At 53.4% G+C, this 69,408-nt stretch overlaps 7 protein-coding genes across 7 annotated transcripts; 2 read left to right on the forward strand and 5 right to left on the reverse strand.

Annotated features, from left to right (window-relative positions):
* Window positions 1–6,435: 6,435 nt before the first annotated feature.
* LOC123721073 lies at window positions 6,436–8,745 on the reverse strand. Its single transcript, XM_045678372.1, has one exon. It carries the CDS (start codon window positions 8,743–8,745, stop codon window positions 6,436–6,438), a length of 2,310 nt encoding a protein of 769 aa, XP_045534328.1.
* A 5,484-nt stretch (window positions 8,746–14,229) lies between these two features.
* On the reverse strand, window positions 14,230–16,362 carry LOC123721074 (spermatogenesis-associated protein 21-like). Its single transcript, XM_045678373.1, has one exon. The coding sequence runs from the start codon at window positions 16,360–16,362 to the stop codon at window positions 14,230–14,232; it is 2,133 nt and encodes a 710-aa protein (XP_045534329.1).
* A 4,231-nt stretch (window positions 16,363–20,593) lies between these two features.
* LOC123721075 lies at window positions 20,594–22,795 on the reverse strand. The gene has a single exon (XM_045678374.1). It carries the CDS (start codon window positions 22,793–22,795, stop codon window positions 20,594–20,596), a length of 2,202 nt encoding a protein of 733 aa, XP_045534330.1.
* A 15,333-nt stretch (window positions 22,796–38,128) lies between these two features.
* LOC123721076 lies at window positions 38,129–41,219 on the forward strand. Its single transcript, XM_045678375.1, has 3 exons — window positions 38,129–38,753; window positions 39,280–39,522; window positions 40,582–41,219. Exons 1-3 carry the CDS (start codon window positions 38,129–38,131, stop codon window positions 41,217–41,219), a joined length of 1,506 nt encoding a protein of 501 aa, XP_045534331.1.
* An 11,815-nt stretch (window positions 41,220–53,034) lies between these two features.
* On the reverse strand, window positions 53,035–55,029 carry LOC123721077 (palmitoyltransferase ZDHHC18-B). Its single transcript, XM_045678376.1, has 5 exons — window positions 54,263–55,029; window positions 53,939–54,060; window positions 53,737–53,867; window positions 53,593–53,661; window positions 53,035–53,375 (listed from the first exon to the last, which is right to left on the reverse strand). Exons 1-5 carry the CDS (start codon window positions 54,998–55,000, stop codon window positions 53,035–53,037), a joined length of 1,401 nt encoding a protein of 466 aa, XP_045534332.1. The 5' UTR covers window positions 55,001–55,029.
* A 2,089-nt stretch (window positions 55,030–57,118) lies between these two features.
* On the forward strand, window positions 57,119–60,783 carry LOC106712004 (solute carrier family 35 member E1 homolog). Its single transcript, XM_014504440.2, has 4 exons — window positions 57,119–57,826; window positions 58,759–59,009; window positions 59,337–59,497; window positions 60,567–60,783. The coding sequence occupies exons 1-4, from the start codon at window positions 57,502–57,504 to the stop codon at window positions 60,781–60,783; spliced, it is 954 nt and encodes a 317-aa protein (XP_014359926.2). The 5' UTR covers window positions 57,119–57,501.
* A 1,354-nt stretch (window positions 60,784–62,137) lies between these two features.
* Window positions 62,138–69,305, reverse strand: LOC106712003 (endoplasmin). Its single transcript, XM_045678462.1, has 11 exons — window positions 69,096–69,305; window positions 68,741–68,830; window positions 66,330–66,490; window positions 65,984–66,238; window positions 65,113–65,309; window positions 64,823–65,003; window positions 64,447–64,625; window positions 63,901–64,084; window positions 63,340–63,832; window positions 62,791–62,993; window positions 62,138–62,631 (listed from the first exon to the last, which is right to left on the reverse strand). The coding sequence occupies exons 1-11, from the start codon at window positions 69,136–69,138 to the stop codon at window positions 62,290–62,292; spliced, it is 2,328 nt and encodes a 775-aa protein (XP_045534418.1). The 5' UTR covers window positions 69,139–69,305; the 3' UTR covers window positions 62,138–62,289.
* Between the last annotated feature and the right edge of the window lie 103 nt (window positions 69,306–69,408).

Raw genomic sequence — 69,408 nt, forward strand, 5'->3', positions numbered from 1 at the left:
ACTAACCTAACCTAACCTAACCTAACCTAACCTAACCTAACCTAACCTAACCTAACCTAACCTAACCTAACCTAACTAACCTAACCTAACCTAACCTAACCTAACCTAACCTAACCTAACCTAACCTAACCTAACCTAACCTAACCTAACCTAACCTAACCTAACCTAACCTAACCTAACCTAACCTAACCTAACCTAACCTAACCTAACCTAACCTAACCTAACCTAACCTAACCTAACCTAACCTAACCTAACCTAACCTAACCTAACCTAACCTAACCTAACCTAACCTAACCTAACCTAACCTAACCTAACCTAACCTAACCTAACCTAACCTAACCTAACCTAACCTAACCTAACCTAACCTAACCTAACCTAACCTAACCTAACCTAACCTAACCTAACCTAACCTAACCTAACCTAACCTAACCTAACCTAACCTAACCTAACCTAACCTTTTTTTTTTTTTTTTTTTTTTTTTTTTTTTTTATACAAGGAGGAATGCTTAATGCATACTCCGTGCCTCGGGGAAGACACGCGAGTTATGTGAGATTCTCTCCCCGAATGGGAGCATACCCACTAAACCTCCTTGTTCCCTCATGGCCATACTGTGGGGCGCCACGGGATCGCGTGAGCTTGCCACCGCGACGCCCCACTGACCGCCCCCGGGTGGGCCCTCTCTGCGCCCCCAAAGGGGCGCTGCGCCCTTAGGCGCTCCTCAAGACGACACCGTGCAATGCAGGTTCGGAATCCCCGCCTCCCCCGCTGGTGCCGCCAGGGTTTATAGAGACCCACCTCTTGGCCCCCGTCTTGATCAAGACAGGGGCCCGCGGTCCCGGTGATGGCCACCGGGATTACGCGATGGGACGCAGGATCACACGCCATCGCATAACAGCTCTGCAAGCAGAGTGCTACCGAGGTCGTGCTCCCACGTCCCGACCGACGGCCGCGACCCTAGTGGGCCGCGCCACCCACCACACTCAAGGCTCACCCTCACCTTTCGCTGCCCTGAAAAGGGCAGTTACTCAGCTCGGGTTCGCCGCCCTCTCATGTACGGACCCACAAGTGGGCCCGCACCCTAACCTACCTTAACTAACTTAACCTAGCCTACTCTAAACTAACCCTAAAAGGCGCTCGCCTTGCGGCGAGACGCCGCCCTCTCTTGTACGGACCCACAAGTGGGCCCGCACCCTAACCTAACTTACATAACTAATTAATCTAATAGACGCTCGCCTTACGGCGAGCGCCGCCCTCTTTTCTGCGGGCTCACAAGGGGCCCGCAGCCTAACCTAATGTGCGGGCTCGCATGGGGCCCGCCTAACCTAACTTAACCTAATAGACGCTCGCCTTGTGGCGAGCGCCGCCCTCTTTTCTGCGGGCCCACAAGGGACCCGCAGCCTAACCTACTTAACCTACTTAACCTAGCTTACCCTAGCTAACCTACCAGTGTTTGGTTCGCGGGGCCGAAGCCCTACCCCGGCAGAAGGCCGGGGCGTTCCCCTATCCACCACCCGGGGACGCGCCACGTCGGAGTTCACCTCTCCGCCCACTCGGACAACCGAGCAGGTCCGTGGAACCTAACCTAACCTAACCTAACCTAACCTAACCTAACCTAACCTAACCTAACCTAACCTAACCTAACCTAACCTAACCTAACCTAACCTAACCTAACCTAACCTAACCTAACCTAACCTAACCTAACCTAACCTAACCTAACCTAACCTAACCTAACCTAACCTAACCTAACCTAACCTAACCTAACCTAACCTAACCTAACCTAACCTAACCTAACCTAACCTAACCTAACCTAACCTAACCTAACCTAACCTAACCTAACCTAACCTAACCTAACCTAACCTAACCTAACCTAACCTAACCTAACCTAACCTAACCTAACCTAACCTAACCTAACCTAACCTAACCTAACCTAACCTAACCTAACCTAACCTAACCTAACCTAACCTAACCTAACCTAACCTAACCTAACCTAACCTAACCTAACCTAACCTAACCTAACCTAACCTAACCTAACCTAACCTAACCTAACCTAACCTAACCTAACCTAACCTAACCTAACCTAACCTAACCTAACCTAACCTAACCTAACCTAACCTAACCTAACCTAACCTAACCTAACCTAACCTAACCTAACCTAACCTAACCTAACCTAACCTAACCTAACCTAACCTAACCTAACCTAACCTAACCTAACCTAACCTAACCTAACCTAACCTAACCTAACCTAACCTAACCTAACCTAACCTAACCTAACCTAACCTAACCTAACCTAACCTAACCTAACCTAACCTAACCTAACCTAACCTAACCTAACCTAACCTAACCTAACCTAACCTAACCTAACCTAACCTAACCTAACCTAACCTAACCTAACCTAACCTAACCTAACCTAACCTAACCTAACCTAACCTAACCTAACCTAACCTAACCTAACCTAACCTAACCTAACCTAACCTAACCTAACCTAACCTAACCTAACCTAACCTAACCTAACCTAACCTAACCTAACCTAACCTAACCTAACCTAACCTAACCTAACCTAACCTAACCTAACCTAACCTAACCTAACCTAACCTAACCTAACCTAACCTAACCTAACCTAACCTAACCTAACCTAACCTAACCTAACCTAACCTAACCTAACCTAACCTAACCTAACCTAACCTAACCTAACCTAACCTAACCTAACCTAACCTAACCTAACCTAACCTAACCTAACCTAACCTAACCTAACCTAACCTAACCTAACCTAACCTAACCTAACCTAACCTAACCTAACCTAACCTAACCTAACCTAACCTAACCTAACCTAACCTAACCTAACCTAACCTAACCTAACCTAACCTAACCTAACCTAACCTAACCTAACCTAACCTAACCTAACCTAACCTAACCTAACCTAACCTTTTTTTTTTTTTTTTTTTTTGTACGAGGGGAAATGCAGTTACGCACCCCTGCGCCGGGCCTGTATGTGCAGTGGCGCAGGGAGTGTGGGACTCGCCTAAAGTCGTTCGGCCATACCCACTAAAACCCCTCGGGCCCTCCATTCCGCCTTGTGGCTGGGTCACGGGAACACTTACGCAATCTTCCGCGACCCAGCCGGCGTTGTCCACTCGGACTCTCCTCTTGTGGGGACAAAGATGTAAGGAGTCCCCACAACACACGTCTTAAAGGCGCACCCAATGCTAGGGAGCGCCTTACACCCGAAAGTTTGGCGGGCGATAGGGCAATAGGCCGTCCATCGCCCGGAGCTCTTCTGTTACGGAGGCAGACGGCGGGTGTGCGCCTGCCGCCTGCGCCCGTCGCGACGACGACGAAGAGGGTCCGCGGCTGCGTCCTCCTCCCGCCGACGTTCCGCCGCCTCCTTCAGCGCCATCACCTCTTCGCAGAAGGAGGCGACAGCGTTCCAGGAGCTCTCGCTACCCACCATCGCGTTGACGACAGCAGGCAGCGAGAGGTCCGTCCCGATTACTGCCACGAGTGCTGCGCGCTGGGCCGACCAGTGCACACACGACTCCAGGGTGTGCTGGGCCGAGTCCTCAGCGTGGCCGCACTCATGGCACCTCGCACTGGGCTCTCGCCGCGCAATCCGGCACAGATACGCCCCGAAACAACCATGTCCCGAGAGTACCTGCACCAGACGGAACGAGAGAGCCCCGTGCTTCCGACCCGTCCAGAGCTCGAGGACGGGCCGGATCGCCTCAATGGTGCGTTGGCCGGCGGACGCCGTAAGCAGTCGCTCCCGCCATTCGGTGACGAGCTGCGCCTCCGCCGCCCGCCGCCACGCACTCTCCTGATCCGGGGGAGGGATCTCCCCCCGGGATCGGGCATCCACTCTCCGCCAGTAGGCGCCGGAGAGCACCTCCGCGTCTAAGTCCCATGGCGGCGTCCCCGCCAGCACACAGGCCGCGTCGCACGACACGGTGCGATAGCCACGACTTACTCTGACCGCCATGACCCTCTGCGGCTTTCGCAGCAGGGCTCGAGTCCGGGCGGTCAGAGTATCCGCCCAGATAGGTGCGCCGTAAAGCGCCATCGACCGCACCACGCCTGTGTACAGGCGGCGACACCGCGAGCCCGGGCCGCCCAAGTTTGGCAGGAGCCGGCTAAGGGCCCCAGCCGCCCCCATGAGCTTCGGGACGAGACGCCGGAAGTGCTCTTCGAATTTCCATCGGCTATCGAGGACGAGTCCGAGGTATTTCATAGTGCCCCCGACGCCGATGGAAATTCCGCCCACCATGACCGCGGACTGGGTCGGAGGTGCTCGTCGAGGCCCGTGAAAATACATGGCCTCCGACTTGTGCAATGCAACCTCCAAACCCAGGCGACGGATCCTGGCCACCGTTATAGCCAAGCCAGCAGTGGCCCTACATCGGGCCTCCCTGTGGGTGCTGCCCCGCGCCGTCACCAAGGTGTCGTCGGCATAGCAAACGACTTCGACACCGCTTGGGAGGGGCAGGCGCAGCACCCAGTCGTACCCGATGTTCCACAGGAGCGGCCCGAGAACCGACCCCTGCGGAACACCGCACGACGTAGCCTTCTGAGACCAGCCGACGCTGGTTGGGTACGCGACCGATCGCTCGGAGAGGTAGGCCGCGACGATCCTCCTGAGGTACGGCGGGAAGCCGTGGTATCCCAGCGCCTCCCTGATGGTTTCCCAGGGCAGGGTGTTGAAGGCGTTGGAAATGTCTAAAGACACCGCCAACAACACCTCACCCCGGGACTCGGCATCCTCCGCAAGGGTCCTCACCCGCGCAACGGCGTCAAGGGTGGACCTGCCAGTGCGGAAGCCGAATTGGTTGGCGCTGAGATTCGGCCCCACCCTCTCCAGATGCTGGACGAGACGAGCGGCAACGACACGCTCAAAGAGCTTGCTGATCTCGTCCAGCAGAACGATCGGTCGGTACGCCGACGGCTCGTGTGCCGGGCGTCCGTCCTTTTTGAGCAGGACCAGTTTCCCCTTCTTCCACTCACTCGGGAACTGGCCCCGCTCCAAGCAGGCCTGGAAGAGTGCCCGAATCCACGGTTCGAGCGGCTCCAGCGCTAGAACCCAGGCGCAACCGGGCACACCGTCGGGGCCGGGGGCAGTGTTTTTAGCGCGCATGCGCAACACCGCCGCCCTCAGCTCTTCCTCCGTTACCGGCGGTGCACCTGAATCCGCTCCTCCCTCTACAGTGGGGTCAGCCATTTCCGGCGCCACGAAACCGGCAGCTGCCGGCGGGAACAGGCCAGCGACCACCGTGTTGACTTCATGAGGCTGAAGGCTCTGGGTGATGGGGGGACCCCTAGACCGGAGCTTTCGCCGCACGGCCTTGTAGGGCCTCCCGAATGGATCGATATCCAGAGTCTTCAGCATCTCGTCATTCGCCTTGTCCTTTGCAGCGCCGATCGCCACCCGCAGGGCTTGGATCTCACTTCTGTAGAGGGAGTAGAGCCGCTCTTCTTCCGTCGGGTCCCGACGCCTCCGCCGACGGTAGCGGGTGTACCGGCGTCTCGCCGCTACGCAAGAACCGCGCAGCAGCGTGAGCTCGGCGGTCCACCAGTACACCGGCTTCTTGGAGGGGACGGAACGGACCCTAGGCATGGCCCCGTCGCAGATACGCGACATGGCCGCACCCAACCGCGCCGCCTCCTGACCGACCTCGACCACAGACTCTCGGGGCGCAGAGAACCACGCCTCCACGAGAGCGACCTCGACCAGGAAATCCCGGTCCATCTGCGACAGCGACCAGCGTGGGCCCTCCCCGCTCGGGGGCCGGCCTGGGACTGGGCTCGGGTTGGACGGGGACGCGGAGATGTCGAACCTCACGTACCGGTGGTCCGATAGCGTCTCCACGTCCTCGGCCACCCGCCAGCCACGAACACGGCGTGCCAGGACGGCATCGGCGAAGGTGACGTCAACAATGGAGCCGCCCTGACGCCGCACGCACGTGTTGACCGACCCCTGGTTAAGGACCACGAGTCCGGTCTCCACCGCCCAATCTTCTAACTCCCGGCCTCGCGGATCTGTCGCCGGGCACCCCCAAGCCGAGGATTTGGCGTTGAGGTCCCCCGCGACGAGCACCCGGGCGGAGCGACTTCCGCCTACCAGGACGCCGACCTCAGAAAGAAAAGACTCGAAGTCGGCGAGACTCCGATTCGGCGAGAAGTACACTCCGACCACCATGATGTCGCCGACGAGGGCCGAAACGTATCCCCGGCCTCGGACCACGTCCGCGAAGGCCGGAGAGCCTGCGATGGACCGGGATGTTATGGCCACCAGCCCGTCTGCGTCTCCCACCCAGTCGTCCCCAGCCGGGACCCGATATGGCTCGGCCACCACCGCCACGTGGATGTTCCACTCCGCCATGCTCTGGAATAGAAGGTCCTGAGCTCTGGCGGAGTGATTGATGTTGGCTTGGAGGAGGTTGAGGGCCATTATTCCACGACCATAGCAACCTCCTCGGCCTGCGGCGGCGCCGCCTGTAGGGGTGAGGCAGTGGGCTGTCCGACCGTCGGGTTCTGACCGTCCCCACCTCCCTTCTTACTTCTCTTCCCCTTGGGTGGGGAGACGCAGGCTTTGTTGCCGACTCGGTGCTCCGCCGGCATGCCGGCCGCAGCGCAGACCACGCAGTGAGGCGCAGCGGTGCATCCGCGGGCCTTGTGCCCTGGTTGACCGCACCGGAAACAGAGTCCGGAGCGGTCCACCCCCTGGCACTGGCCGGATAGGTGCCCGGGAGCCAGGCACCTGAAACATCTCACTGGCCGGGCATCCAGCACCCTAGCCTGGGCGGACACCCAGCCCACCAGCAGACGACCAGCGGTCGCGATCTTTTTCGCAGCCGCGACGGGACACTGGACAACCACTGATCCCAGTCCGTCGCGGCCGGTGGACATCACGCCGGCCCGCAGCTGCTCAGCGGGGCACCCTCCCGCTGCAGCGATCGCGGCGACCACCTCGGCATCGGTGGTAGAATCGTCTAGGCCTGACACCCGTAGGGCCACCGACTTAGTAGGCCGGGAGACGCGGACGACTTCACCATCTAGGACCTCCCGCAGCCTTTGGGCCAGGGAGTCCGCCTTCTCGCCACTGGAGGCGCCTGGGAACTCAAAAATACGACCCCCGTTGGCAGCCTTCCGAAGGCGAACGCCCTGGGCTCCAAACTCGGCCGGGTTAATCCTCTCCTTTGCCGAGGCGAGGACGCTTGCATAAGTGGCACCTCTCTCTGATGCACCCGGCTGCAGCGTAATGACCACCGCAGACGACCGGGGCGCGTGGAGTTTGGCGGCACCAGCCTTCTCCTTTTGTCGCCTTTTGGGCCCCACCTTTATCCACTCACCAACCACGGGCTGCGACTGCTGCTGCCCGGGTGGTGAGTTCTTTTTCTTATTCTTTCTCCTCTTTCTCCTTCTCTTACTCTTCCCCTTTTCCGCAGTAGCGGGTGAGGGGGCGCTCGTGCCCTGTGTCTCGGGCCGGCTCTGGGCGGGGCCCGGCGGGCGCTGCGATGGCGCAGCGGGAGCCTTTCGTTGGGTGCCGCTGGTGCCTGGCTGGGCTGGCACTTTCTGCGCCGCCTGCCTGGCCGCTCCCTGGTCTCTTCCTTTGGCGGGCACCGTCGGCTGCCCCGCAAGCTTGGCAGCGTACGTGCTCCCGTCTCTCTTCTTATCGGCCGCGAGAGGCGGCCGCAGGTTCCTCTCCGGGAGGAGTCTGTCCTCAAGCGAGGCCAGGCGGGCGTTCATCATGCCTCCGACCTGGACCATTACTGCGCGACAGATCTCCTCCACGGAGGACGTCTCGTTCGGTGTTTGTGGGGACCGTGATGCGGGGACGGCCTTCACTGTCGCATCCGGGTGGGAGGAGACTGCGGAACCCCGTTTCCGCAGATCCTCCTTTATAGCTGCTAACTCCTTATGGAGTGCATCCATCTCGGCCCGCAGGCGGGCGTTGTCCGCCTGGAGCTGGCACGTCTCCTCCGATAGTGTGCGGGCCCCGAGGACTTCCACGGCTTCCTTAATTGATACCGCAGCGTCCTTCAGGGCTCGCACAAAGTTGCCCTTCAAATTGGAGGACTTGGACGCGACCCTCTCAATAATGGCCAAGTCCTCCTGCACCTGCTCTTGGAGCTGAGCGGCACACCTCTCTCCCGTCCTATCGTCAGGTCGGGGAAACAACGCAGACCGCGTCTCGCGCCGGAAGCGAGCGAGCTCAGCTTCTTTCTCCAGGTCTTCCTCCTTTTGTTTGGCGCGAGCCTTGGCCGCTGCCCTCTTCTCTTGTTGGCGCCACCTTGCCGTCACTGGGGACGCCGTCCGTTCATCGTCCGTGGACCCCTCACTGAGGCGGGGCCGTTTGGCGCCGAGCATCGCTGCCATGGCATCCGAAATCGGCCCTCTTTCGGCAGCGACGGTGATGCTGCAGTCCGAATCGGATGCTGCTCCACCATCGCACTCCATCCTGTCACTTCTCGTCTTTCCATCCGATGCATCGCTGGGTGCCGCGATCGGCAAGCGTTCCAGCCGCACTCTCGCCTCTTTCATTTTGACGCCGTCCAGCGACGGGCGCCTCGTCACCTCCGAATCCAGATCGCGTGCAATCGTTTCCATTATTCTAGCCTGAGTCGTCGTATAGGAAAAGCAGTCCTTGCCCCCCCCAGAATACGCGGGGCAGCCCGCGGCCGTGGCCACGGGGAGGGATTCTCCTCCGGCAGTGCCGGAGGTACCCTCCTGGGGTATTTCGTTTTGTTGGCTTGCCATCTCATACTTTGTCCAGTGTTATCGGACACCGGAAACCGCCTTTGTTAGCAGGGTGAGGTCCCCCTTCCATCAACGCACGACCTATAAGGCCGCCATCCACCGACCAAAGTCCTCTGCAGTTTAGAGTGCTGCCGCACAACGTCGTTTTGCCCAATAGGGAGGCCGGGTTGACCAACCCTATCGCGCCGAGGGCCTTGAAGACCCACCATCCTCCGACCCCTCAGGGTCCACTGGTGTTCCACGCGGGCCTGTCCGGTATGGGAGGCCCTGTCCGGCATAGCCCCGCGGGAAAAACACCCCTCCACTCCGCACGACGGCACCTCGGTGCACGCCGCGCCTAGCACCGCCCAATGGGCGTGTACTCCTCCTCCGGGTAATTTTTTAGAGAGGTTTTCTTCCTCGCGACCCCACACTCAGTGTGTAGGGCCCCCGGTCCGCTCAGTGCGGATTACGGTTTGCTTGGCGTCCACCGATCATAAAGACCAGTGGACGGCCAAGTGTGGTGTTGCCACCGGGTAATTTTTTTAGAGAGGTTTTCTTCCTCGCGGCCCCACGCTCAGTGCGCAGGGCCCCCGGTCCGCTCAGTGCGGATTACGGTTTGCTTGGCGTCCACCGATCATAAAGACCAGTGGACGGCCAAGTGTGGTGTTGCCACCGGGTAATTTTTTAGAGAGGTTTTCTTCCTCGCGGCCCCACGCTCAGTGCGCAGGGCCCCCGGTCCGCTCAGTGCGGATTACGGTTTGCTTGGCGTCCACCGATCATAAAGACCAGTGGACGGCCAAGTGTGGTGTTGCCACCGGGTAATTTTTTAGAGAGGTTTTCTTCCTCGCGGCCCCACGCTCAGTGCGCAGGGCCCCCGGTCCGCTCAGTGCGGATTACGGTTTGCTTGGCGTCCACCGATCAAAATGACCAGTGGACGGCCAAGTGTGGTGTTGCCACCGGGTAATTTTTTAGAGAGGTTTTCTTCCTCGCAGCCCCGCGCTCAGTGCGCAGGGCCCCCGGTCCGCTCAGTGCAGATTACGGGTTATCCGACGGTGGCCGAAGCCCTCGCCCATCGGTCAAAGACCGGCGGACCCGCCATCGGGATAGCGCATCACTGCGCTCCACCCGTCTAGTGTTTGGTTCGCGGGGCGAAAAAAGCCCTACCCCAGCAATATGCCGGGGCGTTCCCCTATCCACCACCCGGGGACGCGCCACGTCGGAGTTCACCTCTCCGCCCACTCGGACAACCGAGCAGGTCCGTGGAACCTAACCTAACCTAACCTAACCTTTTTTTTTTTTTTTTTTTTTAAAGAGGGGAATGCTTTATGCATACGACATGCCCCGGGGGGGACACGAAGTTATGCGAGATTCTCTCCCCTAGTGGGAGCATACCCGCTAAACCACCTCTGTTCCTCCTGCGCATTGGTGACGGGGCTACGGGCACGCTTTCGCACTCCTCCGCGGCCCCGTCTGCGCTAGCCGCCGAAGCGGCTCCACCACTGGGGTGGGTGAACCCACCATCCTTCCTTTAGGGGAGGCGCGCCGGAACGATACGCGCCATCCTCCTTGCCCTTCGAAGCGGGTGACAGATCCCCCCGAACCTGCCACCACGGGGCTATGGAAGCCGGAGAGACGAGGTTTTACCCCTGCCTCCCCAGCCACCATCGGCGGGTCCGATGTCGGGCCCCGCCGTTGACCCTACGGGCCGCGGAGGGGCTGGGTATGCCAGTACCCCTCCGCAGCCCCACCATACACATCCGGCCACGAGGGCTGCAGGGGGCAGGATAAACCAGTACCCACCCGCACCCCCCGCGGCCCCACCTCCAGGCATGCTCCGAAGCGGACCCCACAGTCCGCCTCTGGCAGCCTCCTCCGGGTGGGTCGGCCCTGCACGCTAGACCAGCCCAGTCCGGCCCAAGACAGCCGGTCCTGCACGCTAGGCCGACCCTGGTTCCTCTTAGCTTCACCGTGGGAGGCAGCCACGGTTACTAGAGCCCCACCGCCACGACAAGGCGGGAACCGTTGGTGGGGAACCTAACCTAACCTAACCTAACCTTTTTTTTTTTTTTTTTTTTTTTTTTTTTTTTTTTTTTTTTTTTTTTTTATAGTCAGGAAATGCGTTTACGCACGCCTACGCCGGGCTGTGCAATGGCGTAGGGAGTGTGGGACTCGCCGGCCACAGAAGGTGACCGGAATACCCACTAAAACCTGACTGCCCTCTAACGCATTATGGCGGGCGCCACGGGAACGCTTTAGCTTTCTTCCGTGGCCCCGCCTGCGTTATCGCCCTGAAGGGGCCTCCCTCTCACGCATGGTTTGTGGGGAGAAGTACGGCGGCGAAACCCCGCCTCCTTCTCCCCACTCTCCTGCGTCTGAGCGGGGGCGCGAGGGGATTATCCTCGCGCTCTCGCTCCCTTTCCTCCTTCTGCGAAATTACAATTTCGCAGAAGGAGGAAACCGCCTCCCATGACCCCTCACTGCCCAGCATGGCGCAAATTACGCCTGGGAGTGAGAGGTCATCACCGATCGCCGCTACCAGAGTGCGGCGCTCTTCGGACCACGCTGTACATACCTGAAGGGTGTGTTGCGCGGTGTCCTCATCAGCGCCGCACTCGTGGCACGACGTCGTCTCCTCTCTTCTTATACGGCACAGGTACCGCCCGAAGCACCCGTGTCCTGTCAGCACCTGTGAAAGTTTGTAATTCAATGCGCCGTGGCGCCTCCCACACCAGTCCGAGAGCCGTGAGCGTATGGCCTCTATGGTGCGGGCGCCGTATTTGGCGTCCGCTAGGCCAGCAGCCCACAGCTCTATGGTCATTCGCTTTCTCTCCGCCCGGGACCGGGCGAGCTCCTCTGGAGCCGGGGCTTCGCCCCGAGCTCTCTGCTCGGCCCGCTCCCGGTACGCTTCGGCCAGCACACCCGCTTCTATCTCCCACGGGGGAGTGCCGGCCAAAGCGCAGGCCGCTGCGTGGCTCACCGTGCGGTAGGCCATGCATGCGCGCACCGCAACGATGCGCTGCGGCCTGCGGAGGAGGGCCCTGTTTGGCGCGTCCAGGGCTTCTGCCCATATCGGCGCGCCGTACAGGGCCATACTGCGAATGACCATGGCGTACAAGCGTCTGACCTGTACGCCCGGACCTCTCAAGTTCGGGAGGAGCCTGGCGAGGGCAGAAGCCGCGCCGACGAGTCGGGGGGTTAGCGTCCGGAAGTGATCTCCGAAACGCCAACCCCCATCGAGGATAAGGCCAAGATATTTGATCCGGGCCTTAACCTCGACCTCGTCCCCGTTGATCCGGAGGGTCGCTCCTGCGGGCACTCTCCACCTCGGCCCTTTGAAGCAGAGGGCCTCGGTTTTGTGGAGTGCCACGCGGAGTCCGAGCGCCTCGATCCTCCGGACCAACAGGGTGGCCCCGGCTTCCGCCCTCCTCTTAACTTTTCTCCAGGTGGTGTCCCGGACGGCTATCATCGTGTCATCTGCGTAGCAAATGACAGCCATCCGGGGCAGCACCTCCCCGCGGATGGCCCAATCAAAGCCGATGTTCCACAGCAGGGATCCTAGGACGGACCCCTGAGGAACACCGGAGGCCATCCGCCGCTCCTCTCTTCCCTCCCTCCCCATGTAGGACACTACCCGCTCTCGCAGGTAGTGTCCCACAATCCTCCGGAGATAGAGGGGCAGTTCGTGAAACCGAAGTGCCTCCTCTATTACTCCGAAGGGGAGGGAGCCGAAGGCGTTGGCGATGTCAAGTGACACCGCCACCGCCCCCTGTCCCCTCTCGGCCGCATCCTTCGAGAACCTTTTCAGGGCGGTCAGGGCGTCCAGGGTGGATCGCCCGGACCGGAACCCGAACTGGTTCTCGGAGAGCTGCGGCCCTTCCGTCTCCAGATGCTGGATGATTCGGGAAGCCAATACTCTTTCGAGTAACTTCCCAGCCTCATCCAGCATCACGAGCGGCCGGTGACCAGAAGGAGAGTCGACGGGGTGACCCTCCTTCCTCAGCAACACCAGCCGCCCCTCCTTCCACACCCCGGGGAAACGCCCCTCCGCCAGACAGTCGTTAAACAGTCTGCGGAGGCGTTCCCCGAGGTGTTCCAGCGCAATGTGCAGGACCTTTCCAGGCACTCCGTCTGGCCCCGGGGCCTTGCGGGTCCCCCTGAGCCGGCCCGCCGCCCTGGCCATTTCCTCCTTCGTTATCGGGGGTGGGGCGAGGGCGGCGGACCGGTTCAGCGGTTCGTCGTCGTCCGCCGGCATGTCTCTTGTCATGCGCGGTGGTACAAAAGAAGGGCTATCCGGGAACAGCCCTTCGACCACCGCGCTAAGGACCGCCGGCTCCATCGTTTCCGTGGGGGGCGCCACCTTCAGCTTCGCCCGCACCATGCGGTATGGGCGCCCCCACGGGTCTGCGTCTAAGGTCGCCAAGAACTCCGCATAGGCAGAGTCCTTGGCGGCCTTGATCGCGCTGGAGAACGCCTTCTTTGCCGAGCTCAGCTCGGCGTGAAGGCGTTCTAGCTCCTCCTCTGTTCGGTTCCGCCGTCTGCGGCACCGGGTGAATGCACGTCGGGCTGCGTTACTGGCGGAGCGCAGGGCGGCTAGGTCCTGCGTCCACCAGTACACGCCTTCCCGGGGCGCGAAGCCACGTCGCGCCCTGGGCATTCCGGCGTTGCAGACGGCGGTCAGATCTCGACGAAATCTCGCCGCCCTCTCGTCGACCCCCACCGTTTGGGGGGGTTCCTCCGCCCATGCCCGGACGATGGCGGCTTCTTCCGCCAGGTCAGGGTCGAGGCGTGAGAGCTGCCACTTTGGGAAGCCCTCAACGCCTCGTCGTCCTGCCGCTGCCGTCCGGGCCTGTGACCCCTGGGGCGCGATGGAGACCCTGAACCGGATGTACAAATGATCGGACAGGGTCTCCACCTCCTCGAGGACACGCCAACACGATATGCGTGCACCGATGCCGGGGGTCGCGAATGTGACGTCCACGACTGATCCCCCTTGTCGGCGCACGCACGTGTTGGCGTTGCCTTGGTTCTCCGGAACTAAGCCGATCATGACGGCCCAGTCCCGGAGAAGCGCCCCTTTCAGGTCAGTGATGGAGGACCCCCACGCTGCGCACTTAGCGTTGAGGTCCCCCATCACGATGACCTGGGCCGGTGATGCTCGGTGCACAACCGGCTCCAGGCCATCCAGGAACCTCTCGAATTGTCGGAGGTTCCTGTTTGGGGAGAAGTAGACTCCTATGAGTACTACTTCTCCCCAGTTCACCGCCACGTAGCCCGCTCCTCGCTCCCTGAGGGAGAGGGGTCGCGGGCTCGAAGGCGGCGCCACAATGGCGACTGATCCCTCTGTGTCCCCGAACCAACTGGGTTGGGGGGGGACAAAGTAGGGTTCAGCCACGACCGCAACAGCAATTCTCCACTCTGCCAGGCACTGCATGAGCAAGTCCTGTGCCCTGGCAGAGTGGTTGGTGTTCGTCTGTAGTAGGTCGAAATGCAGGTGTCTTGGCATTAAGATACCTGCATTTCTTCCTCCTCAGCCATACGGCTGCCGTGCGGTTGGGGCTGAGTGCGAGGCACTCTGCTCGACGACGGGGCTTTGCCCTTCACCGACGGGGGTGTGCACTTGGCACCCCCCATCACATGTGAGTGTGGGCGCCCCGTCGTTGCACACACGGTGCATTTGCAGGGGGCCTCGCACTCTGCCGACTTGTGTCCTTCACTGCCGCAGCGGAAGCAGAGACGCCCGTTCTCTGTCTCCGCTGGGCATAGAGCGCGAGTGTGGCCCAGCATCATGCATTTATAGCAACGCAATGGCTGGGCCTCCACTGCTTTGACGGTGGCCATCGTCCATCCGATGGCCACTCGTCCCGCCTTCACGACTGCCTTAGCGGCAGTCGCTGGGCACTTGACCAGGGCGGAGCCTCCGCCCCAGAAACTCGGCCTGATATTGCCTACTTTCATGGAGGTGGGGGGACACCCGCCGACCGATGCCAGTTGGGCCGCCACTTCCTCAGTGGTCACCGTGTCATCCAGACCGGTGATCCTGAGGACGGCCATTTTGGTTGGGCGGGTGATGTCCGCCCAGCTGCCTACTGCCTCCACCAGGGCGGCGGCAAGGCGGTCAGCAGTTTCCTCGGGGGAGGTCCCCCCGACCTCCATCAGTTTGGAGCCGGTCATGCTCGTTCGGATCTTGACCGACTCCAAACCGAATTCCCTCAGGGATATCGAGGACCTGGCCTTTGCCAGGACCTCGGTGTACTTCGCGTCAGTCGTGGCCCCTTCCGCATTGGTCATGGTGGCCCCTTTCTTGAGGGTCACCACTATGGCCGCGGTTTTTGGGGCCACGATTTTAACGGCCTTTGGTGGGGCCGGGGCGATCTGCCGGGTTGTTCCGGCTGAGGGGGGGGAATAAGCAGCGACAGCGGCATTTCCCCTCTTCTTCCGCCGGACAACCTCGGACCAGGAGTTGCCCACAGTCCCCGACTGGGCTTCCCCCTCTCCACTTGTTCCAGCGGTTGGGGGGGGAGGGGTCGCGTCTGCCTGTCCTGCCCCCTGTTTTCCCTTGGAGGGAGGAGGTGGCGGGGGGGCAGTCGGCCGCTTTGCAGCGCCCTTCTTCGGTGCCTTCTTTACCGCCCTAGGTGTGGGCGCCGGGGATGGCTGGGCTTCCCCATCCACCTCCATGGCGCCCTCCACGATCCCCGACCGGGACTTGTGACGGGGCGGCGGCGGCTGCCGTTGGTCGGCACGCAGGGGGGGCCTCATGACGGGCTCCGGAGGAAGGCGCATCTCCAGGTCTTGTAGGCGGGCATTGATCATCCCGCCTACCGACTGCAGGAGTTGCCCCTTCATTTCCTCCATAGCATATCTTAGCACCTCCTCAAAGTTGGGCTGCTGTGGCCCTGTGGCCTCTTTCGGGGCTGCAGCGGACTTCCGCTGCGACTCCACGTACGCCTGCTTGAAGGCACGCAGCTCGTTGCGGACAATATCCAGCTCCCTTGAAAGGCGAGCATTGTCCGCGCGGAGCCTGCGCTGCTCTTCATCTGGCGTTATATCGCGGAGGCCCTCAACCGCTTCAACAACGCATTTAGTGGCCCGGTTAATTTGGCCCCACACGGTACCCTTTAGGTGGCTACTCTTCTTGATTTCTTCCTTTATTTTCTCCACGCTTTTGAGAGCCTCCTCGGCGAGGGCCTCGACCGTGCCCCTGGATAGGGCGTCGGGGGTCCCGTCGTCAGAGGCTTTTGCTGAAGCCACTACGGGGCTCGTCTTCCTCCCGGATGGACGGTAAGTTGGGTCGGGGTCCTCCCCCTCACTATCCCCCCCATCAGCTACGTAGTCTTTAGCTTCCTTGAGGAAGCTGTAAACCCCTACCGGGCGCCTAACGCGGCCCCTCGTCGAAGAGGAGGCCACTTTATGCGCCACGGCCGGGGCGTCCTCATCTGCGGATGTAGCGGCCAACGGCCGTTTATGGGTCGTTCCCGTTCGGTACTTTAATGTCAAGCCCGCTGACCGCGGCTTACCTCCCTTGTTTGGCCTTGCGGCGTCCTCGCTGCACGCGGCGCCCGCGGCTCCCAGCCGGCGCCCGGAGGCGCCCTCGTCCTCTGAGCACGTGTAGTCCGACATGGAGGTGTCCTCCCCCATGTCGTAAGTCACTTTGCTATTGTTGTTCATAGCGTTTGCAGACTATTCATAAGTTCTACAACACTAAAAACAAACTTAATCACTAATAAAACTAAACTAATTTGGTCTCTGTCCACCCTTAAAACTATACCGGTCGATTTGTCTCGCTGAGACGCATCTCCCGGTATATCACACGTCGAAATCGGAACACTTTTTGGAATTTGTCGTAAAAGTGCCACGCCCAAAACGACCGTTACAACACTTAAACACTAAAAACTTAACTAATTTGGTCTCTATCCACACTAAAAACTATATCGGTCGATTTGTCTCACTGAGACGCATCTCCCGATATATCACACGTCGAGATCGAAGCACTTTTAGACTTTGACGAAAAAGTGCCACGCCCGAAATAACCGTTAAAACACTAAAACACTAAAAACTTAACTATTTTGGTCTCTGCCCACTATGTATTATATATCACTAGATGCGTCTCGCCGAGGCGCATCTCCCGATGTATAACACTGGTATATCACCTCACTTTTTACCACATTTATCGAATTTTAAATGCGGAGCGACACGGAAGCGATGCACACGGTACGGCAACCGGCGCGCGATTAACCTTTTTTTTTTTTTTTTTTTTTTTATAGTCAGGAAATGCGTTTACGCACGCCTACGCCGGGCTGTGCAATGGCGTAGGGAGTGTGGGACTCGCCGGCCACAGAAGGTGACCGGAATACCCACTAAAACCTGACTGCCCTCTAACGCAGTTGGGAAATGTGTTAAGCATACCGCCCGCCCTTCGGGGGGGCGGGTGGTTATGTGAGGCTCCCCCGGCGCCAATAGGGGCGCCGGGTATACTCACCAAAACCCAACGGTGTTCCACCTTCTCCGCTTGTGATGGGGCCGTGGGAACGCAATAGCACACCACCACGGCCCCGTCTGCGGATTGCCCGCCACGTGGAGATGCGGCGGGCCCTGCTTCCGCGACGACGCCTTCAGCAGAAGGCGCCGTCGACCTTCGCCGAGGACTCCCCGGAACACGTGGGGAGTCCTACAGCACGGGACCCTTGCGAGGCAGGCGGCGAACCCCGATTCGCCGCCCGCGGGTCCCTCACGGCGGCGCCCTGTCTAGCGCCACAAGGTGCGCCCGACGGCGCCGCCCCGGTCTCCTGCGGCGGATCGGGAGCGAGTCGACGGCGTCTTCCCGCGCCCGCTCCGCCGCTTCTTTCAGCGTCATAACCTCGACGCTGAAAGAGGAGACCGCCTTCCATACCTCCTCCCTGTCTGCCATAGCAGCTGCCATGACAGGCAGGGAGAGGTCCGTCCCAAGGACCGAGGACACGGCGACGCGCTGCTCCGCCCATGCTGGGCATGCCTCGCGCGTGTGTTGCGCCGTGTCCACCTCTCCGGTGCCGCAGTGGTGGCAGTCCGCGGTGGGCTCCCTTTTCACCACCCCACACAGATATGCCCCGAAGCATCCGTGCCCGGTGAGCATCTGAGTGAGGTGGTAGTTGGGGGCCCTGTGGCGGCACTCTACCCACTCCCGCAGGACGGGTCGGATCGCCGCCACCAACTGCCGGCTCGGTCCCGGGGACTCCAGCTCCTCCGCCCACCTCCGGAAGAGGTCGTCGCGAGCCTCCTCCCTCCACTGCTTGACCTCCGACGGATGCGGGCGGAGGTCACTCTCCTTCACTCGCCGATAGACCGCCGCGAGGACCTCGGCCTCGAGCGCCCACGGCGGGCTACCGGCGATCAGGCACGTCGCCTCGTATGACGCCGTACGGTACGCCCGAGCCACTCTCAGCGCCATCACCCGCTGCGGACGTCGCAGCAGGATGCGGTTACGGGCGCTGAGGGATTCCGACCATATGGGCGCCCCGTACAGCGCCATCGACCTCACCACCCCCATATAGAGGCGGCGGCATGTCCCTCCAGGGCCGCCCAGGTTTGGAAGGACCCTTCCGAGAGCACCAGCGGCGGCTACCAGTTTTGGAGCCAAGCGCCGGAAGTGCTCCCGGAAGGCCCATCGACCATCGAGGATGAGTCCTAGGTACTTCATGGTACCTGCGATGGTGATGGGTGTCCCGGCCACCGTTATTTGGGAGCCTCGAGGCGGCCCACGTCGATGCCCATGGAATGCCAGGGCCTCAGACTTGTTGAGCGCCACCTCGAGCCCCAGCCTCCGAATTCGGTGGACCACCTGGGCGACCCCCGCTGTGGCGAGAACCATCGCCTCGCGGTGTGTGCTGCCACGAGCAGTCACGAGGGTGTCGTCGGCGTAGCATATCAGGCCGACCCCCCGCAACATGTCACCGCGCAGCACCCAGTCGTAACCGATGTTCCACAGGAACGGTCCTAAGACCGATCCCTGTGGAACACCGCACGACATGGCCCGTCGGGCCCAGCCGTCTCTCGTGGGGTACACCACAGCCCTTCCGATAAAATAGTCCCGGATCAGCCTTTGCAGGTGGCCCGGAACACGGAAGTGCTGCAGTGCTTCCATCACCGCCGTCCAGGGCAGCGTGTTGAAGGCGTTTGAAATATCCAACGACACAGCCACCAACACGCCGCCCTGTGCGACTACTTCCTCGGCTAGGCCCTTGAGTCGGGACACCGCGTCGATGGTCGACCGGCCACAGCGGAATCCGAACTGCGCGTCGCTCAGATTTATGTGCTCGGCGAGACGAGCAACGAGCACGCGCTCGAAGAGTTTACTCGGCTCGCCGAGCAACACAATCGGCCGATACGCCGATGCCTGGTCGGGCGGGCGGTCATCCTTCTTTAGAAGGACGAGCCTACCTTCCTTCCACGAGCTGGGGAACCGGCCCTTCTCCAGGCATTTGGTGAAAAGGGCCATAATCCGCCCCCCGAGCTCGGGAAGCGCCAGGTATAGTACCCGACCAGGCACACCGTCCATCCCGGGGGCGGTCTTCTTGAGGCGGAGCTTTACGGCGGCGTCCATCACCTCTTGCTCGGACACCGGCTCCACCTCATCGTTGACCGCCTCTCCTTCCTCCTCCGCCGGCAAGGCAGACCCTACCCGGTGCGGAAAGAGAGCCCCGACCACATCCTCCGCCAACTGTGGCTCCATGGTAGTTGTTATGGGTGGAGCCCATGGTCGAAGCTTCTTCCGCACTGCTCGGTACGGTCTGCCCCACGGGTCCTCCTCCAGCGTTTGGAGCCACTCCTCCCACGCTCCCTGCTTGGCCTTCGCAATGGCGACCTGGAGAGCGAGGCAGTCGGCTCTGTACGCCTGGTACAGCTCCTCCTCCATACTCTGATCCCGGACTCGACGCCTTCGGCAGCGAGTGTACCGGCGGCGCGACGCCACACACGCCCGTCGTAACTCGCGCAGCTCTGGGCGCCACCAGTACACTCGCCGGCGCGGACGAAACGGTTGGGCCCTCGGCATAGACGAGTCGCAGACGTTGGCCAGCAACTCGCCCAGCCGGTCCGCTTCCGCGTCCACGTTCTCGGCGGAATCGACGGGATCAGAGTCGGCTGTCCAGCTTGCGACTATGGCCGCCTCCTTTGCCATCTCTCGATCCAGGCGCCCTAGCACCCAGCGCGGGCCATCCCCGGCCGTGGTGCGTGGCGAGTTTGTCGTGGCCGAGGCGGAAGTGGAGAGGTCGAATCGAATATAACGATGATCCGACAACGTCTCCACACCCACCTCGACCTTCCATCCACAGATTTTGGGCACCAAGGCCGGGGATGCGAAGGAGAGGTCCACGATGGACCCCCCCTGTTGGCGCACGCAGGTCAGTTCCCTTCCTCTATTGAGGAGCATCAGCCCCGACGCGGCCGCCCAGTCCTCCAGCTCTTCCCCCCTCGGGTTCGTCGCGGGAGATCCCCAAGCCGTTGATTTGGCGTTGAAGTCCCCCGCGACGATCACGGGGAGGTGGGAGACCCGCGCCGTAAGCGCCTGCACCTCTGCGAGGGCGCGTTCGAAGTCGGCGAGGGGCCAGCTGGGTGGGAAGTATACCCCCACTATGGCCACTCCCCCGACGACCACGAGCACGCTTCCCGTGCCTCTCGCTACCTTCCGGAGAGGGGGGGAGCCGCCGCGAGCCGGAGCGGAGATGGCCACCAGGTTGCCGACATCACCCGCCCAGTCGTCCCGAGAGGGGATGACGTACGGGTCGGCAACCACCACTACATTTATCAACCACTGCGCCATGGTTTGGGCCAGCAGGTCCTGTGCTCGGGCGCAGTGGTTGATGTTACATTGTAGGAGTCGGATGGTGTCCATTTACGAACTGGTGTCCATCCGCTCCACTCCGACCTTCTTGGCCTTGCGCCGAGGCCATCGCTTAGGCGCACCTCTCTCTTTGCGCGCCGACTTCTGTCCGGCGGTGACGCAGCCGTCGCCGCCGATCGAGTGGCCCGCCGGTTTGCCCGCCGCCTCACAGACGGGGCAGTTCGGGTCTGCCGAACAGTCTCGCGCCCGGTGATCCGGCTTTCCGCAGCGGAAACACAACTTGCTGCGGTCCACCTCACACTGGCACTTGGCACCCATGTGCCCCGTCTCGAGGCAGCGGAAGCACCGCGTCGGCCGCGGGGCGAGCAGCACCACCCTGGCCGAGGTCCAGCCGACCCTCACGCGACCAGCGTCGGTCACCTTTTTGGCGGCCGCCACCGGCACGCTCAGCCAGAGGGAGCCATCCCCCCTCGGGCCGAAGGCGAGCTTGCCCGACCTTATAGAGTCGGCCGCGCAGCCTCCCTCTCTGGCCATTGACTCCACGACCTCGGCCGCGGTGACAGAGTCGTCGAGGCCAGTGATGCGCACTTCTGCGCATTTCACCGGCCGGCCGATCCTGACCTTCTCCGGGCCGAGCACCTCCCTGAGTTTAGCGGCCAGAGAGTCGGCCTTTTCCGGGGCTGCATCGCCCCCCACCTCCAACATTCGGGCGCCCGTGGCCGCCCTGCGGAACTTGACGTCGGCGATGCCAAGTTCCGCGAGGTTAATGCGGCTCTTCGCCTCGGCCAAGACCGTGGCATACGTAGTGCCACTCTCTTCTGCTCCCGGAGCGAGAGTGAGGGTGACCGCCGCGGTCTTTGGGGCCCGTAGTTTGACCTTCGGTCTTTCGGGGGGGCGAGTCTTGTCCGGCCCCTTGGACGCCTTCTTGGCCGCTTTCTTAGCCCCGCGGGACACTACCGTAGTCCACGGGGCTTCGGCGGGCGTAGGGGCAGACTTGTCCCTTGCCTGTGCGGCCTCTTTAGCGGCCAGGCTCGGCTGCTTCTTCTTCTTCTTTTTCTTTTTGTTTTTGGGCGGAGCCTCGCCTGGGGCCGCCGCCGAAGTTGTCGCCCGATCCTGGGCCCCGGTGCCCGATGTTGTGGGCAGGGGCTCTTTGGTCGCCCCCTTTTTCGCCTTATGGAGCGAAGCGGGGGCGGCGACATCTTCCTCTCTCCTGTCCGCCGCCAGCGGGGGCCGGCGCCGCGGTTCGGGGAGGAGACGATCCTCTAGTCCTGCCAGCCTGGCGTTTAGTATGGTGCCAAACTTTTCCACGTTGGCACGCGATACTTCATCCAGCAGCTGCCGGATATCTGCTTCGCCAGGCTGGGCAGGTCGGCGCTTGTCTATGTCTTTGAGTTCGCGCCTTAGCTCCTCCATGTCTCTTTGGAGGCGCGCGTTTGCTGCTTCCAGCCGCGACACCTCCTCCGACATCGTCCGCTCTCTTAGCTGAGAGACGGCGGCCTTGATGTTTGCCGCCGCCTCCTTCAGCGCTTTCACCAGTGTCCCCTTTATGTTGGTGGACTTGGTTGCCACGTCCAGTATCGTTTTGAGTGATGCCTCAACGCATTTGTTGAGGGCAACACTCGTCTGGTCCTCCTCGGTTTCCACCAGCGAGAGGTGAGCCGGGCCGGATGTTATGGAGGCCCTTGCCTCTCTCGCTGTGCGCAGCGCTGCGGCCACCTCGTCCTCGGCTGACTTCGTATTGAGGGGCCGGCCCCGTCCTCGTTTTGATTTATGGGCCGCCCCCTTAGCGGGAGCAGCACCATTTGTCTCCTCCGGGTCAGAAGGGCCCCTTCCTCTTTTGAGGTAGGCCCTTCTGTTGGACTCTCCGGACACGACCGACATGTAGCTGGCGGCCGAAGAGTCCGAGTCGAAATCGGTATTGGACGCCGTAGCGCCCCTGTCCAATCCAAACGAGTCGCAGCGCGTCAGCATGACCCTCAGCGTGCGCCCGGTATCTACGAGAGACTCTAGCCACTGACCGCTCCCACTCTGCGTCGGTGTGCTCGAGTCTCCGCTAACTTCCTCACTTAAATCTATGTTCTTTCCGCTTGCTTCAATATCCATTTCCGTTTCCAAGGTCGTCGTGTATCCATAGCACTCTTTGCCCCCCCCAGAATACGAGGGGCAGCCCGCGGCCGAGGCCGCGGGGAGGGATTCTCCTCCGGCAATGCCGGAGGTACCCTCCTGGGGTATATCTGTTTTTAAGGTTGCCATTTCATACCGTTTTCCAGTGTTGTCGGACACCGGAAACCGCCTTTAATACGGGGTGTGGTCCCCATGACGCGCGGCCTACAAGGCCGCCATCCTACGACCCCTAAGGGTCCACTGGTGTTCCCCGCGGGCCTGTCCGGTATGGGAGGCCCTGTCCGGCATAGCCCCGCGGGAAAACACCCCTCCACTCCGCGCGGCGGCACCTCGGTGCACGTCGCGCCCAGCACCGCCCAGTGGGCGTGCTTGGACCCCGTCCAGGGCCTGCGCTAAACGCAGGACCCGGCAAGAGCCCCATAGTGTCCGCGGGCCTTCCCGGTATGGGTAGCCCTGTCCGGTTTAGCCCCGCAGACCCTATCTCCCTCCCGGCCAGTTGTTAGCCTCCCCACATAAGGTGGGGAGTTTCCAGGGTGCACCACGAGGAGGTCACCGGCCACCGCACCCCAACCTAACCTAACCTAACCTAACCTTTTTTTTTTTTTTTTTTGTACGAGGGGAAATGCAGTTACGCACCCCTGCGCCGGGCCTGTATGTGCAGTGGCGCAGGGAGTGTGGGACTCGCCTAAAGTCGTTCGGCCATACCCACTAAAACCCCTCGGGCCCTCCATTCCGCCTTGTGGCTGGGTCACGGGAACACTTGCGCAATCTTCCGCGACCCAGCCGGCGTTGTCCACTCGGACTCTCCTCTTGTGGGGACAAGGATGTAGGGAGTCCCCACAACACACGTCTTAAAGGCGCACCCAATGCTAGGGAGCGCCTTACACCTGAAGGTTTGGCGGGCGATAGGGCAATAGGCCGTCCATCGCCCGGAGCTCTTCCATTAGGGAGGCAGACGGCGGGTATGCGCCTGCCGCCTGCGCCCATCGCGTCGACGGCGAAGAGGGTCCGCAGCTGCGTCCTCCTCCCGCCGTCGTTCCGCCGCCTCCTTCAGCGCCATCACCTCCTCGCAGAAGGAGGCGACAGCGTTCCAGGAGCTCTCGCTACTCACCATCGCGTTGACGACAGCGGGCAGCGAGAGGTCCGTCCCAATTTCTGCCACGAGTGCGGCGCGCTGGGCCGACCAGTGCACACACGACTCCAGGGTGTGCTGGGCCGAGTCCTCAGCGTGGCCGCACTCATGGCACCTCGCACTGGGCTCTCGCCGCGCAATCCGGCACAGATACGCCCCGAAACAACCATGTCCCGAGAGTACCTGCACCAGACGGAACGAGAGAGCCCCAACCTAACCTAACCTAACCTAACCTAACCCCTAGTCACGTCCCGCCCGCCTTGACGACGCGTAGCGCGCAAAGTGTGAAAAAAGTGCTCCGCAAGCCAAAAACGCTCGAAAAATCAAAGTGGTGGTAAAAGTCGGGTGAAGTTACTAGTGCGACATATCGTGAGATAGGGAAAATTACCACGAACACAACGGTGTGAAAATCGCAGTTATAGGTTGGAAAACCAGGGAGTTATTGGTGGAAAACCACCAAATTTGCAAATTTTAAAACTTTAAAAATTCCCGCTGCGAAATTCAATGCGACAACATATAGTTTTTATCACATCATTATAAAGGTCTCGACGAGAACTAGGACCTCGAGTTGTCTCCCGAATTTTTCCCGTAAGAAAATCTCGAGAAAATGGGGAAAAACCAAAACAGCGTGACAACGTGGACCTGGTTCCAGACGTGCTAGAAGGACGTGACTTACATCATTGGATAGCCCTTCAAAAACCGAGCAGGTACCAATTTTCAAAAGGAAAATCAGGTCAGTGGTTAAAAAGTTATAAACATTTTAAAAATTGACAAAAAGTGCATAAACTTTAAAAAATCATAACTCTCGATTTAAAGCGAGGACATATATATTTTAAATTATAGTTAGATAGTGCATTTAAAGACGAACAAAAAGACACCCTGCTTGGATTTTTCCCGTGTGCAGTTTTTGAGAAAAACAAGTTTTAAAAAAGTGTTAAAATTGTAAAATAAAAATTCAAAATTTAAGTAATAAAGTAAGAGTGAAGCGTACAATAAAGCTATTTTTAATAAACATTTTGTGTAAAATTAAGAAAATTTTTGGAAACATTTGGAAAAATAACTGGTTAAATCCGGTTAAGTTATTATAAAGTTATTACAAATCTCGTAAACAAGTGACGTCATAGCGCGCACCTGCAGCCGCGCTCCCCCTCCTCCTCCGCCGCCCGCACCTCACCGCACCTCGCTGGCCGTGGAAGGCGGAGCTTGTGACGTAACTGCACACTCGCGCTGCAGATAAATTATAAACTAGACAATTATTAAACCGACTTGATGACTGAATTAGTTAGTAATATTCAGTAGTTGTATTAATGTGTTGAAATTGTAATATAAAGGACTAGAATAAAAGTGTATAATATTAAAGTGTAAAAATTTTAGTAAATAGTAATTATTAGAGTCTTAAAAATTGCATTAATTGATGTAAAAATTATAAATTTGGCAATTTAATTAAAGTAACGTAAATTATATCAGAAAAATAAGTTAACGAAATTGTCTAAACGTGTTTCTAAATTATAAAATAAATAAATTAAGATAAGATTTGTAAAACTGGTCAAGTCGGAAAAAGTCAGAATCAACATATTGACCCGGGCTTTTCCCGACAATATTAGTTATAAGTTAGTATAAGTTTAACGGTTGGCGGAGTTGTTGCCCGCCGCCAATAGGATTAAGATAACGGTCCGGGGTCATTGCCCTAGACGTGAAGCAGTAGTTTGACAAGGTTCATTGACCTTTGTATTAGACGTGATAACTGTTATTACTGTTATTATTGGAATTACACTAAAAGGACTGACAAAATCAAGTGTATTAGTATTTGATAAAATAAATATTTAATAAATAAAACGACTATAATAACTAAATTTATAAAAAATTTATTAAATATTTAAATATTTTAAATAACTTAAACATTTTAAAAATCGTTGGAAAACAAAGATTTTTCAAATCTTAAAACTTTGGAATTGTAATTTAAATAAAATAAGAAATAGTTGTTTACATTTTAACCTACATAATCATTTGCATACGCCTATTGTATTCCGAGAGCTCGCTCGCTCGCGGTCGTTAGTGAAACAAAGGAGCGCGGCGGCGGCCATCCTGCAATACAATAGGGCGTAATTAGTTGAAAAATAAGGATAAGACCAAAAATAAAAATTAAGATTTTTATTTCATATCATTTTAAATTTACTTTAACTAAAATTGCATACTTTTTAAATTACTTTTATTATTGTAAATCAAAATTGTATTAAAACATCGTGTAAAAATATAGTGGAAAAGACTCAAAATTTGTCAAACTTAAATTGTAAAACAAAAATTTTAAATTTAATTTAGATTTAGGTCACATGCCATTCTACTAGTATTTACTCTTTAATCAACTCAACTATAATTATAAACACTAAATTATACGAACTAAATTAAAGTTAAAATTCTAACGAATAGTCTTATCCACATAATACAAACGAGCAGTGTTGAAAATTTTTAAAAAAAAACTTTGTATAGATTCCACGTGAATAAATACTGGTACTTATAACTTAATACTTATAATACTTAACTCAATACTTGAGTCGAAAACAAGGTTTTAAAAATAACTCTTGACACGAATTAGGTCGATCCTTATTGTTTAAAATAGACATATTGACTCAGACTCTTGTCGGCAATATTAGTAATAAGTTGCTATTGTTTTCCAACAGGCGCTTTTGCCAAGAATTATAATAGAAAATAGTCGTAACTATATTAGTATTTAAGGTTAATTTAAATAGACTAAGACTGTGTCCCCTATTGGGATACTTAAATATAAATTTAATCTTAAGACTGTCCCCCTATTGGGACCATAGAATTAAAAAAATTTTAAATAGTCACACTAGGCATAAGTTTTAAAATTTTAAAATAGACCGGTCAAAGACCTATTGAATTAATCAATAATTGTTTTTTGTGTTGTCCGACTGTCCTTTATTGGGACAATACGATTATTATTTTTAGTATTTATATAATTTTAATTTTTAATTCAGTCTTTTGACCGCCACCCCTTTTGGTGGCGAATAGGTTAGGTCAGATTAAAATCACTTTTGGGTTGTACTCACCAGAGAATCATGTCTCCTCCTATGGGAAAAAACGTTAAGAACGTGGTCATCGCACACGCGGACCGTAAAGACGATGGCAAGGAGAAACCCAGAGGAACCGCCACAACACAGCCACGAGCTGTGCCACAGTCAACCTCCCAACTAACGGAGAGTGCCACGACCCGGGCCAGCAGGCTGTTCATGGCAGCGAAGGCCCAGCTGGAGCTTTCCGGGAACCTGAAGTCGTCCATCAAGGAGGCTGTCCTGGACAGCCTCTCCGGGCTGTTCCAGGTAGTCCTCCAGGTGGACGACCGGCTCCGAAATCTGGACCTCCAGTTGGAGCAGCTGAGGGCTGAAAAAGAAAGAGAGATCAGAGAAAAGATGGAGGAGAAGGATAAAATTATCGAAGAGCTGGCCCGGAGCAAAAGGGGACAGGACATAGAAATAAAGTTAGCTGAACTCGTCACAAATACGGAATCTATTAAGACGATGATAAACCAGGACATAATGAACAGATTCGATGAATACCCACCGGGCAGGGCACTGTGTGGAAATGTTAAGAAATTGGAAGGGTTGATGGACACAGTCATGGTAATAAAAACCAATGTGGACAAAACAAATAAAACACTGGAAGAGGCCGCCAAGGAAACAAAGGGCGCTGATAAAATAACAGAGTGCGTGATTAAGAAAATAGAGGAAACAAACAGGAAAGTGGAGACGGTCGGGACACGGGTTGGGGAGGTCGGCGAGAGAGTGGTAGAGAACGGAAAAACCTTAAGGGAGACCGGAAAGGCCCTAGAGGCCTTCAAAGGCCCCGGGGCCGTAACATATGCCGAAACGGCAAAGGCCCAAACAGCTAAGGCCCACCACCTCTCGTCAGGCCAACCCAGCCACGCCCTGATCATATCCTCTAAGATAGACATGGACACCAGCGAAAATGTTATTGACAAAGTGAGGCAGGCCCTGGACGCCCGGAAGGCAGGGATACAGATAGATAAAGTAAGAAAAATAAGGGATGGAAAAATAGTTATCAGCTGTGGAAATAAGCCGGATCTAGAAAAAATGGAAGGTCGAATTAAGACCAATAGCGACCTAAGAACGGAACCTGCTGCAATGAGAGACCCTAGAGTGGTCATAAGGAACATGTTCGCCTACAACACGGAAGCGGACATCATCGAATCTTTAAAAGTCCAGAACAAAAGGTTGTGGGCGGACATGGACCCTGATCACTTTAGGGTCAAAGAGGTATACAGAAAAAAGGCGAGAAATCCTCACCAGGCCCACACGGTCCTGGAGGTGTCCCCACAGATGTGGCGCAGAATGATAGAGGCGAGGGCCATATTCATAGACATTCAGGGACTAACGGCCGAGGATCAGTCGCCGCTGCTGCAGTGTACTCGCTGCCTCGGGTTCGGCCACGGCCGCAAGACCTGCAAACAAACCGTGGACCTTTGCGGTCTGTGCGGGGGGGAGCACGAACGTGCGGTTTGCCCCTCCCGTGCAGACGGAAGGGACCCGGTTTGCAGGAATTGCGACCTGGCCGGGCTACGGGGCGCGGGGCACGATGCCTTCAGCGGCGACTGTCCCATCAGGCAGAGATGGGATAGACTGGCACGGGCAACAATTGCCTACTGCTGAGGGCCCCGCCGTGGCGATGTCGGTGATACATGCCCGGCGGGACCGTCACAGTGTTGGAGGGAGCACGTTCATCCGGATGGGCAGCACCGGTGCGGGCTATGTCGGCAAATTAAACGACGGTTCGGTGAGGTGGATCGGCGGCCTCCGCAGCGCTAGGGTGGTGCAGAGAGGGACGGCCGGAACAAAACTGGTAAGGCCGGCGGTCGCGGTGTTCGGTGGCGGTTTGGGGGTTCTTAAGAATCCTCAAACCCTCACAATGAGCACTGCGGCCGTCGCCCGAAAAACTGGTGAATGGACCGTAGTAGCCGTCCCTACTCACCCTGGGGGTGCGGAGGGCGGCGTTCCCAACCTCCGGAAAATGCGCGAATTTGCATATCGGGCCCGCATCGGTGTTGTCCAGGTGGGTGAAAAGGGGCGCACATATAGTTTGAAGAAGAAATGTGAAGGCGAGAATGGTTGCGAGGTGGCTGCAGGGGAGATCCCTGAGCGCTCGGAGCAGCGCTGGTTAATTAGCGGAGGCGTCCCCACCTTCGGCGCGAGCCGCGGGTGCAGTCGGTATACTCACGGTGGTGCCCTCTGCACCCGTGGATCGAAGGCGGATGGTGGGAAACAAATCCCAGTTATAAACTACAACTGTTGGGTGAAACGCGCGGCTCTGAGCCTCAGGGGCCCCTTGGAAACAAAAGTCCGGATGGAACTAGGTTATGATAGTAGGTCTAAAACCGGATTTGCACCGCCCCCCTCACTACCCATATTCATTAGAATATTAGGGAGTCAGAGGGGGGTGGGCCCAGTTTTCTTTGGCTGCCTCGCAGCCCCGATTGCGCACACCAAAATGGCCCATAAAGACATATCGTGCGCTCAAAAATGCGAAATACCTCGACCAAATAAAAATAAAAATAAAATACGTGCAACTACTCACCAGTCACGTTGGCCTCGAAACCCACAAGTGTGGAGAATTGACACCGCTGCGTCCGTGTGCTATCCGGAGACATCTGGAAATAAAATAATTTTGTTTAAAATAAAAAGTCTGGAGAAAACAAAAATAATAAGAACAATTAGTAAACACAAAATTCAAAATTTAAAGTAAAATTGTAGAAAAATTTGAGGAAAAATAGGAAGGTTTAGGAAATTTTAATAGTAGAAGAACAAGCAACATTTAGGTTCTGCCGAACCATTAAAGTGGAAAACTGCAACAACCAGGACAGTGCAACCCGAAAATTTAAAGTTTCTTGCCATGCAAGAAGTGCCCTGAACGGCAAACCTGCAAAAAAAAAAAAAAAAAAAAAAACCTAACCTAACCTAACCTAACCTAACCTGGGGTGCTAGGGTCGGAAACCTCCACGTTGGGCCGCCGCTTGGATTGCTCTGGGACAAGTCCTGGGGGAATGGAAGCGGTTGGTCCGGTGCACCCTGGACGGCGGCAGATGGGTTCCTTTTCCTCTACGGGGGGAGGGAAGTCATCTGCCGCTGACCAATATCCGGCCAGCTGACCCATGGAGGGGTCGTGGGATGGCGGACCTTCAAGGTCCGCGGCGAGGCGCTCTTTTAAGAGCGCCCCGCGAGTTGCCGGGTCTGCTCAGTGCACGGTTTGGCTCTGTTTTCAGAGTCGACTGGTGAACTGGTGCAGACCGGCATCGTCGCCGGCTTAGTCGGCTTGGGAGCGGTGTTCTCCCCATTGTCGGTCCTGTTGGACAGCGGTCTTCGGACGTAGTTTCGGCGGGAGTATTCCGCGGCGCGGCGGTTCCCCTGGGTGTGCTAACCCGCACTCAGGGGGATGTCCTTCGGGACAACGTCGGGCAACCTGTCCCGGTCAGACGTGTCAGTTGATCACGTCTAGCGGCGTCGCCGGGACAGGGGGCTTGCCTTAATTGGCCGGCCCAAGACAAGGATCAGTCACTAAAAACCCGACAGCGAAGTCGTTAAAACCTGTGGATACCGGCGGACCTCCACAGTATGTACGCCCAGTCTGGGTATAGGGGGCTCTGCCTGTCTGGAGTATCCTTTCCCCCACACTCGTGGGAACTATATGGATACAGAACACAAAAAACACAACGACGACAATGGCAACGCACAAAGGATAGAAGAGACGCACAACGATGTGGAAGCAGTCGAAGGCGGGAACAGGGCCGCGGGTGTGGCCGTCCGGGAGTTGCGGGTATCGCTCTCTCGGTGCGACTCGCCCATGGTCCTGGAGAGGAGGCAGCTGTCCGATTCGGACAGCGGCAGCTGCGCCTCATTGGAGGCAGTCGGGGGTGAGGGCATGCGCTCGAGATCGCGCTCCCCACCCAGCCGATTTTGGCGGAAGAGATCTCTGACGCCGGAAGAGGGAGCGGCTGGCGCCAAAACAACGGCGCCACGAAAGAGAGGCCGCGGACGCCCCGTAACAACGGGGGAGTACGCCGGCCTGGCCCGAGCAAAGGCGGAGCTCAACGCTCAACGGGAGCGGGAGATAGAGCTGCAGGCGGAGGCGGAGCTGGCGGCGCAGGTCGCGGAGAGGAGCCGGGTGCTGCGAGCCCGGGCCAGGGCGGCGATGCCCGAAGGTCCGGGAGAGGCGGCGTCCGGCGAGCACTCCGCTGAGGACCTCGCTGGCACGGTCGAGGCGGCGCTGGACGTAATTGCCAGCGTCGCCAAGAAATCGGCCAAGATGAAGTGCCAGCACATCGCCAGCGTCCGCGAGGCGGTGTCGACCATCGGCGACGCGGTGCGAGCGCTTCGGTCCCGCACTGAGTCGCAGGAGGTCGCTCACCTGCAGGCCGAGCTGGCCGCTATGAGGGCGGAGCTGGAGGCGGTAAAGCGGCAGGCGGCTGCCCCCCCGCAGATGACCCGGGAGGAGATCTTATTTATGGTAGACTCCCGGATCGCGGGAATTGGCGACCGCCTGCTGCCCGAGCCGAGGCTGCGCCCTCCGCTGGCTGCGGACGCACATAATGCCGCCGCCGCCGCCGCCAACGCAGGAGCGACCAGCACTCGTCGCGAGGCGAAGCGCGCTGCCCCCGCCCCGGCCGTAGAGCCAGTGCCCGCCCCGGCCGTAGAGCCGATGCCCGCCCCGACCCCAGTCCCCGCTGCGACGTATGCCGCGGCGGCGAAAAAGGGTAAGGGGAAGGGCAAGAAGAGCCTGGCTGCCCGCGAGGCCGAGGCCGCCCGCAAGCCAGAGCCGGCGCCCCCCGCTCCCCAGTCCCAACCTGAGGAGGCCTGGAACGTGGTGACGCGGAAGGCGAAGGCCCCGAAGCAGGCGGCAACAGCCCCCGCGACGCCCGCCGCATCCAAGAAGAAGAGGAAGAGGGCCCCCCGACGGCGACTGCGTGCTCCTAAAACGGCAGCAGTCGTCATAACATTACCCGAGGGGTCCATGACGACCTACGAGGCCGTCCTGGACAAGGCCGAGAAGTCTGTCGACCTCTCGGCCCTGGGCATAGAGGGGCTCAGGTTCCGCACGGCGAGAACCGGCGGCCGAGTCTTGGAGGTGGCTGGCGCCGACAAGGGCCAAAAGGCCGATGAACTGGCGGCCAAGCTGCGGGCGACCATCGGTGAAGTGGCCCGCGTCTCCCGACCGGAGCTCTGCGCTGAGATACGCATCTCCGGTCTGGGCGATGCGGCCACCAGCCAGGCGGTGGCGGCGCAAGTGGCGAAGTTGGGGGGTTGCCCTCCCGAAGGTGTGAAGGTGGGCGCCATAAATCGCCCACCTGGCCGCCAGGGCACCGTGTGGGTGAAATGCCCCGTCCTGGCGGCCAAGAAGATCGTCGACGCCGGCCGGTTCACGGTCGGCTGGTCGACGGTGAGGGCAACCCTCCTGGAGGCGCGGCCGCAGCGGTGTTACCGCTGCCTGGTCCCCGGCCACCTAGGGGTGCAGTGCGACTGCGGCGTCGACCGCAGCGCGCTGTGCTTCCGATGTGGCCAGCCGGGCCACAAGGCCGCGTCGTGCAAGGAGGAGCCCTCCTGCGCAATTTGTGCGTCGGAGGGCGTGGAGGCCGGTCATCGTCTGGGACACAAGAAGTGTCCAGCGATGAACCGGCCCCCCAATAGAGGCGGCAAGAAAAAGACAGGCGGGGGCAATCAGGGACCCCCCGCCTCGTCGTCTACAGCAGCCGCTGACACGGAGGCGATGGACACCGCCCAGTAATAATGGCCCCCAGTGTCTCGATCCTGCAGGCGAACGTCAACCACTGCGTCGCGGCTCAAGATTTATTGATACAGACCGCGGCGCAGTGGAAGATCGACGTAGTCATAGTCGCCGAGCCGTACTACGTCCGCGACCGCGATGATTGGGCGGGCGATCGCGACGACTCGGTGGCTATCGTCGCCTGGAGACGCACGGGCCCCACACCCTTCAAAAGTATAACAAAGGGTCGCGGTTGGGTTCTTGCGTCGCTGGGCGGCATTGCAGTGATCGGGGTGTACTTCGCGCCGAGCAGGAGTTTTGCCGACTTTGAGCGGATGCTCGCTGAAGTCGGCGCTCTTGTGGCCGATGTGCACCCCACCCCTGTGGTGGTCGCTGGAGACTTCAACGCCAAATCGAGTGCATGGGGTTCTCCGGTGACAGACCTCAGGGGGGAGACACTGGCGGACTGGGCGGTGTCCACGGGGCTCGTCCTCCTGAACAGGGGGGCGGCCCAGACGTGCGTGCGCAGTCAGGGCGGGTCTATCGTGGATCTTTCATTCGCTAGCCCCGCACTGGCTCGCCGCACGAGGAGGTGGAGAGTGGAGGAGGGGGTGGAGACTCTGTCGGATCATCGGTATATCCGGTTCGACATGGTCTCCACCCCCGCGGACGCTTCGGCTGTAACGCCGGACCGTCCCTTGCCGGGAGAGGGCCCACGGTGGAAGGTGTCCACCCTGGACCCGGAGCTGGCCAAGGAGGCGGCCATTGTGGAGAGGTGGGGCGCCAATGGCACGTTGAACGGCCTGGACGCAGACGCGAGGTGCGAGCGACTAGCTGGAGCACTGACTCGCGTCTGCAACGCGGCGATGCGACGCGCAGGTCCGGCCCTCCCGCGAACGCGGGTGTACTGGTGGAGACCGCACCTGGCCGGTCTTCGTACGGCTTGTCAGGTGGCACGCCGCACGTACACCCGCAGCCGCAGAAGAAGTAGGAGGGACCTCGACCAAGAGGCGCTGCTGCTCGCCGCGTACCGGGCCGCTCGTGCGGCGCTGACCTCGGCCATAAAGGCCGCCAAGGAGGAAGCCTGGAAGGAGTGGCTCGAGAGCCTGAACCGTGATCCGTGGGGGCGCCCATATAAGATCGTGAGCCAAAAGCTCCGACCATGGGCCCCCCCGCTAACCAGGTCTCTCGACCCGCTCCTCACAGAGCAGGTGGTCAGCTCCCTCTTCCCGGCAAGGGAGGAGTGGGTGCCGCCGAGGATGGCGGCGCCGGATCCTGAGGGACCGGCCGTATCGGGCGAGGAAATCCCGCCCGTATCTGAGGCCGAGCTCGGAGCCGCGATTCTGAAGCTAAGGCTGAAGAACCGCGCTCCGGGTCCAGACGGCATCCCTGGGCGCGCCCTCGCCCAAGTCGTGCCGGTCCTTCAGGAGGAGACGCTGTCCCTGTTGTCGGAGTGCTTGGCGTCCGGAAGAGTCCCGCGGCGGTGGAAGACGGGTAAGCTCGTGCTTCTCCGGAAGCCCGGGCGCCCGGCCGACTCGCCGTCGGCCTACCGCCCCATCGTGTTGCTCGACGAGGCGTGCAAGCTGTTCGAGCGAGTGCTCGCTGCGCGTCTCGTCGCGCACATGGAGGCGGTTGGGCCCAATTTGAGCGGTGGCCAGTTCGGCTTCCGTCGCGGGCGGTCCACCATTGACGCCATCACCCGACTCAGGGACAGGGTCGAGGAGGTTGTCGGCCACGGGGGAGTGTTGTTGGCGGTGTCGCTGGACATCGCGAACGCCTTCAACACGATCCCCTGGCCGACAATCGCGGAGGCGCTGAGGTACCACCGCGTCCCGGGGTACCTCAGGCGAGTCCTTGCGGACTACTTCGTCGACCGGGCCATATTTTATCCGGCCCGAGACCAGGTAGTCCGCAGGGACATGACGTGCGGTGTTCCACAGGGGTCGGTCCTCGGGCCGCTCCTGTGGAACATCGGATACGATTGGGTTCTGCGCGGTGCCAATCTCCGGGGTGTCGAAGTTCTTTGTTATGCCGACGACACCCTGGTCACCGCGCGGGGCCCAACGTTCCGGGACGCGGGCGTGCTCGCAACTGCGGGCACGGCCCACGTGGTGCGCCGCATCAGGGCCCTGGGCCTCAACGTGGCCCTCGAGAAGTCCGAGGCCATGTTCTTCCATGGGCCTCGGACTAAGCCCCCCCGCGGCTATTCCATCGTTGTGAGCGGCACCCCCATTGCTGTCGGGGGGACTATGAAATATCTTGGTCTCGTCCTCGACAGCCGATGGGGGTTCGGTGAGCATTTCCGGATACTTGCACCAAAGCTGGTGAAGTATGCGGGAATGCTCGCCAGGCTGCTCCCCAACTGTGGGGGGGCGGGCGGTGTATGCCGCCGCCTATACGACGGTGTGGTGCGCTCTAAGGCGCTCTACGGAGCGCCCATTTGGGCGTCGAGGCCCCTGAGCAAGGATAACATGGTCCTGTTGCGACGTGCACAGCGGACCATGGCTCAGCGGGCCTCCAGAGCGTATCGCACCGTCTCGTACGAGGCGGCGTGCCTCATCTCCGGGAGCCTCCCTTGGGACCTCGAAGCCGGGGTCCTGGCGGAGGTTTACCGGAGAAGGGCCCTGATGCGACAAAGAGGTGTAGAACCCCTCCCGGAAGAGATCGTACGCTGGAGGAAGGAAGGACGTGACGATCTCTTCCGGCGATGGGAGGAGAGGTTGGCGGACACCTCGGTGAGCAGGCGGCTCGTCGAGGCTGTCCGCCCTGTCCTGCGCCAGTGGGTGGAGGCGAAGCACCGGGAGCCGACTTACTTCCTGACGCAGCTTCTCACAGGGCACGGCTGTTTTGGCCGTTACCTGTGTGAAGTTGTGGGAATTGAGTCGGATCCCGGTTGCCGACATTGCGCGACCGGCGCCGTGGACACGGCCGAGCATACGCTCGCCGTGTGCACGGCCTGGGACGCTCAACGCGCCACACTCACTGGCGCAATAGGACGCGATCTGTCGCTGCCGGCCGTCGTTAGATCGATGGCCGGCAGCGAGCAGAGCTGGGCCGCCATCGCCTCGTTTGCACGCGAGGTGATGGCGGCCAAGAGAGAAGCCCTGCGGGAACGGGAACGCGCCAGCGAAACACTGCCGCCCCGCAGGGCCCCAGCGAGGGGCCGCCGGCGTACGAGGTACGCCGCGGCCCTTCAACCAACTTGAGGTGGCCACGCGCGGCAGGCCGGGGGGCCTGCTGCGCCGAATGTGGCGGATGCCCTCTCTCCTGTGTTCCGAGGGAGGGCATCATAGGGTGATGGGAGGGGGTGTTAAAAACAGCCCCTCCCTACACGTGTCGAGCCCCTACCAAGGGGCTCCCCTAGCCGGGTCGTGGATAAACTAACGTAGATGCCACGGCCCGGTCAGGCGAAGGAGAACACCGCGGGGTTTAGTGGGTATTCCGGTCGCCTTCTGCGGCCGGCGAGTCCCACACGAAACCGTCCCTGCTGCCCCCGCAGCACGGACGGCGAAGTGCGTAAATGCATTCCCCGCGTCAACAAAAAAAAAAAAAAAACCTAACCTAACCTAACCTAACCTAACCTAACCTAACCAGTCACGCGCCGCCCGCCCTAGCGAGAACACACGCACGAAGTTGTAAGAAGTCGCTCCGCAAGCTTAAAACAGAACAAAAATCAAAGTTGCAGGATTATTCCTACAAAGTGACAAGTGCAATATATCATTGGATGCGCAAAAATTCAGTGATTAGTGTAGTGAAATTTTCGCGGCGGAAAAAGTGAAAGAAAAATTTATATTGACGAAAAACAAAAAATTTTGAGAAATTACATCTTCAAAAATTCCCGCCGTCGAAACAAGATCTGCGACATATAGTTTTTAAACTATCATTGGATAGGTCTCGCAGAGACCTAGGTCCTCGTACGGTTTTTGTGATTTTTCAAGGACGAAAAACTAAAGAAAACCTATGAAAACAAAAACCGCGTGGCCACGAGGCCCTGGTTCCTGGTGTCCGGGAAGCACGTGACACACATCCTAGTATAGCCCTTGGGGAGACAAACAGATATCAATTTGCAGAAATTAAATCGGACAATTAGTTACGGAGAAATCAAACAGGAAAGTTTACAAAAAATTACACCAAATTCAAAAAATCGTAACTGAAGATTAAGATCTGTGACATATATATTTTAATATACCATAAAAACCGGCGTCTCAAGACGAACAAATTGATATCAAAATTAGATTTTTTAACTTCAGCAAACACGGTGAAATTACGTTTTCAAAAAGGACTAAAAACTAACAAAACTTTAAGTGTTCATTAGAGACATTAAGATTATACTAAGTGTTGTTTTTATTGTACTAAATGTAATTTTAGGGTGTTAAGAATAATAAAAGTGGAAAAACTCAGTGGAAAAGTCAAAATTTAAAGTGGACAATTTGAAAATCAACTTACGTAAAATCAGTTTTGAAAACGTAAACAAGTGTGAATCACCGCGCACCTGCACCGCTCGCACGCCGGCGTCATTACTCCCACGGCGGCGCCAACATTCCTGCGCGTGCCGGCCGGCGCTAACATTCCTTCACGCGCCGGCGCCGAGACATTTTTTCCCACGGGGTAATTAGCGTGAGAACCGGCGCACCTGCTCGTGGGAAAATAAACATTTAATTAATAGGACATCGACTTGACGTCTTAGTCATATTGTAAATAGATTGTTTTTATCGTTTTATCTTTTATTGTTTACTTTTATTATATTATCTAACTATTATTATTATTATTATAACTGGTACTTTTGTGCATATAGACTAAGACAAACTGTGATATACTGCGTAGTTAATAGAGTTAAGCCTAGAAATAAGTTTTAATTGAAATTTTGGTTTTAATATTTTAAAGATTTTAAAAGTTTTAAAAATTTAATTATTTTATCATTTTATTTTATTTTATTTTATTTTCAGTCTATTGAGATTTTTAACTTTTAGTAGAATTAGTCTTAAGTTGAACTTACTTATTTAGTTTAACTAATACTAATACTATAAAAGTTTTAGTTTACTTAAATTGTAATTAAATTAAATTCAATTCATTAATATTCCTATTTATTTTAAATTTTTAAAGTTTTAGAATTGTTTTTAAAAAATTATTATTTTTACTTTATTTTCATTTTAATTTTATTTTATTCTATTATTTACAAAATTATTTCATAGGCGAAACTCTCGGAACTGGCAGTGAATATAAATTAACAAAGTCGAGTGTCCGACTACTATATTGATCTGGCTTTTGCCACCAATATTAGTTATAAGTTTTAGAAATAAAATTAGTGACGGGGTTATTGCCCTAATTAATTAGCTGTAGTATATTGAAGGGGTTATTGCCCGTCAATATTAGCTTAAGTTTTAAATTGTTATTGACAGGGTTATTGCCCAAATAGCTAGTAATAAGTAAAAGGTCTATTGACAACTAGATTATAAAGTCTATTGACATTGTAAATAATTAGTTATAAGGTTTATTGACCAAATTAGTAATAAGTTAATTATTGACGCATCCCCCTGGAAAAAATGTTCCGCACTCCAGCGAAAAATCAAGACGAGGCCCCCGTCCCGGTGACAGACAAGACCTTCAACATTGACACCTCACCTAAGAGAATCTCAAAGGTGAGGAAGAGTATCGGAGATTGGGAGGCCGGGAATACAGAAGAAAAAGACAAAGACAAAGATAAACGCGTTCGCTCGCCTCAAAAAATAGCGGACACGGAGACAGCTGCAAAAAGGATGATTCAAACAAAGATAACAAAAGTAGCGGAACAATCACAATCACAGCCGCTACCTGCCAAAAAATACCTAAACAACCAAACAGAAGCAAAGGCATGCGTGGCAAAAATTAACCACTGTTTAAATGTTACGCGAAATACTAAGACAGAAATAAAGCAAGACATACACGAAGCAGCAGAGAGATTGTATCATCTATTTTTGGAAGCGGAACAGAAAAAGGAACAAGGAAGCAAAGTAAGGAAAGAACAAGTGGAAGAAAAGGGAGAAAAAGAAACGGAAAAGGACCAAAGAAGAAGAGAAACAGATATTGTTCGCGCCCGAGATGCGGGCAACCCTATAAGCGGGCGGAGCGGCGTGCGGGTGAAAAAACGTCACTCAAAATCTCAACCGGCTGCCGATGCATACGCGCACCGTATAATTTGTCTTTTTGCAACTTTGTAATCCGAAAATAAACCATTAAAACCAACCATCTGTGTTTGGCCTAAACAAATGGTCCATCGAGCCTCAACAATCAACAACGAAAATACAGTCCACTCATTTAATACGTTTGGAGCGAACGAAGTGCAGCAAATTATCGCGACATCGGCTCAACGGCCGCCGGAGTCAAACTTCAGACATCAAGACAAAGGAAGTACCGTGTGGACAGGGGAAGATAAAGTGAGTTCGTTCCATATTTTCCCTTCTAAATCCTCTATAATTGGCTTCCTATTGTGTTAATTGTTCAATTTTACGCTTATGCATTTACGAGCGCCTAATTACCATATAGTGAAGTACCCACTTTTTTTTCTTTTTTTTTTTTCGTAATTCTTATCGATAATTTTTTCCTTTTAATTCAACAATGGCCCAACTAGATGTTTTAATTCGCAAACGTAGTGGCATGAAAGCCAAGCTTACAAATTTCTCCAATTATATTAGCTCAATTGGCGCTTCCGGCATAGTCTCCGAACTTCAACATGAATTACAATGTCGATTAAATAAATACGAGGCATTATACGATCAATTCGATGAATTACAGGTGGAGATTGAAGTGTGTTCCGACAAGCCAGAGGACGAATACGAGGAACGTTCAAAATTCGAAGAGCGTTATTACGCGCTGATGGCGCAAGCGCGCAATCTGCTGTGCAGAGATGGTGCAGCAGATGACGGCCGCTCTGTTGCAGGTTCGATATGCAAACAAGCAGGTGAATCATTCCAACACAATTTTATTCGCTTACCTAAAATTGATTTACCTCGCTTTCATGGTAGTTATCAGTGCTGGCTTGAGTATAGGGATACATTTTTATCATTAATTCATAGTAGTGCTTCTATCGATAACATAAGCAAATTCCACTATTTACGCGCCTCGCTCTCGGGTGCGGCGCTCGACATTATTACGAACATAGATTTTAAAGGTGACAATTATTTAATGGCGTGGCAGTTGCTATGTGATCGATATGACAATAGTCGTCTATTAGTGCATAATCACGTGCAGGCATTGTTCAATGTTGAACAGGTTGTCAAAGAATCGAGTCTTTGTTTACGTCGTTTGCTTGATACAATTAATAAAAATATTCGAGCGTTAAAAACATTGAACGAGCCGACGCAGTATTGGGATACGCTTGTAGTTTACATCATGTCAAACAAATTAGACGTAGTAACCGGTAGACATTGGGAAGAATATCGTAATGGCTTATCGAAACCGCCTTCTTTACAACAATTTTGCGACTTCATTAGTAACAAAGCTGATTTATTGGAAACAATTGAAAATAAACAGAATACAAATGTAAATAAAACAATTTCGAAAAATAACAGTTACATAATAGCATCTAACATAAATAATAATCGTTCCTTTGAACAATCAAAACATAACAACATTAAATCTTATAATTTGTCATGTCCTTTATGTTCAAAAAATCATCTTTTGTTTACATGTGAACATTTTCGTAGTTTAACGGTTGAAGAAAGATTAAAAAAGGCGAAAGAGTTAAAAATATGTTTTAACTGTTTACGTCCCGGACATGGTACTAAGCGATGTAGATTAACGCATTGTAAATATTGCAATAGTAAACATAATACGCTGTTGCACAGCGAAGAGTCAAAGCCTACTTCATTTCAAGACCCAATGCCTAGTAGTTCTAGTGTTGCGTTGCCTATTAATCATTCATCATCATCCATTTCTTTCGCCAAAGAAAATAATATCGTTTTGTCGAGTAATGCTCCTATACAACTTACTACTTCTACGCATGTTTTACTGTCCACAGCTATGGTGAAAGTGATTGACGACAACGGCAACAGCATGGACGCACGGCTTCTACTCGATAACGGCAGTACAGCAAATTTTATAACGCAGTCGCTTTGCAGTAAACTAAAATTATCTACACGTTCTGTAAGTTCTGAAATTAATGGCATTAATAATCAATCGTTAACTAGTACACAAGCTTGCAACTTAACAATCGAGTCCCAATGTTGTAGGTATAAAGCGAATATAGAATGTTATGTTTTACCGGAGATAACTAAAATACTTCCTTCTACTGTAATAGACATCAGTCAACTTTCGTTGCCCTCAGATCTACATCTAGCTGACCCTTCGTTTAACATACCGTCAGTAATCGACATTCTCGTCGGGGCTGAAGTTTTCTGGGATGTTATATGTACTAAATCAATTAACCTAGGCAAAAACAAGCCTAAGTTAGTTGAATCAAAATTAGGTTGGATTGTTACAGGCCAACTACCAATACAGACAACATCAAATTTTACGCATTCTTGTAATTTGTCGATAAGAGATCTTGACAACAATTTGAAAAGGTTTTGGGAACTCGATTCCGTCGCTTCGAGCCATGCCCTGTCTAGTGAAGAACGAGCTTGTGAGGAAAGCTTTAAGTTGATATACGATTCGTGACGAAGAAGGTCGATTTATTGTAACGATACCATTAAAAAATAATTCTAATGTCTTAGGTGCGTTAACGTTAACAAGCAGGTAACGAAACGTATTATGTTGTCAGTAATTAGTCAAATTTTCTAACTTCAATCGTCTTGTAAGAGTAATGTCATATGTTCAACGTTTTGTGTATAACCTTAAAAACAAAAATAACAAAAGAATCGGTTTACCTACGAAGGACGAATTAGATCAGGCCTTTAAGGTCGTAATGCAGAATGCCCAAATTGATATGTTTCCCGATGAATATGTTTTGCTACAAAAGGGTAAATCGTTACCTCGTAAGAATAGACTTGCGTCGTTGAGTCCGTTCATGGACAATGACGGTATCATACGTGTAGGCGGAAGGCTTGAAAACTCACCTTACGAATATAATATAAAACATCCTATTTTGCTGTGTAGTAAACATCACGTCACTAAAATATTATTTCAAAAATACCATCTCGATTTATTGCACGCAGGGCCTCAACTGCTTTTAGCAAATATTCGTCAATTATATTGGCCCTTAGGGGGCAGAAAGCTTTCTAGAGTAATCGTAAAAAAATGTTTAAGATGTTTCAGATATAAAAATACAACTATACAACCTGTCATGGGACAATTACCAATTTCTCGTACTAACTTAGAATTTCCATTTTTACATTGCAGTGTCGACTATGCCGGACCAATACTGATAGCTGACCGGAAAGGGCGAGGTTGTAAGCTTATAAAATCATACGTGTGTATTTTTGTTTGCCTTGCAGTCAAGGCTGTGCATATCGAGCTTGTTACAGATCTGACCAAGGAAGGCTACATGTCCGCTTTGAACCGTTTTGTGGCTCGTCGGGGCAAACCTCAGTCCATTCTGTCAGACAACGCTACGAACTTTGTTGGTGTTTCCAAGGAGTTGGAACAATTTTTACAGACTTCAAACCTGCCTTCGGAGGTTGCTCAGCAGGGCATTCAATTTTCCTTTGCCCCTCCATATTCTCCCCATTTTAACGGAATTGCTGAAGCAGCGGTTCGTTCTACCAAATACCATTTAAGGCGCTTGATTCAAATGACTAACTTTACATATGAGGAACTTACAACTTGTCTAACTCAAATTGAAGCCGTTTTGAATTCCCGTCCGCTTACCCCTCTCTCATCTGATCCCGCTGACCTCTCTGCTCTTACTCCTTCTCATTTCTTAATCGGACGAACTCTCTTATCTGTACCTTATCCACAGGTTACAAACATGAAGGTCGAGCATTTGCAGCGTTATCAAAGAATCAATTATATAAAGCAGCATTTTTGGAAGCGGTTTTCTAAAGAATACGTCTCTTTACTTCAAACAAAAACTAAATGGTTCCATTCAACAGGACAACTATCTGTCGGAACTCTTGTATTATTGAAGGAAGCAGGTCAACCTCCTCTACTGTGGCCATTGGGACGAGTCACCAAAATTTATCCTGGCGTCGATGGAGGCTCAAGAGTGGCAGAACTAAAGATGAAAGGAAAAACTGTTCTACGGAGCTACAAAAACATCTGTCCTCTTCCCTTGGACTAGAACCTTCTCGTCACTCTGCTACCACAACTCTTCCATTACAACCACTTACATCTGTTTCTTCACAGCCGTGGGCCCATCACACTGCTTCTTTGAACAAAGGTGTTCAACCCGGGGAGGATGTTCGCGCCCGAGATGCGGGCAACCCTATAAGCGGGCGGAGCGGCGTGCGGGTGAAAAAACGTCACTCAAAATCTCAACCGGCTGCCGATGCATACGCGCACCGTATAATTTGTCTTTTTGCAACTTTGTAATCCGAAAATAAACCATTAAAACCAACCATCTGTGTTTGGCCTAAACAGATATAATTATGAAAATGGAAAAATACTCCGAGCTGCTAAAAGAAAATAGCGCAAAAATGGAAGAATTAAATAACAACTTAAAAAAGCATGCAGAGTTAAAGGAAACGTATACTTACGCGAGCGTAGCAGCCGGAGGGACGCGACGACCGCCATCGAGCAACCAGGCCACACACTCGGTGGCGGTCACGTCCAGCGATGAGTTGGAGACCGGAGAGCAGGTCCTGGAAAAAATCAGAAAAGCCGTTAATGCCAAAGACGAAGGGTTAAAGGTCGACAGCATTCGTAAGGGGAAGGATAGGAAAGTCATAGTGGGCTGCAGCACGGAAGTAGAGTTAAACAAGATTAAGGATAGATTGCGGGGTGCTGGCAGCGAGTTAAAGGTAGCGGACATTAAGAACAAAGATCCCCTCGTGGTCCTACAGGATATCCTGAAGGTCCACGAGGACAAGGATATAGTTCAGGCCATCCGCAGGCAGAACAGGGACCTCCTGTCTGGATTGAAGGAGGAAGACCTGCGGATGGAGGTCCGCTACCGAAAAAGGGCCAGGAACGAGCTCACATGCCATGTGGTCTTGCGGGTATCGCCGACGCTATGGCGTCGGATGACGGACGCAGAAGCCGTACACGTAGACCTCCAGCGCGTCAGAGTGGCCGACCAGTCCCCTCTAGTCCAGTGTTCCAAGTGCCTGGGGTACGGGCACACGAAGAGGCTATGCACGGAGTCGGTGGAGGTGTGTAGCCACTGCGCGGGCCCGCACCTCAGGACAGAGTGTTCCAGCTGGTTGTCCGGAGAGCCGCCTTCCTGTCGCAATTGCCACAAGGCAAGATCCGACAGGAAGGATCACAGCGCATTCAGTGTCGATTGCCCGGTGAGGAAAAGGTGGGAGGCACTCGCGAGATCAACCGTAGCGTATTGCTAAGGGCGTCCCGGGTGCCCCCAGCGGATCCTCAACCGGGGACCGTCGGTATCACGTTGTGCAGGCGAACCTGCAAAGGTCCGAATTGTGCACGGCAGAGTTGATAAACGAGGCGAGTAAGAGGAAACTCGCGCTCGCGCTGGTCCAGGAGCCATACATAGGCAGGATTGGCGAAATGAGGCAGCGTCCAGGTATTCGAATAGTGCAATGTGCAGGAAACCGGACCGCTCAGTCGGTGGTAAAATCAGCCATTGTACTGTTCGACGACACCATAGATGTCTCCCATTGTCCCGACCTCACCACCTGCAACATTGCTGTTGCAAAGGTGAGGACCGCGGCGTGGGAGATTGGGGTGGTGTCGGTATACCTGGAGCCAGATAAGCCCATTGAGCCGTACCTGGACCAGATCGGCTCTGTCGTGGACAGATTGGGGATGGACAACGTGATACTAGGCGGTGACCTGAATGCGTGGTGCACGGACTGGGGCAGCCAGAAGACCGACGCGAGGGGACTGGAAGTGGCAGGGAAACTCGACGAGCTGGGGCTACAGCTTCTAAACGAGGGGTCTGAGCCCACCTTTGATACCATCCGAGGTAGTAGACGCGTCTGTAGTTGCGTCGACATCACTGCTTGCACGACCTCTCTCCTGGGGAGAGTGGTGGACTGGCGCCTCGCGGACGTAACCAGTTCGGACCACAGGGCAATCCTGTTCAGTCTGAATCTTCGATTGTCTGTGGGCATGGACATACGCTCATCCACCCGGGAGTACAATACGCGGAAGGCAAACTGGAGCGAGTTTCGATTGAAACTCGCTTCCAGTTGGCAAGAGAGAGGCATAACACCAGCCGAAATTGAAGGGACCGTAGACCGGGAAAACCTTGAGAGACAGGTGGACCGATACGTGGAAACCGTGGTGGATGTATGCGAGGAAACCATGCCCAAGATTGGGAAGAGGAGACGAACAGGATTGCCTTGGTGGTCCGAAAAGCTCTCTGACCTCAAGGCGAAGGTCTTGAGGTACAAGAGACGGGTACGCTGCGCAGCCCAGGTCCGGAGGGGGTGGGTCGTGCAGCAGTATGTCGACGCCAAAGACGAATACCTACGTGAGGTGAGGAGGGCTCAGACTGAGAGTTGGAAGAGCTTCTGCGGACGTCAAACCCGTGAGTCCATGTGGGATGGGATCTACAGAGTGATTGGCAGAACAACGAAGAGGCCGGAGGATATCCCCCTCGTCCGGGGTGGTACAGCCCTGGGCGGGGAGGAATCAGCCAGGGTGCTGGCGGAAACATTCTTCCCCGAGGATTCACTCGGGGAGGATGACGCGGCCCACACAGAAATGAGAAGGATGGCCGAAACAGTAAATGGGGGGTCACATAGTGAAGTATGTGACCCGCCCTTCACTAGGCATGAGCTCATGTGGGCCGCGTCAAGTTTCAATCCCAAAAAAGCCCCTGGCCCCGACGGCCTCACGGCAGACATCTGCCTGGCTGCCATCACTCTGGATCCAGAGCTGTTCCTGGCGATAGCAAATCGCTGTCTGGCATTGGCGTGTTTCCCCAGGAGGTGGAAAGAGGCAGTGGTTGCAGTGCTTAGGAAACCCAATAAGGAGGACTACACGCACCCCAGGTCATACCGGCCTATAGGACTCTTGCCCATTATGGGCAAGGTCCTAGAAAAGATGTTGGTACGGCGGGTCCGCTGGCATACTGCGCCAATGATCAGCCGCCACCAGTACGGCTTCATGCCGCAACGCGGTACCGAGGACTCCCTCTATGACATGATTCAGCACATTCGAGCCGAGGTTGAAAAACGGAGGCTCGTTGTGCTGATATCATTAGACATAGAGGGAGCCTTCGATAACGCCTGGTGGCCGGCTGTGAGGTGCAGCTTAGCTGAAACTCGGTGCCCCGTAAACCTATTTTAGTGACAGAATAGTGCGCGTCAGGTATGCGGGGTCCGAGTGGACCCGAAAGCCGACAAAGGGGTGCGTGCAGGGCTCCATTGGGGGTCCTACGCTCTGGAACCTACTGCTGAATCCACTCCTGGTGGAACTGGGGGAGATGGGCGTCCGCTGCCAAGCGTTTGCAGACGATGTGGTTCTGATGTTCTCGGGCAACAGCACCGAAGACATACAAGGTGCCGCCAATGTGGCCCTCGACCATGTTCAGGGGTGGGGAGTTCGTAATAAGCTAAAGTTTGCGGCCCACAAGACCCGGGCCATGGTATTTACCAGAAAACTAAAATACGACTCCCCACGTCTGAGCATGGGAGGGGGACACATTGAGCTGGTCACCAGTCTGAAGATCTTGGGGTTGACAGTTGACGATAAGCTCACTTTTAACAAGCACATTGAAAATGTTGCAATAAAAGTGCAAAAGCTTTATCGTCAACTGTCAACCGCCGCAAAGATATCTTGGGGGCTGAACCCCGAGATCGTCAGAGCCATATACGTCGCAGTAGTGGAGCCCATCATCCTCTACGCCGCCAGCGTGTGGGCGCCGGCGGCACGGAGGAAGACTACTCAGAAGTTGTTAGACCGGGTGCAGCGCGGGTTTGCTCAAAAAATCGTAAGGGCCTACAGGACGGTCTCTCTAAACGCTGCCGTAGCACTCGCTGGCCTGCTTCCTCTGGACCTACGGGTACAAGAAGCGGCCCTTCTTTACGAAGTAAAGAAGGGCCACAGCCAGCGAGTGCTGCGGGACCGAGATTTGGAGAGACCGACAAAGTACGAAGAGGCCGAGCACCCCGCCCACCTGGAAGGGCTGCAGTTCGACTGCCTGACGGACGGTGACGAGGTTGCCCAGCGAGCTACCGTCGATGTAAGAATTTACACCGACGGTAGCAAAATTGACGGCAGAGTCGGCGCGGCGTTATCCATATGGGATAGCGCCGCGGAGACCTCCTGCCGGAAATTAAAGCTGGGGAACTTCTGCACCGTATATCAGGCGGAACTGTATGCCCTATATGAGGCCGTGAAATTCGTTGTTAGGAGCCCCTCAAGGAGGTTTGGCATTTACTCCGACTCCAGGTCCGCCCTAGAGTCCTTGCGTAGCATCGATTCCCTCCACCCCCTCGTAGGGGAAATAAGAAGAATGATGAAAGGTTGTGTGGAAGTGGGGAAGGAAGTGAGATTGAATTGGATAAAAGCGCACGTGGGGGTGGAGGGAAACGAGAGGGCGGACCAACTCGCAAAACAAGCGGCAGTCGGAGTAAAGACCAAGCCTCACTACGACAAGGTCCCTGTTTCATTCGTCAAGCGACAACTCCGATTGGACTCGCTTGACGAATGGAACAGGCGCTACAAAGAGGGAGTCACGGCCTCGACAACGAGAGTCTTCTTCCCTGACGCCATAAGCGCCTACCCAGTGCACCGCAATCTAGAGATGGACCCCGTGCTGGTACAAGTTTTAACAGGTCACGGGGGGTTCGCAGAATACTTACACAGGTTTAAGTGTAAGACGAGCCCCTCGTGCATCTGCGATCCAGCACGGGGAGAATCCGTGCTGCACGCCATTGTAGAGTGTCCGGAGTTTGACAGAAGAAGAGCAGAGCTGGAAATAGAAGTTAAGGAGAGAGTAAATTTAGAAAATATAAGCAACTTAATGGCAAGCAAAGAAAATAGAGGGAAGTTTGTAAATTATTGTAAAGAAGTGGGAAACAGACTAATAAAGAGAAATAAAACACAGTAGGAATGCTGTCGGCCTTGAAAAGAAATTAAATTAAGCTAGTTGTAAAATGATGTACTGTGATATTTTATTTCACATTTATATAGACATAAGTATAGTACTAAGTAAATTTTAAATTATATGTCAGGAAATTTTTTAAATTGTAAATAGATAGCAAATTATTTATTGTATTTATATAGCATAAGTTTTAAAATAGTATTAAGAAAACATGTAATAAATATAAGCAACTAGTTTTAAAAAATTAAAGATCATAATAAAAAAGAACGACAAAGTCTCTGGCTAAACCACGCCAGGGGGAGAAGGAGAGGGCGGCATAGCGCCGCCCATAAAAAAAAAAAAAAAAAAAAAAAAAAAACCTAACCTAACCTAACCCAACCAACCAACCAACCAACCAACCAACCAACCAACCAACCAACCAACCAACCAACCAACCAACCAACCAACCAACCAACCAACCAACCAACCAACCAACCAACCAACCAACCAACCAACCAACCAACCAACCAACCAACCAACCAACCAACCAACCAACCAACCAACCAACCAACCAACCAACCAACCAACCAACCAACCAACCAACCAACCAACCAACCAACCAACCAACCAACCAACCAACCAACCAACCAACCAACCAACCAACCAACCAACCAACCAACCAACCAACCAACCAACCAACCAACCAACCAACCAACCAACCAACCAACCAACCAACCAACCAACCAACCAACCAACCAACCAACCAACCAACCAACCAACCAACCAACCAACCAACCAACCAACCAACCAACCAACCAACCAACCAACCAACCAACCAACCAACCAACCAACCAACCAACCAACCAACCAACCAACCAACCAACCAACCAACCAACCAACCAACCAACCAACCAACCAACCAACCAACCAACCAACCAACCAACCAACCAACCAACCAACCAACCAACCAACCAACCAACCAACCAACCAACCAACCAACCAACCAACCAACCAACCAACCAACCAACCAACCAACCAACCAACCAACCAACCAACCAACCAACCAACCAACCAACCAACCAACCAACCAACCAACCAACCAACCAACCAACCAACCAACCAACCAACCAACCAACCAACCAACCAACCAACCAACCAACCAACCAACCAACCAACCAACCAACCAACCAACCAACCAACCAACCAACCAACCAACCAACCAACCAACCAACCAACCAACCAACCAACCAACCAACCAACCAACCAACCAACCAACCAACCAACCAACCAACCAACCAACCAACCAACCAACCAACCAACCAACCAACCAACCAACCAACCAACCAACCAACCAACCAACCAACCAACCAACCAACCAACCAACCAACCAACCAACCAACCAACCAACCAACCAACCAACCAACCAACCAACCAACCAACCAACCAACCAACCAACCAACCAACCAACCAACCAACCAACCAACCAACCAACCAACCAACCAACCAACCAACCAACCAACCAACCAACCAACCAACCAACCAACCAACCAACCAACCAACCAACCAACCAACCAACCAACCAACCAACCAACCAACCAACCAACCAACCAACCAACCAACCAACCAACCAACCAACCAACCAACCAACCAACCAACCAACCAACCAACCAACCAACCAACCAACCAACCAACCAACCAACCAACCAACCAACCAACCAACCAACCAACCAACCAACCAACCAACCAACCAACCAACCAACCAACCAACCAACCAACCAACCAACCAACCAACCAACCAACCAACCAACCAACCAACCAACCAACCAACCAACCAACCAACCAACCAACCAACCAACCAACCAACCAACCAACCAACCAACCAACCAACCAACCAACCAACCAACCAACCAACCAACCAACCAACCAACCAACCAACCAACCAACCAACCAACCAACCAACCAACCAACCAACCAACCAACCAACCAACCAACCAACCAACCAACCAACCAACCAACCAACCAACCAACCAACCAACCAACCAACCAACCAACCAACCAACCAACCAACCAACCAACCAACCAACCAACCAACCAACCAACCAACCAACCAACCAACCAACCAACCAACCAACCAACCAACCAACCAACCAACCAACCAACCAACCAACCAACCAACCAACCAACCAACCAACCAACCAACCAACCAACCAACCAACCAACCAACCAACCAACCAACCAACCAACCAACCAACCAACCAACCAACCAACCAACCAACCAACCAACCAACCAACCAACCAACCAACCAACCAACCACCCAACCAACCAACCAACCAACCAACCAACCAACCAACCAACCAACCAACCAACCAACCAACCAACCAACCAACCAACCAACCAACCAACCAACCAACCAACCAACCAACCAACCAACCAACCAACCAACCAACCAACCAACCAACCAACCAACCAACCAACCAACCAACCAACCAACCAACCAACCAACCAACCAACCAACCAACCAACCAACCAACCAACCAACCAACCAACCAACCAACCAACCAACCAACCAACCAACCAACCAACCAACCAACCAACCAACCAACCAACCAACCAACCAACCAACCAACCAACCAACCAACCAACCAACCAACCAACCAACCAACCAACCAACCAACCAACCAACCAACCAACCAACCAACCAACCAACCAACCAACCAACCAACCAACCAACCAACCAACCAACCAACCAACCAACCAACCAACCAACCAACCAACCAACCAACCAACCAACCAACCAACCAACCAACCAACCAACCAACCAACCAACCAACCAACCAACCAACCAACCAACCAACCAACCAACCAACCAACCAACCAACCAACCAACCAACCAACCAACCAACCAACCAACCAACCAACCAACCAACCAACCAACCAACCAACCAACCAACCAACCAACCAACCAACCAACCAACCAACCAACCAACCAACCAACCAACCAACCAACCAACCAACCAACCAACCAACCAACCAACCAACCAACCAACCAACCAACCAACCAACCAACCAACCAACCAACCAACCAACCAACCAACCAACCAACCAACCAACCAACCAACCAACCAACCAACCAACCAACCAACCAACCAACCAACCAACCAACCAACCAACCAACCAACCAACCAACCAACCAACCAACCAACCAACCAACCAACCAACCAACCAACCAACCAACCAACCAACCAACCAACCAACCAACCAACCAACCAACCAACCAACCAACCAACCAACCAACCAACCACCGCTTTTTTGAAAGACATCTACTAGTGCTGTAGAACTTCGTTCCATAAATCAAAACTTAGAAAGAAGAAAGAAAGAAAGAAAAAAAAAAAAAAAAAGGTGTTTATTCGACATGTGCTGCGGCGAGGCGGCGAGTACCTTACCCTGATATTACTCTTGATGTAATAAAAATTGAAGTGGTGATTAAAAAAAAAAAAAAAAAAAAAAATGACACAAATAACATTGATGTGATCGTTATATCTCGTCAAGACGGCCGACTAAACTATTTTGTGGTGAGCGGCACCCCTATTGTTGTCGGCGGGACTTTGAAATATCTTGGTCTCGTCCTCGACAGCCGATGGGGGTTCGGCGAGCATTTCCGGATACTTGCACCAAAGTTGGTGAAGTATGCGGGAATGCTCGCCAGGCGGCTCCCCAACTGCGGAGGGGGTGGGGCGGTGTATGCCGCCGCCTGTACGACGGTGTGGTGCGCTCTAAGGCGCGAACGCGAGGTCCCTGAACAAAGATAACATGGTCCTGCTGCGACGTGCGCAGCGGATCATGGCTCAGCGGGCCTCCAGAGCGTATCGCACCGTCTCGTACGAGGCGGCGTGCCTCATCTCCGGGAGCCTCCCTTGGGACCTCGAAGCCGGGGTCCTGGCGGAGGTTTACTGGAGAAGAGCCCTGATGCGGTATAGAGGTGAAGAACCCCTCCCGGAAGAGATCGTACGATCTCTTCCGGCGATGGGAGGAGAGGTTGGCGGACACCTCGGTGAGCGAGCGGCTTGTCGAGGCTGTCCGCCCCGTCCTGCGCCAGTGGATGGAGGCGAGGCACCGGGAGCCGACTTACTTCCTGACGCAGCTTCTCACAGGGCACGGCTGTTTTGGCCGTTACCTGTGTGAAGTTGTGGGAATTGAGTCGGATCCCGGTTGCCACAATTGCGCGACCGGCTCAACGCGCCACACTCACTGGCGCAATAGGACGCGATCTGTCGCTGCCGGCCGTCGTTAGATCGATGGCCGGCAGCGAGCAGAGCTGGGCCGCCGTCGCCTCGTTTGCACGCGAGGTGATGGCGGCCAAGAGAGAAGCCCTGCGGGAACGCGAACGCGCCAGTGAAACGCTGCCGCCCCGCAGGGCCCCAGCGAGGAGCCGCCGGCGTACGAGGTACGCCGCGGCCCTTCAACCAATTTGAGGTGGCCACGCGCGGCAGGTCGGGGGATCTGCTGCGCCAAATGTGGCGGCCCCTATCAAGGGGCTCCCCTAGCCGGGTCGTGGATAAACTAACGTAGATGCCACGGCCCGGTCAGGCGAAGGAGAACACCGCGGGGTTTAGTGGGTAGTCCGGCCTTATAAGGCCGGGAGTCCCTGCTGCCCCCGCAGCACGAATGGCGAAGTGCATAAATGCAATGCAAATGCAAAAAAAAAATAAACCAAAGAATTCTTTTTAGCCGACTTCAAAAAGAAGGAGGTTATCAATTCGACTGAATTTTTTTTTATGTGTGTTATTTTTAAACTGGTTGCCTTTGTTGATGATAATGATGATGTAAAAGAAACACAGTTTCAAGATATTAACATTTTATTTTTTCAACTATGGCTGGTGTAAGAATATAAATTAAGTATTTATTTTGTTTCAAGTAAAAAACATTTTACCTTGATTGTTTTCATTGTTATGTACACAAGAAAAAAAATATTAGGTTTACAAATATTTTACATGGATAAATTATTACACTATCACCGGCTTTTTTATTGGGAGCAAAAAAAGACAACAAGACAGAAGTTTGGTGAACCAACTGAACAGGCTAACAGCAGGTTTTTGAAACCCGCTGTTCAGTGAAGTTGGTCTCATCGGCTCCACTAAACTAAAGTATTCACAACAAGTATCTAGAAGTGTTCACCGACCGGGCGCACATCGCAAGTCGCACATTGCACGTCGCACGTCGCACGTCGCACGTCGTACATTGCACATTGCACGTCGCACGTCGCACGTCGCACGTAGAATGTCGTTAGCGGGATCGCAAGGATTCCTTCGTACGTTCAAGCACAAGGATAGGAAAGGTTGTTCATTCTTGTACAATAACAAGCACTAGGCGCGAGGTCATAGCACGTGCACTGCGAGCGGCGCGGCGTGCACGCGGGGCGCGTGCAGCGCGGGGGGCGCGTGCGACATGGGGGGCGCGTGCGACACGGGGGGCGCGTGCAGCGCGGGGGGCGCGTGCGACACGGGGGGCGCGTGCAGCGCGGGGGGCGCGTGCGACACGGGGGGCGCGTGCAGCGCAGGGGGCGCGTCGGGCTCGTCCAGGTCGAGCGCGGCGTCGATCATTGTGGTGTCGTGCAGCAGCCTCAGGCGCGAGGCGCTGAGACCGCCGCCCGGCGCGCCCCGCGAGCCGCCCCGCGCCTCGTGCCGCGCCTCGTGCCGCCCTCCGCCGATGCATATCTCTGAGCAAAGAAATGTAAACATGAACGGCCATCGCGTTTTGTTTTCAGGAATGAGTCGGGCGAGTGAGGCGAGTGAGGCGAGTGAGGCGAGTGAGGCGAGTGAGGCGAGTGAGGCGAGTGAGGCGAGTGAGGCGAGTGAGGCGAGTGAGGCGAGTGAGGCGAGTGAGGCGAGTGAGGCGAGTGAGGCGAGTGAGGCGAGTGAGGCGAGTCTGCGCACCTTGCAGCGGCACGGGGTCCAGGTCCAGGCTGTGGTTCATGTAGGCGTGACGCGGCGTCATGTCGCAACCTGTAACACGTTTTATTCAAATGAGTATTTAAAAAAAAAAAAAAAAAAGAAAACCACTTTGCCGAATGTAGTTACCGTGATGCGGCGCAGTGATGAATGTGGCCGCGGGGTGGGGGGCGCCGGGCGCGGCGGGTGCGACGGGCGCGGGGGGCGCGACGGGCGCGAACCCGGCCGGCAGCTCGCCCTCCGCGGTCACCACGCCGCGTCTAACGCCAAAGTGTCGAGTCAGTCAGACAGTCAGAGACATAACAAAGTGACAAGGTCTCCCGGCACTGACCGGTCTATGAGGCTGGGTGCGAGGGGTCCGCACAGCACGTGCCAGCAGTTGGCGCAGGCGTTGCCGCGCGAGTACGGGTTGGGGCTGGCCACGCCGCCGCGGCTCGAGAACGACCCCTTGATCTGAAAACGGCGATCGTGTCTCATCGTTATATTTTATTTTATCATATTTTAATCGATAGTACATCGGTCGCATCGGGGCTGCGAAGACCGAATGGGAAGGTCACAAAAACAGAGCAATATAAGTAGAAATGATGACAGACATTATTTGATTGAAGTTTCATGTAAGATGGTAAAATGATAATGCGTCTATGTGTAAACTCACGTCCTCGTTGGTGGTCTGGTCGGTGGAGGCGAGGTAGGTGTGGAAGCCGGCCAGACCCAGCACCGACCACACGGACAGGAAGCAGACGGCGGCCACGAGGGCGGAGGCGGGCGAGGCGCGCAGTGCCGCGGCCAGGCCCGCGCCGCGCGCCAGCAGCGCCAGATGCGCCACCGCGCACGCGAAGACGAACACCGCCAGGAACGACAGCGACACCACGAATGCGTAGAAGTAGCGGTAGTTGCGCTTTCCCACGCAGTTGCCCACCCAGGGGCAATGGTGGTCGAAGCGGTCCACGCAGTTGTCGCAGAGCGAGCAATGCGAGGCCCGCGGCGGGCGGAACATCTTGCACGTGAAGCAGTACTTCAGCTTGACGGGGCGACCGCGCACGAGCACCTCGCGCGCGCGCGGCGGCGGCCGGCCGGCGTCGGGCGGCTCCAGCGCGGCCGCCTCTGCGGGGGCGGCGCGCGGTATGATGCCGGGGTCGCTGAGGGCCGTGCGAAGCAGCGCGGCCAGCGTGGCGCCGCACAGCGCCGCGCCCAGCGCCGGCACCGCGCCCGACACGCGCGTCGCCAGGAAGGGGCAGTCGAAGGCGAAGTGCAACGCACACGTGCCGCAGATGAGCGTCAGCGTGAGCGCGAACACGCCGGGCTGGGGCGCCGTCATCAGGCGCCCGTCGCACCAGAAGCGGTTGCGGCCCGCGAACACCTCCCACTTGCGCGTCACGCGCCGCGACGCCATGGCCGCATCACCGCCGGCGCCGCGCCCCGCGCCCCTCGCCCCGCGCCCGCACACACACTGCTACAATACATCTCTTGTTTAGTTTTTATAGTACAATATCATATACACAAGGAAATTCCTTCAGTAACGAATCATTAATTATTGCATATAAAATGGCAATATCGTAGTCAGAGTCATACAAAATAACAACATACTTATGGTTAAGTTAAATTTTTCTGTAATACAAGTTATTAGTCTTAATCCAAAAAATATTTTTTTAACTTAATTCAGACAGTATTTGAACAGTTATTAATTAATATACATAAGAAATAAATACTGCGCTAAGAACTTAAATAAACCTGTCACATACAGTATAATAATATCAATGTTCTATTAAATATGTAATGCTATGTGTTGGTAAATGGAAAAAATAACTTATATGCTATATTATGTAACATCTCCATATGACAAATTAAATAGTACTGCTAGTAGATTTTTGTGAGAATATTACTTGGTTGCTAAAGTCCCGCTCCCACTCAATTTGTGTTCAATTTAATTTTTTTTATAATTCAAATGCCTTTGCACCCACCAAAAAGTATGGGGATCTATTCAGTTTTGTACCAAATTGCCTTTGATGTTTTTATTCTTTAAAATCTTATTGGTGGCAAAAGAACAGCAATCCTCTGCATTTACTTGCTCCTGTATTGTTTTATGCCCCACTACACCTAAAATCGAGTACTGTGCTGCAAGTCATGTGATGCTCCACATCACCAATGTTCTTGAAAAACTCAACACAATATGGGAAAAGAGCAAATGTCAAGCATAGGCAATATTGGCTATGACATGAGAAATACAATAAGAGCAAGATGCATAAGATGGTGTACAGGTCGAGGGACTAAATGTGTACACATACTAATTCTGTTTAAACAATGGTGAAATTTCACAAAATCACAGATTATGCTGTTGGACAATTACAAGCTAGGGCTGAAACAAGACTAACTCTAGCATAAAAATATAAATATGATGCTAATACAGATTTGTGGAGTCACACAAATAGATATGGTACAAAAAAATACAATTTTCTAACCTACTGCAGGCTTTTTTTTTTATATATAAGTAAGCGGCCATGTGAATTTACTGAAATGGTGATGCGACTGCTGCCCATAGACATCTGCAAGTGCAGATGCAGTACCTTCAATCAACAGTCCTCCATCAAATCCACCTTTAAATCCCATCCTTTCCTTATAAGAAAAGGGTGTGAAGGGAAAGAGGATTAAAATTAGGCCTCAGAAACACAGAATTACTTCTACTTAATGTCTGTCTTCTGTGGTTATTGTGTTGCACTTGGGCGAGCTTACCAATTCTTGCAACAGATGTTGGTGTTGCCGGTGTCTATTACTGCAGGTGTTTATGGAGAGACGCCACTTAACTATTTTAGCTGCACAGGATGAACCATATATATAGTGGAAAAGATACAAGGAGATGATTTTAAACTCTTGTTTGATGCTAATAAAGTACTAATGTTGAGGAGAAGGTATTAAAAACGAATGTTAAAAAAACATACGATTCACTTGCCTTATGATTCCTAAGGATCAGCTGATAAGGCAGTATCTGTAGAAACACATATTACTGAATATATCACAAGATAAGTTTTACTTCTGATAAACAGAAAACTTTTGAAACATCACTTAATTATGAAACCGTTTTTTAAAATGCACTTAAATAAACTTTTATTAATTTATGGCTCGATTGTCTTAGAATAAGTGCGGCTTATATTTTTTTATAAAATAATGTAAAGTGCCTAGTAAAACTTTCTCTGTTGTGCTTAACAATGACAAAATGACAAGTACAATAGACAAGAGCTGGTTTTAAGAGCTCTTTGATTTACAATGAGACATACCAAAACACAGACTATATCAGTACCCACTAAAACCCTAAACCTGCAAGGACAATTAAAAAAAAAGAATTTTGTGTCTCAATCGGTAACTAGGGTCTTATCTGTATTTCCCCTATTTTCTGACAAAAACTAACTTCGATAGCAGCGCCCCTCTCACTGGTTCAGATATCCTAGTGTGACCAAAATATATTATCTGTTATATACACACGTTTGTCTACAATGGTGACGTGACGTGTGCCTGACGTTATACTGTCTGTTTGCTGTCAATGTCATATCACATTCACAACGCCAATTTGCCAATGTCGAATGTTCGCTCTACCTCTACTGGTCCTCGGAAATTTTGTACGAATTGACATTTTTATAGTATATATTAGCAAATTCACTATCTATAAATCAATGTGTTTTTATACTCCCACCCAAGTTTCTGTCACCTTATTATATTTATGATATGTAGGAAAATAATTGTAGTAGCGCATTTATCAATAACATCATATATTCTTACTAACTAGTTGATCATAATATGTTATAATGTGTTTTATTAAAATGAATAGAAAGTTACGTAGAAGAAACGAACAGTATTGTGATAGAAGAGTAATCATTAAAAGCAAGTAAATACTGATCAAAAATGGGGTACCCGGGCGGGCGACGTGAGGCTGCGACCGTGGTGGCACTGTGCGTCGCCTGGTACGCGCTCAGCTCGGCCAGCAACGTGGTGGGCAAGCTCGCTATGACTGAGTTCCCGTTTCCGCTGACGGTAACGATGGTGCAGCTGCTGTCAGTGGTGGCGTACAGCGCACCTGCGTTCGCGCTGTTCGGCGTGCGCCCTGAGCCGCCCTTCCCGCGCCGCTACTACTGGCGGACGCTTGTCCCCCTCGCCTTCGCGAAGTTTTTTACAACCATGTTCTCACAGGTCTCAATATGGAAAGTACCTATTTCCTATGCACACACAGGTTAGTATGGTTACAGTATGAATACTTTTTTAAATGTAAATAATTTAACAATTATTACAAAGGCAGGCATTACTCCCGTTTACAATTTTTTAAATTTGCTGAACTTTCCCTATTATTAAATGTTTGTACAAAACTCACAGAGTCAAACTAATTTCTCAGTCAGACTTTATCATAATCAATGTTCTGACAAATGTATATAGTAAATGTAAATGTTAATGTTAGGTTCATATTGAGAGTGTCCAGGAATGATGTGTACAATAGAGTACCACAGATTCCTTGGTGGAAAATATGAGTATTCAATGCAACTTACCTTTAAACAAACTTGCATAATTAAAGTGCTAGAGGCCTGCAAAGTTTATATATTATTTTATATTTACTCAATTAGCTTGAAAAAGTCTAACAGATTTTATTCATATGTTTGTTAAACTTAACCTTTTTGTAAAATAAACTTATCAAATTCACAAGGGGCTTTAAACACTAGTATCAAAACAATATTCAATCATAGTTTTAAACATCTTGTGATATTTCTGTCAAATTACTTCATCGACCTCGCTGGCCCAGTGCGTTTGGTTGACTTCACACATATCTTTGAAGTTCTTCACCAATATGTGCAGGATGCATCACAATGTTTTCCTTCACTGTAAAATGTAGGTTAAATGTAAATATAATATTGGAAAATCAGAAAACACATTGGCTTTGAATTCAGGACTTGCAGATTACAAGTACTTAATACCTGGGCCATATATAATTAGATAATTATGGAATAGGAAATTTAATTTACAAAATTTTTTTGTTTCATGTAAATTTTTTATTTGAAAAAGGTAAAAGTTTTTCTACAAATCACTTTTACCTGGGTATGGCAGTGAAGTAGCAATTACACCTCATGTATTAGACATTATAGGCAGTACAGTGACAGTATTAGGCATGCGCAGTGAAGGCGACGACGCCGCTGTGGACTGCGCTGCTGGCGCGCTTGCTGACGGGCGAGCGACAGACGCGCGGAGTGCAGGCGGCGCTGGTGCTGATCGCGGCGGGCGTGGCGCTGGCCTCGGCCACCGAGATGCACTTCGACGCCGTGGGCCTGGGCGCGGCGCTGGCGGCGGCCGCATTACTGGCGCTGCAGCACATCTACTCCAAGCGCGTGATGCGCGACACCGGCGTGCACCACCTGCGGCTGCTGCAGGTGAGCCCCCACTCGCCCCCCCACTCGCCAGGCCGCCGCCTTACATGCTGGCGTTTAGGCTCTCATTTTGTGTCAAACTGTCGCTCTCGGCGTTACTTCAAGACGAATTGTAATTTTAAATGTGTGTTTAATCGCTGTTGACTTAAATTATATACAATATGACATGCCTTATTTAAACAGACTGCCTGTAAATAAATACAAGTAGCGTAGTCGAAGGTAATATGATGTAAATAGATATGATAGAAACTGTGCGTCGTGCGATTTTAACTTTTGGGTAAATGGCTAACGCTAGAGATATGATAGCAACGGAGTGCGTGGTGTGCGCAGAAGCTGGGTCGGCTGGCTCTATTGCTGCTGCTGCCGCTGTGGGCGGTGGTGGAGGGCGGGGCTCCGAGCCGGCTGGCCGGCGCCCCGCACGCCGCGCGCTTGGCCGCGCTGCTGGCGGCCGACGGCGCGCTGGCCTGGCTGCAGGCCGTCGTCGCCTTCAGGTATCATTCGATCATCAGTGCCAAATCGCTCATACCTTAACCGACGCGGACCACAATTTTTCCCATACGAACTTTTATCCCCTATCCTATTTGCTATTGTTGTTTTACATCCTTGAGGTTAAAAGTTTTACAATGAGATCAAATCAACAGTCAAAGTTTCAATCTTCAAGCTGTGAAAATACTCCCATGCAACTTTTCATACCCTTTTCAACTCTTTGTTGCGTTAAAAAGAACGATATGTCCTTCCTCAAGCTCTACACTATATACGTATGTGTACCAAATATCGCTTCGGTAGTTTTGGCGGTAAAGTGCGACAGACTGACACTTTCGCATTAATAAATATTAATTCATTCGTATTTATAAGGATTACTAGCTGTGCTCGACGACTCCGTCCGAGTTAAAAAAAAAAACTTTATTAGTAGCCTATGTATTGTTCTAGGCTATGTTCTACATCTTTGTCAAATTTCAGATACACGCAGCCGTTCTGGATACTTTGTAACAAACATCTTTCCATATATCCAAACATTCGCATTTATATTATGAGTAATGTTAGTTTAGAAAATCTATTTTCGCATCGTTGTATAAGTCTTTTCAAATATCCGCATCCCGCTACATCTAAGATTGTGTTCTGCGCAGAGAAACGCGCGAAGTTAAGAGCCGCCAAGATATCTGAAAACATTCATATTAGTGGTGTCTGTACCATTCATACAATTATTAAAATTGGAGTGTCCGTCTGAAACATCTAAAAAAATCGATACTTCATGTACATGATGTATTTGCCTTACCGATAACAAAATAAACAATTTTTAAAATTTTCGTCTGTCTGCAAGACCGCATATGTACCGGATAATCTCGTGCTCGATCGCTTTTGATTGGACTTTGACGGGAAAGTAGCTGATGCAGGCCGCGTGTCATAGGCTACCAATTTCTTCCGCGTCGTAAATCTTAAGATTAAGGTTCGCTAAATATCGGTAAACGGCCGATTAACAATATGTTTTTAAGAAGATCAATTAATGTACGTAATTTGGTAGAGCAGAGTAGAGCAATCACGTTTGTCCGTGTGCCGCAGCGTGCTGTCGCGAGTGTCTCCGCTCGCGTACGCGGTGGCCTCTGCGGCCAAACGCGCTGCCGTCGTGGCCGCCTCGCTGCTGCTGCTGCGCAACCCCGCGCCCCCCCTCAACCTGGCCGGCATGGCCCTGGCCGCGCTCGGCGTGCTCGTCTACAACCGCGCCAAGCTGCACGCGCGCCGCCCCCCGCCCCCCACACCCGCCCTGCTGCCCGTCTGACACCCGCCCTGCTGCCCGTCTGACCCCCGCCCCCCGCCGCCCCCCACACCCGCCCTGCTGCCCGTCTGACCCCCGCCCCCCACACCCGCCCTGCTGCCCGTCTGACCCCCGCCCCCCACACCCGCCCTGCTGCCCGTCTGACCGCCGCCCCCCACACCCGCCCTGCTGCCCGTCTGACCCCCGCCCCCCACACCCGCCCTGCTGCCCCCCGCCCCCCACACCCGCCCTGCTGCCCGTCTGACCCCCGCCCCCCACACCCGCCCTGCTGCCCGTCTGACCCCCGCCCCCCGCCGCCCCCCACACCCGCCCTGCTGCCCGTCTGACCCCCGCCGCCCCCCACACCCGCCCTGCTGCCCGTCTGACCCCCGCCCCCACACCCGCCCTGCTGCCCGTTTGACCCCCGCCCCCCACACCCGCCCTGCTGCCCGTCTGACCCCCGCCGCCCCCCACACCCGCCCTGCTGCCCGTCTGACCCCCGCCCCCACACCCGCCCTGCTGCCCGTCTGACCCCCGCCCCCACACCCGCCCTGCTGCCCGTCTGACCGCCGCCCCCCACACCCGCCCTGTTGGGTTCCTTCGAAGTGAATCTGTAACTCGCTTTAGAACGTGAAGTCAGCAGAACATCAACAGCAGACTGACCACGAGCCGGTGACCGAGCCGCGGGATCCCGCAGTGGCTCGTCACAATGTAACTTTAAGAATCGAGTATTTTAAATACATGTTTTTGTTTTTATTTACTTGTTTTATTTAGAAACTTTTTGGGAAAAGAGGGAACACTCTGAAGAAAAAAAACTTGTGAGCCGTCATGGGACGCCTGCCAGATGTGAATCATCGTGTGTGTACAAGTAATATACATAAAATATTAAATAAATGAATGAATGAAGGAATGAATGAATAATAATAATAATAAATAATATTAAAATAATACATATATGTATGTATACCTCAGTATAGCGTGGCGACCCGTCGCCACGGCAAGTGTCGCCAAATCAACGATTCGGTTTACAAGTGATCCTATAGATGTTTCACATCAAAAGAGTGAGAAGGGAAAGAGAATTAAAATTGGGCTATGCATTTTCATACACGTGTATTCCCGCCCATGCGCATGTATGTAGACATCTGCAGGCCACTTGTATGTATGTATGTATGTATGTGTGTCAGCTGCAAGCATTATGTGTATTCTCCACATTAGTTCTGCTTTCCGCTACACTTACGGAAACAAAATATTGAAGGAAAACCGCAGCGTTGACTCCGGACGCGTCGCTCCAAGCGCTGGCCGCATTTTTTCGCCATTTTTTTTCACTTATATTTATAACATCAAATGTGGAATAATGAAACAAAGTTATATTAAATAAATATTTATTTACACTAAATAAGTCGGTACGCGTGAACTTACAACAAATATAAAAAACGACAGTCTTTACGGAGCTCCGCTGTAACTGAACGCTAGAGCGAGCCGCCGCTAACATCATTATTTAATTAACTAAAGAAGGAATGCGCGAGGCGACTACAGCTCGTCGTGCTCGTCCGCGGGCTCGGCCTCCGCGGCGTCGGCGTCGGCGTCGACGTCGAAGTCCTCCTCCTCCGGCGCGGCGTCAGGCGGCAGGCCGAGGGAGGTCTGCAGCATGGTCTCCACGGTCTCCGCGAACTCCACGGCCTGTCCCTCCTGCAGCATGTACCCGGAGCGCAGCGCAGCAGTGCGGTACAGCGTGTGAGCGGCGCGCAGCAACGCCGGCTCCTCGGGGTCCTCCTGCACGCGCCGCAGCAGCTCCAGGATGACGGGGTGTCGCGGGTTGATCTCCAGCATCTTCTTCTGCGACAGGTGGTGCTTGCGCTGCGCGTCGTCCGCCTGCGTCGTGCGAACACGAAAATTATGTCATCGTACATTGTGTCACTAATTCTTATTTTTAGGAAATATTACAAATGCGAAAGTATGGATGGACGGTTTACTCGTAACGAACAACATGTTGGTGGAGAAGGGCGGGGAGGGGCGGGGAGGGGCGGATACCTTCTGGTGGGCGTTGGAGAGCGCGAGGCGCTCCATGTTGCCGGTCCAGCCGAAGACGGTGGCGACGAGCGCTGCGGGGGAGCGCGCCAGGCGGCGGGAGACCGCGGCGCGAGTGATCCAGGCGCCGAGCTTGTCTCCCAGCCAGCGAGTGAGCGGCTCCAGGCGAGTGCGCGCCGCCTCGTGCGCGGACTGCTGCCTCTCGTCTGCACATCACACGCACATCACACGCACATCACACGCACATCACACGCACATCACACGCACATCACACATCACACCGCGCTCGTACATTGTACCGTGATATGTATTATACTTCATGCTTTGTATTTCACTCGACTTTTATTATTTGATACTGAGCCGAATGTCAACGGTATATCGAACTCGGTGAATATTTATAAAGTGTCTCGGCGAGAACTTCGCACGGCCCGAAGTGACCGGCTCTACATGAAAGGATAGGCCTCGCTGAAATTACATAATTTGATATTATTTTTTTTCTAAAGCGGCCTCTAACTAAACATAACTGATCCGTCATAACGAATGTGCACTCACTCTCATCCAGGTCGAAGATCTCCTTGGCGATGTTCTGGAACTTGTGGCCGTCGTACTCCGGCAGCGAGGAGAGGCAGTACTCGTCGACGGCCTCGGTGAGGTAGAGGACCTCGTAGCCGGCGCGCACGAGGCGCTCGGCGAAGGGCGAGCGCTCCACCTCGGCGCGGCTGGAGCCCGCGATGTAGTAGATGTGGCTCTGCTGCGGCTTCATGCGCTCCACGTACTCCGACAGGAACGTCATCTCCGCGCCGCGAGACGAGTGGAAGCGCAGCAGCTTGGCCAGCCGCGACCTGTTGCTGGGGTCCTCCATCACGCCCAGCTTGATGTTGGTGGAGTACTCCTTCCAGAAGTGCTCGTACTCGTCGTCGGGGATCTTCTTGAGCATGTCGAGCGCCTTGCGGACCAGCTTCTTCTTGATGATCTTGATGAGCTTGTGCTGCTGCAGCGTCTCGCGGCTCACGTTCAGCGGCAGGTCGTCCGAGTCCACGATGCCCTGCGCAGCGCACACAATGCATGTAGCGGAGGGGGGTGAGTGGTGGGGGGTGTGGTGGGGGGTGGTACCTGTATGAAGGCGAGGTAGTTGGGCATGAGGTCGTTGAACTCGTCGGTGATGAAGACGCGGCGCACATACAACTTGATGTGGTCAGTCTTGGTGCCGTAGCGGTTGAAGCTGTCCGCGGGCTGCACTCGGGGGACGTACAGCAGCGCGCGGAACGTCACCTCGCCCTCCGCCACGAAGTGCGCCCTGCACAACCCCACACCGACTTACAGCCTCGCCGTAGACTATTTCCCGTTGGCCCGATCGCCCGGTGGACTTTTTTTCCCATTGGGCCGATGGAGTCAATAAAATAAAACAAAAAAATGATAGCTCGGATCCAGCTCGATATCGTTTCAAACATGCAAACATTATCTTTGGCTTGTTTCTCAACAAGCCAAAGATAATGTTTTTCAATGTATCGTAACAGAATTTAATTTCTGATATTCGACTACTATACGTAATGAACCACGTCCTCGAACAAGCTTTCAGCCTTCAAAGGTTCATCAATGAAACCGTGCAGCAGCAGCAGAGGGTAGACTGGTAAAGGCGGAGGAGACTGAGATTGTTACTTGGCGAGCGGCGCGGCCGAGTCCTTGGTGAGGCTGCGGTAGAACTGCGCGTACTCCTCGTCGGCCACCTCGCTGGGCTTGCGCGTCCAGATGGGCTTGTTGTCGTTCATCAGCTCCCACGCCCACACCGTCTTCTCCGTCTTCTTCGGCTCGCTCTTCTCCTCCGCCGCGTCCTCCACCTGCGGCATACACACACACACACACAAATATGAGCCGGGGCCTCGATATACCTGTTCTCCATCCTTTCCCACTTTTATAATATACAGAAAGTAAAAGAAGAAGCGACGCCGAGACGGGAGTGAGAGAATAAGATAATGAAATGTCCATTAATCAGTATATGTAATGTATGCGGGCCACGCGGCGGTGACGTCATCACCTGTGCGTCATCATCGGCGTCGGTCTCGGGCTTGTCGGTGTCGGTGTCGGTCTCCTGCACGGTCTCGGTGCGCGACGCCCACAGGTAGATGGGGAAGTTGATGAACTGCGAGTACTTCTTGACGAGGGCGCGGATGGTGTCCGGCTGCAGGTAGTCGGCCGCCTCCTCCTTCATGTGCAGCCTGCGGGCAGAGCGCGGGGTGAGCGCGGGGCGTGGGGCCGCGGGGCGCGGGGCGTGCGGGGCCGCGGGGCGCGGGGCCGCGGGGCGGGCGCGGGGCCGACACTACTCACGTGATGTGGGTGCCGCGACGCAGCGTGTCGCCGCGCGGGTCGGGGGCGACGCTGAAGGCGCTGGCGTCTGACTCCCAGACGTGCTGCGTGTCGTTGTTGTGTTTGGACACGACCGTCACTTTGTCGGCGACCAGGAACGCCGAGTAGAAGCCGACGCCGAACTGACCGATCATGTCGTTCATCTCCTGCGAGTTCGTCTGCAGGCAGTGGGGGGGGGGGGGTCAGTAAATACAGACAAGAACTCAAGTGCGCCCTATTTCACACAATTTGACGAATAAACTAGTGTTAAGATGGCAACAATGTCTAGATAATGACGATAAATATTTTGATTACATAAATATGTTAAAAAGAAAAGAGTTTTTTTTCTAAATACAAACAGGCAATTCTTTTATTATAAAGTGACAAACGAGCAATGGCCGCCGATTCCCGAATTTCACCAAAAATCCATTGACATCCGCATTTGCTGATGCGTTTGCCTGCCTTAAATCACCAACAGAGGAGACAAACAGAAAGAACATATTTTTTCTACTAATGATGCCCGAAAATGTGTGGAAAGGGGAAGAGAAATAATCATTCATCAGACTGTACGCGGAATGAATTCCGCTTGACGCGTGTCTCCTGTGTGGTCGAAGGTATGACACCAGTCGGCACCAGGCACCGGCACATTAGTGCAAAAGATGTTATTGCACGTCACTGTTTCACATTTGAACCCCTTATATTAACTTAGGCGTATGATGGTTCAATTATAACTTTACCATATGTCTCATATTACAAAGTATCTCAAGTTCACTAGAACAAAGTTGCAAATGAAAGTATTACAAAAGTATACGCACAGTGAATGCTTTATAGAGTTTATAATTTGGGTAGAAACCTTTTCCGAGTCCTGCATCCTGGAGAGGAAGTCTGCGGTGCCAGACTTGGCGATGGTGCCCAGGTTGTTCACGAGCTCGTGGCGCGTCATGCCCACGCCGGAGTCGGTGATGTGCAGCAGCCGCTTGTCCGGCTCCGCTTTGATGCGGATGCTCAGATCCGGGTTCGAGTCCAGCACGTCGCGTTCCGTCAGCGACAGCAGCCGGATCTTGTCCAGCGCGTCCGACCCGTTCGAGATCAGCTCGCGCAGGAATATCTGCAAGCCGACCCGATAACCTTGTATCCGCCCTAGATGAAGACCATCCTCAAACTAGACGAGGGCGAGAAGCCCGACGTGGGTACGATACCTCCTTGTTCCTGTAGAGGGAGTTGATGATGAGCTTCATCATACGGTTGACCTCCGTTTGGAAGGTGAAGTTCTGCGCGCGCTCGCGCAGCTCCCGCAGCTGCGCCACGCTTAGTCCGTCGGGCGAGATGGCTTCCTCCTCGCGCGCCACCGCCTCCGCATCTACAAATAACATTCTTTTTTTTTTTCTAAAATTTGATAAATTTAACAAGTTTGAAATAACATTAATAGTCGTGATACAAACGGCGACCGATATTGTCCGATCATAGTATTTTTTATAATTACGAGTATATCGGTTTTAATTCTGCCACTGTATGCGCATACTACATTATATTTAAAGAATGTCTTTCCGTTTTCAGCGTAAAATTAGTGAAAATTCGAACGGGAGAGCCGTAAATGCCATTGCGTTACATTGTAATGCGAGACCAGGAGAGGAAAGTAGTGTAACGCCCGCAAATACGAATAGTACGGGAGGCGCGGCGTCGTGCGCCGTTGCCGCGGCGACGAGACCTCGCGTCCTATCGATCACTCGCCAGTTAGTCTGCTAGCTGCTTTGCAGTAGTGATGGCAAACGTCGAGGAAACGGCAGCGGCGGAAAAGCCGACGGCGAGTCGGGGTTCCTTCAAGCTACGCTTCGCGGCGCACGGCGAGCAGGGTCGCTCCAACCTCTCCGCAATCAGGCCGCTGGGCTTACGTACGAAAGCATTTTGATATCAAAACTGTTTCTTGTAAATTTAATTTGATAATCAGGGAGCTCACCTCCACTAAATCGTCCTAAAGTTATAGATTTGACGATAGTTCGATAGCAATATACGCCTAAGGTTTGTTCGACAGCGGCCCCGGTGACAGACAAGCTGGGGGCGCGCGCGGGGCCACAGGCCGAGGCTCAGGCGGAGGCGCGCGCGCTCGCGCTGGTGCAGGCCCGCTTCGCGCGCGGCCCACGAGAACTCTACCGGCATCCGGTCACAACCGCTCACGAGTAAATTTATATTTTACCCGTTCAAAATATGTCCTAAGCTAACCGGTCGACTAATGTACTATCTATCGAAGTGCAAGGTGATAAATTTTCTTTAGATACGGATGGTGGTGCGAGGGTGTCAGGGGCGCGGCGGCGGGCAGGCACCACATCCACGACTCGAGCTGGCTGCGGGCGCGCCTGCGGCTGCTCGCGCCCGACGCCGCCTACAAGCGTTGTTGACGCCCACTCCGCTCACAAACACTTACTCTTTCAAATTGCACCACCAAAATATGTTCATTGTAATTACATTCATTTAAGAGGTCGAAATTAAAACTGTTACTTTAAATTTTACGATTTAAAGATGTACGCATCCAGGAATGAAATTGCAAGGCACGGCATTATGACTTAATAAGACATGCTCAGCTAGATGACACTTCACTTGTCTAATTTACAGTTATTTCCATTTTAAAAGATTAAATGTTGTACTTCATCTAAAATGTCATAAACGACTCAACTTTATTTTATTTAAACAATATGAAATTTGAAACTTTTTAATATAATACATTTTCCATAATATGAAATGACTTTTTTTTTTAAGTTTCTACGACACTTTTTATCTATTAATGAAGTATATATCAGTTATTACCTTTTTATAAACATCTACATCATATTCCTATGACATTCCTACTGCCACTCCACATACGCTTGGCACAATGGATATACCAAATATTAAACGTAGAACTATCATAAATTATAATTTGTTCTAATTGTAATGTAAAAAAAGGGGACCAGAGAGGCCGGGGACAGTTCAGTCCTGAATATAATCTATCAATTCAAGCTTGTGGGCAGATACAATTTTCTCCAACAATTCCTCTTGACCGCTAAAAGCAAAGATGATGACTCGGGGACTGGTAATTCCTCTAAGAGCAGTATACTCATCTACCACAGCTATGCCTGCCTAGTTATTTGTTACATTTGTGCCCGACTGCTCCTGTATTTTTATCACAACGGCACACAATCAATGAAACACAAAATATAAAATAATTATCAGTTACATTTACATTATCAAAGATTAAAGATTAATGGATTATTAAAGGGCACAAGATACATTTTAACTATTAACATGATTGTTAGAGCACAACTTGCATAAAATATAGATTGACTATCATGAGGGTAGGACTTGTAGTACTGGCAGGTGAGGGCAGGAGGTGATGACACTTAATTTGTATTTAGCATACCTTAAAGTGAACCTCACTTTACAATTAGTAGGCAGAAACATGAAATATTTTTGTGTTTCTTATCATGAAAATCAACATGCTATATTTTGGCTACCTAGGAGAGCCTGTTGTCACTCCTAGCCTGTTATGTTAACTTACACCCCATGCTATAGATATAGCTTGTTCCAATCGAAACTCCCAACTGTGCACAAGCATCATTACAACACATAGATGTACCTGTGCGTGAGCCCTCGCGGGACGCGCCGAGGTCGACGTCAGCCGTCGGCTGGTCCGCGCCGCCGCCTTCTTCTTGCGCCTGGCTCCATCCTGCAATATAGCAATGGTGTCATACTTCACGAGAAAAATACCATGTGAGCGGTGTTTTACACAAACTCCGATCTTTCTAGAGCATTATGATTAACCCTACTAAGATTTATCAATAGTCAATAACTTATATTGCTCAGCAGTGGGCGTAACGAGGCTGAATGGATGGATTGATGAACTATATTGAGGCTCTTTAAATTCAGAGTTTTATAGGAAAATGTGTAACCGTGCAACGTAGACATTAACATGGATGATAATTAAATCTTACCCAAAAGGAGAAGTCCCAAAGACAGCACTAAAATATATTTCATGGTTTGACGATATCCAGTATTAAAAACCTATACTAACATAAAACTAATATTGCCGGCCTATGCCGACGAGTTATAACCAAAACTTTACGTTTGAGAGCAAAAAACAGACTACTGTGAACTGTGAACGAAGCTAGTTTTGAAGCATTTACATTCATTGAACAACAAAACGAACTTATGCGTTATTTTACGATTGGGTACAATGAAAATTAAATAAGCCAATGATAGGCAGCCACGACTAAAAATTATCTAATAGGAAAGAAGTCGGACCAA

The sequence above is a fragment of the Papilio machaon genome, chromosome 6, assembly GCF_912999745.1.
Source record: "Papilio machaon chromosome 6, ilPapMach1.1, whole genome shotgun sequence".
Lineage (NCBI taxonomy): Eukaryota > Metazoa > Arthropoda > Insecta > Lepidoptera > Papilionidae > Papilio > Papilio machaon.

What these genes read in the sequence shown, in the direction of transcription:
- LOC123721075 (XM_045678374.1), bottom strand. Translation starts at nt 22,795, where the DNA reads ATGGCAACCTTAAAAACAGATATACCCCAGGAGGGTACCTCCGGCATT.
- LOC123721073 (XM_045678372.1), bottom strand. Translation starts at nt 8,745, where the DNA reads ATGGCAAGCCAACAAAACGAAATACCCCAGGAGGGTACCTCCGGCACT.
- LOC123721077 (XM_045678376.1), bottom strand. Translation starts at nt 55,000, where the DNA reads ATGGCGTCGCGGCGCGTGACGCGCAAGTGGGAGGTGTTCGCGGGCCGC. An exon ending in ACCAGACCACCAACGAGGAC is followed by an intron (nt 54,061 to 54,262) that starts GTGAGTTTACAC and finishes CGCCGTTTTCAG; the next exon opens with ATCAAGGGGTCGTTCTCGAG. An exon ending in CATCACTGCGCCGCATCACG is followed by an intron (nt 53,662 to 53,736) that starts GTAACTACATTC and finishes AACGTGTTACAG; the next exon opens with GTTGCGACATGACGCCGCGT.
- LOC106712004 (XM_014504440.2), top strand. Translation starts at nt 57,502, where the DNA reads ATGGGGTACCCGGGCGGGCGACGTGAGGCTGCGACCGTGGTGGCACTG. An exon ending in TATTTCCTATGCACACACAG is followed by an intron (nt 57,827 to 58,758) that starts GTTAGTATGGTT and finishes AGGCATGCGCAG; the next exon opens with TGAAGGCGACGACGCCGCTG. An exon ending in ACCACCTGCGGCTGCTGCAG is followed by an intron (nt 59,010 to 59,336) that starts GTGAGCCCCCAC and finishes TGGTGTGCGCAG; the next exon opens with AAGCTGGGTCGGCTGGCTCT.
- LOC123721074 (XM_045678373.1), bottom strand. Translation starts at nt 16,362, where the DNA reads ATGGGGGAGGACACCTCCATGTCGGACTACACGTGCTCAGAGGACGAG.
- LOC106712003 (XM_045678462.1), bottom strand. Translation starts at nt 69,138, where the DNA reads ATGAAATATATTTTAGTGCTGTCTTTGGGACTTCTCCTTTTGG. An exon ending in GGATGCAGGACTCGGAAAAG is followed by an intron (nt 65,310 to 65,983) that starts GTTTCTACCCAA and finishes CACTGCCTGCAG; the next exon opens with ACGAACTCGCAGGAGATGAA. An exon ending in GATCTTCGACCTGGATGAGA is followed by an intron (nt 62,994 to 63,339) that starts GTGAGTGCACAT and finishes TGTGATGTGCAG; the next exon opens with ACGAGAGGCAGCAGTCCGCG.
- LOC123721076 (XM_045678375.1), top strand. Translation starts at nt 38,129, where the DNA reads ATGTTCCGCACTCCAGCGAAAAATCAAGACGAGGCCCCCGTCCCGGTG. An exon ending in TGCCGATGCATACGCGCACC is followed by an intron (nt 38,754 to 39,279) that starts GTATAATTTGTC and finishes CTTCCGGCATAG; the next exon opens with TCTCCGAACTTCAACATGAA. An exon ending in TTCGATATGCAAACAAGCAG is followed by an intron (nt 39,523 to 40,581) that starts GTGAATCATTCC and finishes TACTGTCCACAG; the next exon opens with CTATGGTGAAAGTGATTGAC.